General features: G+C 26.0%; 1 protein-coding gene across 1 annotated transcript; it reads left to right on the top strand.

Moving 5' to 3' along the window:
• Positions 1–37728: 37728 nt before the first annotated feature.
• Positions 37729–56351, top strand: LOC129616397 (homeobox protein abdominal-B; the record flags this gene model as incomplete). Its single annotated transcript, XM_055532019.1, has 5 exons — positions 37729–38215; positions 38298–38497; positions 53315–53489; positions 55262–55473; positions 55704–56351. Coding segments are annotated over 5 exons (1266 nt in total), but the record flags the coding sequence as incomplete, so codon positions are not given.
• Positions 56352–72089: the final 15738 nt, after the last annotated feature.

Genomic DNA, 72089 nt, shown 5'->3' with positions numbered 1-72089 from the left:
TTTCTTTTGAAAAAATATATGTGAATATGAAGTAAAAATCTATGTGATACCATTATGTATGCAACATAATTATTTAAAAAGAACTCTTCTGTGCTGCCTAGTGTTACAAATTGTGAACTATTTTTAATATTAATATGTCAAACCTTTGAAATCTTTGCACAACAAAATAAACAATAACAAACTTTTCAATTTCTACACCAGATGGTGTTAAAAATTATTTATACCAAATTTCCTTTGTCAACTTTAATCATAACGATGCTTTTTTTATAAAGAATCATTGAGAATATTTCTGGTTTCAATATTGAACAATAGATGTCAATATTAAGTAAGAAAAATGTTTGTACTAATTTTCCAGATCCTCAAAGTTTTTTCTTATAAATAAGTATGTAAAAAATGTATGCATCATATAAGTGATAAGGAGTGACATTTTTGAAAAGAGAAGCATATAAATAGGTTATCCTTTTTTATGTATAAAGAAAGTAAAGGGAGTTATTTTTACGAACGTTGCAAGTTGATTCAATTAGTTCCATAGCTACACGTTTGTTGTTACCGGTTTTTTACATATTAAACAACTAGGTATCCTCTAAACAATAAAAATGAAAAAAATTAAAGTTGCTTTAACCGTTTGCTCTTACATGGTCTGCAAATATCTTTACAGACCATGTTTTTGCTTATAGTTCAGAAAAGTTTGTTTAGAATTGCACAAGTCTCTTCTGCGACATGAATACTTTTTCAAAGCAGCTAAAATAAATTATGTAGTTTATATTCGCGTGTTATTACATATTTATGTGAAAACTTTTCTTAACACTCAAAATTTTTTTTTGCCTTTTTGACTATGAATAAAAAAGTATAATTAATTAAAATTCTTTAAACGTGGGAAAGCTTTGGAGAGCTGTACAATCTTAGATGTACAGTGACTGTAGCATTTATGACTTAGTTACTGTAGCATTTTTCAAGATCATTTATAAAAAATTCTTGAAATGCGCTACGGATTTTGCTCTGGACCTAAAACGAAAGTTTTTATACATGAAACTTTCTTTTATATTTTATTCACCAATAATTTTCCTTTATTTATTTTACTTTATTAATATAGTAATTTCAAAATATTTTGATTAATTTTAGTTTAATATTCTGTATTAATAATTTTCGAGAAAATTGTAAAGAAATTGTAAAAAATTTAGAAAAATAAAACATATAACTGTAACATACATATGTACATATTTAGAACATATATACATGGAGAATGAATTTTATTTTTTTTGTGTAGAATGTATTTTTATTTACAAAATTTACAAAATTTAGAAAAATTTAATTTAAGAAATTTACAAAAGTTAAAATGGTAGGTAATGATAAATAAAAATAAACAACAAAAGCAAAAAAATAAGGAATATCAAAAACTTCAAAACGAAACTAATAAAGCAATTTAAAGCCAACCGAATAATATAAAATGAAATATTAAATTTGGCATTAAAAAATAATAGATATAAAATTAACTCCAGGAAGATTAAAAAAATAAATAAACTAACTATAAATAAATTAATTAAAAAAAATAAGAAAATGAATAAGTTCACAAAAAGAGGGGAATGAAAATTAAAATTAGGTACCAAAAGCAACTCAGCCCGGTCAAGGTTAAAATCAAAAGGCCATTTCTTTACGATAAATAAATTACGGTTGGTTATAGTTTGGCACATTTTGATAGTATTTTATGAACATTGATACACAACATTAGGTAGCAAGCTACATACATTAAGTAAAATTAATTATTATGAATATTCTTTTCTCTGAAATTTTGAATAAATATAACATGTACATTATTCGTAAGGAGAATTAATAGACTGAATTACTAATATAACATGTAGTTGTTTCATTATCAAGTTTATTGAGCCTATTACACTAATTGAAATTTCCATTGAGTTAATAAGAAAAAATAGAGTTTAGATAATCTTAGTCGAATGTAGGAAGAAACCGCAATTTAACTTTAGCTAAAAAATTAAATTTTTTTTTTAGAAAAAATTACATTATCATTTACATATAATGCATACAATATGAGTATTATTTAAAACTATCTTATGTTTCGAGAAATTGTATCTGAGTACGCCCTGTGATACATTGTTTTACTTTTTTACAAAAATTATAGTTTATGAGATAAAATCTCATGTCAATAAAATATGTACATAATATGTATGATTATTGTAAATAAATATATAATATTATATATAAATAAAGCGTGTATCAAAATTATTTTTCGTGATATTTTTATTGATAAATTTTAATGAATTTTTTAATGGGTTTGGATCTTCCAAATTGAAAGAGAAGCACTCACTCAATTTAAGTATTTAAGTTAAATGTATTAAATTTTTCGATATATACAATAAAATTTTCTCGATTCAATTATTTAATTCATTATCGTCTGATGATTTGATCTATTGGAATTTCGCGACAATTATAATTAGTGGTGTATAATGATTGATAAACATTTTATATATTTTTATGCTATCTATCTACCCTATCATTTCCAGTTAGGGTGGTTCACATCATTTTCTTAACTTTTATTTAAAAATGTGAACTCCTGGCTCCTGCCCCCTTTTTAAACTTATAACATTCCGAACAAAATTATCTCTTTACCTGTTCAAAAGCATTTTCTCATACAATATTTCATACTTTTATAGGAATTTTTTTGAAAAAAAACGTAATATCATACCGTACATTATATCCAGGATGACCAAAACGACATCGTGAATATGTTTTCGTACATCTGCCTATAAATGGTTATAGGCAGGTAAAAATTGTAACTCAGCATAAATCAAAACATACATACATCAATACATTTATCAACTTTGTAATATACGTCTGCTTATGCAAAAGTTATGTGACATAGAAAGGTATTGCTATGTAAAGTTATTTATACCAATTGATCATCACTAATGCCATAAAAAAAAAGTACACACACATATTATTTGTCATTAGGTTAAATTGGGATTTTTAATTCATGTTAAAAAATAAGAATAAGTTTCATTTGGTTAAGCATTCAAATTTAAAAAGTATTTAGAATATAAACATTCTATATATAGCATTCAAAAAAGTATTGAATCCCTATTAAATAAATTAAAAAAATGTCTTTGCATAATAATATTAAAAAACCGACATTGTCTAAATTGATAAAAGCTAAAATCATTTCAATCTGAACATGTTTTTCAAAATACATTAATATTACTAAGGATATTTCGGATTCCTTTGATGTAAATTATTTTCTGTTTATGCTTTTGATTTTAGTAGCTGCAGGTTTAAAAAAATTAGGACACAATCTTTTGTTAAAATAGTAAATATGGAAAAAATTTTGATTAAATGATGTTTTCCAAGATATAAAAATAATGGTAACCTTTTTTCCTACTAAAACTAGAACTTGACGTGGTAAAAAATCAGTCAAATCTACAATTGCCCATATGGATTTAGGGTTAAAGTTTTTTTACTTTAGAGTTTTGTTAACATTTTAAAATGTAAAAATAATTATTGCGTATTGTAGATTGTATGTCTACGATTGGTACGTATTTTTACACAGGCTGCAAAATTTGTGTAAAATAATCTTAAAAAGTTTTCTAGTTGCAATATCAGTGATTAAAATCTCGAAACTTTTATTGATTTTTCATATGCAAGTATTTAATTACGATTTTTCTTCCATCACATTTCAGTAAAGTTAAATTAATTTACGATATTTAATTATTAACATGTGTGTATAATTATTATGAAAAAATGGTTATTTTAAAATGTACTTCATTAAATTATGTAATTTTACCATGTTCACTAATGTTTTAAATATTTTTAATACTTTTTCCACTTAATATATACTTTTTCAAATTGCTAATTGAAAAATTTAAAGAATAGAGAATAGAATAAAATTGGAGAATAGAGAAAGAATCTCCAATAGAAAGATCTGCACTATGATGATTTAAATAAAAGCTTTAACCTTTCCAAAGCATGTGCATCTTCAAATTTGTTGCTGAAATTTGAGCATACGTTATTACAACGATATGTTTTGCTTTCTTGCAATACGCATGTTATTGTCAATAATCATTCTCGTGAGTGATGCATAAGTCACATAGACCCTAAATCTTTCAACACCAACCAAACATATGCAATCGATCCTCTGTTTATCGTTTCTTTAAGAATGAAGGTTCTGATCACTTAGCAGATAACTAGTGAATTACGTCAGTGCTTAAGACATTTCTTTAATCTGTCACTGGTAACGCGTTCTCAAAGTCTATGCAAATTAACAACTTGTTGAATGTTTTTCAATTTTTTACATTAATTAATTACATTATGATTATTTTGAAAAATAATTTTAAAAAGTGTATCAAATGAGTTTAGAGCTTTACTATATTTGTGCATGTACTAATGTTAGTGCATACACATTTAAATTATTTTTCTTAACGACTTAATCTTACTTTTTTATAGAGGTTCTTTATAGCCGTAGGGATAATGAACATGCTGTAAATACGCCTTAATTGAACACAAAAATTTAAGAAATCGAAATAAAAATATGTTCATAATTGTCCTACAAAAAAACTATAGACTGACAGACAAGAAATCTTTTAATACAATTCTGAATAAATTTAATTATTTTTTTTTGTGATTGCATTTCGAAATGTCATAATTAGTAACAAAAAAAAAGTTAATAAACAAGACAACAAAATTGTTTTTATCAGGAAAAAAAATATGAGAACTTGAAATTTAATGCTTTATAGACAAATATCAACAACCTTTCTTAACTTTTCTCAGAGTCAAAATAAAAGAAAAAAAATTTTTAGTCCAAAAAATGTAATAATTTAATAATAAAAAATTATAAAAACATATGCTTTCACGTCGTATAGTATATATGTACACACTTTAATATATGTGAATACTTATTTTATATGAAATACATATGTAAGTATGTACGTATATGTTAAAGTAAACATAAATATTAAGGAGACAATCGACTTTATCTGTTGCTAGTTTGACTTGAAACGATGTATGACGCATTGTATGTAGAATATACATATGCAGAGTGAGTAATTTAAAGTAAAATATTATATAGAATTGTTTAAGGCATCAAAAATAGATAAATTTTTTGTTCAGGACTAGGTGTCAAATCTAAAAGTGGAAATTTCTTGCCGAAGGAAAAACCGTAGAGAGGCAAAGGAATTTGCCCAACCTTTTTTTAAAAAGTCACGCAAATAGTTTTTGAAATTAATAATAATTCGCTTGTAATTATATAGTACTTAAGCTGATATAAAGATAAAAAAATAGCCATATTTTTTTTAATTTATACATTTTATAAATCGCTTTAAAATCTTGAAATGCAAATGGTTTTTTTTTAATCATTAATTTTAAAGGGAGTTTTTAAATATTTTTACTGAAACACCCTGTATACACGATGCCTAGATGCGTACGAATATGACTATGTATTCTAAAATTTAATTGAAAAGATTAAGAAAATGTAAAATATATTTTATATATTTGTCTAGTTTTTTGTATGAAAATGCAATTAACATGCCGTGAATCAAACGCAGGGAATGGTGTTCATTTGAACCTTTTTTTTATGTTTCTTTGTTAAAAAGAATTTATTTTTGGGTATTTTTTTGTTTTTTTTTGTACATACAAACATAAATCTTAGATTGAAGACATTCCATTTTTTTTTAGTTTTGAATTTTGTATTTTCAAATTTTGGAATTTTAAAAAGAAATGTGGGCGTGGAGTTCTATATGTATTAATTTGAAGACTATTATAAAAAATTAAAATGAAGACTATTATATGCACATGATATGGTTGAGTGAGAAGCGTGTACATATGTATACGTGTGCATACCTTATTCATACAATGATAAAATTAATATATTTTAATTTTATTATGATATGAATACCTATAACAGTATATGCATATATAGATGTACAATAAAAGTGATAAAACTAAAATTATGTTAATTAATTTATAAAATATCTTCAAGTTTTTACTGAATATTAAATAAGAAGAACTTCATATATTTTGGGGTTGAAAATTATTGAGGTATGTCTATATGTATGTTTGAAACTAATGTACGTGTCTGTGTATATGTATTAAATTAATGTACGTATATAAAATAATATAATATATATATATATGTATATATAAAATAGCTGGTTTATACAATATAAATACTTAAATATATATATAGTTATAATATTTGTATTATGTATTGTTAATCTTTTTCATTGCATTTATTTATTTTGATATTTATGACAATTTTTAAGGATAAGTACGTGGATACATACGGGTATAGAAAAATGTCCTTATTGCATATGAACATGTAAATACGTGTGCATGTATGTTTTCGTTATAAAAAAAATTATTTAAGTTTAATAGTTTTATTGTTATGTAATATAAATTATGAGCAAATAATTATATTTTTTTTATTATGCATTGTAAAATCAAATGTAACAGTGTTGTATCAATGTAGAAATTATAGTGAGTATGTGCTATATTGTGTTTAATTGTGACTTCAGAGGTAATTCTGTAGGCGAGTTTAATGCTACTATATAATATCATAACTTTATAAATTTCATATACTTAAAATTCTAGCTAATGTAAGCAAAAATTGTTTGGATTATAAGGAAGAGTTAACGTCCGTACCAAATTTTATTTTATTGACTTTAATGTGTATGAAATGTGACGATAACATACATAAGTATTTGTAATTTACATATACGTCAAATTTTATATTACAATAATAATAATTTGGTAATTTTAGTTTTTAAGAGGTTAGTTTTTTTATTTTTACACTTAATCTTTTAAATATTTATTATGAAAGAATAAATGAACATATTTGGTTTGTTTTAAAAGTGGTTTAGCTACAAAAAAAAACTTTAAAATAAACTTGAAAAAAAATTTATAAAACTAAAATCACTAATTAATCAAGTGAAAAAATCCAAAAAGATTTCAACTATGTTAAAATTAAATTTAGAAATAACTATGTATTATAAAAAATGGGATAATAAAGAAATAAATAAAATATTTCTTTTTTAAAATTTTTATGAACATAATAATTTGATTTATGACTAATTTATTATACATACTTTTTTTCATACTTTTTAGCATTTTTTTAATTGTTATGATTGATTATTTGTTTTTATTATCTTTGTTTTTGCTGTTATTTGATACATTATTGATTTAACGAGAATATATTGCTGTTTTCATAATTTATGCATAAAATTATTAAGGATTTGATATTGAAAAATATTTTAAATATGTAATTATTGCTATAATCATTACTTTGTTTAGTAGATTCTATTATATTTATAATTATAACTATCAGTTTCATAAATTATCACACTCCCAAGAATATAAACGCACTTTATTCTTAAGGAGACTACCAAAAATTGGGTGAAAGTTTATTTCTGAATTTTACATTACTTCAGGTATTTTCAGACGGGTTTCTGAATTCGTTATTGGATAACTAAACTTGAAAATTAAAAATAATATAGTACGTTCTTTTCAAAAGCAGTGTTTTCATTGGGTTGATCCCATTTTATATAATTATAAATGAAACTAATTTCATTAGGACTTTAATTTGAGTTTAAATTATGTTGGTTTTACTATAATATACATTTTTCTAAATGGTAATTAAATAATACATAAATATATTTTTTCTATATGTACATATTTTTTTAAATGGTTTAAGTATATAGCACTTTCATTTATCAATATATCGCATACTGGACAGAATAACGACTTAAATATATAATCTCAATTTCTGGAATTTAAAAAATTTATAGCCGAGTGAATTACTATAGAAGCCTAAAAAACGTTGGTATAGAACTATCGTAAAAGTATATGAAGAAATTTTCTGTACAGAAAAGCTTTATAAATTAAAGTATAATAGTAATAAAAACAGCTTTGCGACTCTCTATTTTGACTTATGTCATTGTTCTCGCAATTGTGCGATATGAATGTTATGATTATATTCAATTAATAAACATTTATTTTAATTTGTTTCTTCTTAGTATGAAATACAATTTCTCAAATTAAAAGTTTTTGAATGAGTGAATTAAAACTTAAGAATTAGGCTCAATGTATTTAAAAATCTAAATCCAAACCTAATATTATTATTTGTATAATAATTAATATAATTAATATATTTATGTGTCTTATAAAATGATTCTGATTAATCGTGCAGTGAATCTAAATTGTCTAGAAAATGAATTTTTCTGGCTGAAAAAATCCTGATTTTAAAATTTCTATGACATAAAATTTGTTCTCGTACCACGGATGGAAAATCAATGACTAGTTTTTGACCTTATTTGAATATATATCTAATAATGCCAACGAACATTCAATGCGTTCTCCATGTCAAACAAGCTGCTATACATTTGTTACCATTGATCTGTCTGGATACATTAGAAGAAAATTAAATCATGGCATATGCATCGTGCTTTTGAAACGAATCGTGCTTTTAAACGAAAGCCAAAAGGGTTCTCGGGAATAATATATATTTCTGGCATTCGTCTGTTCTGACATGTTAATAATAATTTCATATATTTCACTCATATTAGACTGTAAGCTTATAGTTTTAATTATAGATCTATATTATTATAAGGGTTCTTTTCAAGTTTCTATAGTGTAAAAATTTTTATAACTTCGAAAAGTAGCTTAAATTTAGGTTGCTGAAAATTATTCGATACGTAGGTTCAATATACTTATTGTCTCTTCAGGTTAATGTTTCTATAATATATTTGGTACATCCTACACGCCTGATGAATGTTTTGTTTTTTAAATTTAAAAATATGCTTTTACAATATCAAAAGTAATAAAGTATGAATTGTTTTTAATTCGATTTTGGTAATTATAACAATTAACAGACATATGTACATATAATGAAATACGTTAATTCTTTGAAAAAGTTAATTATAATTAAAAAATAAAAATTTTAAAATTTTTATTTTATTACAAATAATTCAAAAAATTCTTCAATGGTTGATAATTTTTCCGAAATACAATTATTTTTTTAGGTGCATGAAAAGAAAACTCTCTTTTATTCGGAATACAATACTTTTTATTTTTGCTAACATATTTCGCGTGCTACATACGCACTTTATCAAAGCTGATTTTCTTCTAGACGTATTTTATTCCAAATAAAAGGGAGTTTTCCTTTCATACATTAAAAGAAAAACAAATAATTCATTTTTTTCTTAATATTAATGTGAACAAAGTCTAGAATAATATGAAATTTTACAAAACTAACAGTTTGTAATGTAGCACCTAACCCTTGAGCAAGTGAACATACAGTTTTTAAAAACAATCTACTTCACAGGTAGTGGAGGTGGAAAAAAAGTTTTTTCTAACCAAGTAATCTATATATTAGTCTAAAGCTGCAAAATTTCAGATTTCCGCAGCTAACCGCTTAGAAGAAAAACTATGCTCTAAATTTGAAAGAACGTGTATCACATTCTCACAAAACTTTTAATTTCAGCTTTTATTTTATTTTGTGTAATGTTTGACCATAATGTATTACGATAAAAGAAGCCCATAGCTCCTTTTCTGCGATTTTATGGTTCCGATGCGACTAGTAGTCAGGCATTTTTTACAAGAAAGGCATTTTTAGGACTTCGAGGGGTTATAACTATTAGAGTGGGTTTCTTTTAAAAATATAAATTTTCGCTAAAGATCTATTTGCATACAAAATTTCTGTTTTGCATTTTAAAAAAGTAGAAGTTTTGTAAACAAACGCACCGACCGGAAGGGGATACGGAGTGGAACTAGCAAGAACTCTTTTCAAAATAAATTTTTTTGTATCTATTGAAAAAATTTTTAAATAAACCCCTCACATTTTTCAGTAAAAAGACATTCTTCAACAAGAGTTTATTTGCTGAAAGTTTTCAGTAGTATAACAATGATGGAGACGGAAGTTTTTCCCAAAGATACAACAACAGGCAAATTTTTTGAAAATGCCAAGAAAAATTAATTTATATTCTTTTTCAAAAGAAGACGGGGTCCAATAATATTAATATATACTTTTTTTTTCAACTGAAGTTTATTTTTTTTTATAATGCCAATTTAATATGGATATGAATTTTTAAAATTGATTATATCTAAATAAAATTTTATTTACTTCAAAAAATTAGAACAAAATTAATTTTTCAAAAAAGAAATATAGATCAAATAACAAATTTATCTTCAAAAAAATTTCGTCTTATTGAATTTTTTTGTAAATATTAACACAGTGCCAATAATTGTAGTTTCGAAGGTGGCAATATTTATAGTTTTTTTTGGAGTTCCTATGTTTTTCAAACATTTTTTAATTAATAAATTAATTAAAATTATAAAATTTAACAAATTTTAAGAAAAAATATGTTAATTGATTTTGAAACAAAATCTCTAGGCTTCAAAAACACAATCTCAATAGATTTTAAACACTATCTTTCTTATAAATGTAGTCGTTACACTACTTAGATTTTTTTATGCTAATAAAGACTAACTTTATTTTTCAAAAGAATTTGTTCAAATATTAGTGAACCTGCATATTTATTTATATATAAGTACTTTAGTGTCAAATTGAGACATAATTACAGCAATATTTAAAAATAAATTATTTATTATGTTTTTTGTTGCTCTAATACAATAAGAGATAACTCCTTTTCGCATTATTTACCAAAGTAAACAAGTCAATAAAATTTTGCCTTGTAAAACATTGATGGTATTTTTAATATTTGTATACAAACAAATCATTTTTTTAAACGAATACATACATACATATATGTATGCACTTACTTATATATTTTTTAAGATTTGATATTTTAGTTGCAAAATAGTCGGCTCAAATATATACCATAGGGCTTTCAAACACATTGACTTGAAAACGCTATCATAATGGGAAAGTTGGAGAAAAACATATTGCACAAATATGATATACATATGTACATAGGTATACATACATAATTTGCTGAATGAAGTTTTTAACTTTTAATTTGTATAACATTATTTGCTTAGTAATTATGAAATTCAATATAAAAGCAGGCGTCTTTTTCTTAACTATTTTGTCTAATATATAAAATAAGATTACGCTTCCACTGTGATAAAATGGAGAGGATCTGTTTTCACAAGTTCTTCAAGCTTTCGTCTTTCGTAGCTTCTTCACAGCCTATTGAAAGTCTTAGACTCAATAAGTCTCACCTTTGCTACAGAATTAGCAAGAATGTTAATTGGTAAGAGACAATAACTTGAATTCTCCTTTGATTGTAAGGAATATATTAATACTCTTATTTAGACATGTTCCTCGAAGGTTTTCCTATACAAGCAAAGATTGTAAGTTATTATCTCTTGCTTGGAAAACCGTTGGAATTACATTTAACTTTTTAATATCTAACAATATTTGTATTCACCAACAAATAAAAACATATTTTTCGTATTGCGTATGTATTGCAAATTTTCCATGAATATTTCAAAATATGATATTTCTTTAAGAAACATTTTTTTTGATACAATTTCGTTTATTTTCATAAATCAAATGCGACACTTAATATTCAAAGGTAAACAAAAAATTTATGAGGATTTATATTGAGAAAATTTGAAAATTATCAGCAATTATCAAATTATTGCTGTTAACATGCTATTGTTAAATATGCTCTTAATCTAGTACATCGTCAAATTACAATTCATGTTTTTAATTATTAATTTTTAGGCTTTCGCTTTTGAATAGAATTCTTTTCTAACTACAATTTGTTAATGTAACAAACGAAACAAAAACCCTGTTTTAACAAAAAATATCCTCAAGCAATTTTATCTTTTACCTTTCTGTATTTTATAAATAAGTGAAAAAAATATCCTTACGTACTCGTATGTATATTCCTAAGCCTACTTTTTTAAAACATTAATAAAATGTGTTACCCTAAATTGCAAAATTTTTATTTACATAAATATACCTAATCAGAAAGCACAAAGTGCGATTGTACAAGGGAATAAAGAAAATTCATTTTTGTACACTTTAAATAATTTTAACTTATATGTTAAACATTATGTATTCATTTTCCTTTATATTTCTAATTTTGTACATATATGTAAGTACTCCATCGTTTGTTTGAAGACAAGCTGTGTAAGAAAAAGTAATAAAAATGCAATACAGGAAAAAGAAAAATGCAAACTACGAGCACAAAGCAAAGAAATTTAAATCAAGCGAAAGAAATTTTAAGATTATGTCTCTTATAACATAAATTTCTCCAGACAGTTAAAAAAATATTAAATCAAATATATTTATATGTGCAATAAGAATTTATATAAGTGTATATACATAATATACATACATTCTTATTCCATATGGTAAGGAATTGGTGATAGTAATATCAAGGAACGCATTTTGAATATTTGTTTTTCTACGTAGCCATTTTTTATTTTTTACGTTTGCCTTTAATTGTTTTACAGGGGGTTATTTGTATAAATTTTATATATTTGGATTTACGTAAATGCAAACATATGTATTTATGCTTAAATATTCATATTCTTCATCATTTCTTTTTCTTTTCCGAAAAATTTATATAAATGTGAATTTCTAGCAATATGTATGTTTGCATTTTAATTTCATTATTTAAAACATAACATTATTAGAATTATTGATTAGAATTTTTCTAAGGCATTTAAGATCTTATAAATAAGAATCTATACATACATACGTAAATATGAACACTTCAAATAAAAACAATACTCATATAAAATGCACCTAAATATATAATCATGTATAAAGTTTTTTTACCGAACATGAAATTGGGTTTAGAACGCAAATAGATTTTAAGAGCATTTATGTAGTATGAGAACATTTTTGTTTCTCCATATACATACATACATATTTATTATAATTTATACACTTCTGTATATTTAGGCACGTAAATGACATGTAGCATAAACATGTTGTTTAGTTTTCTTTGAAATAACTTACATAATATATCTGTATGTGTATGTAAGTATGTTCATAATTTGCGTTTCTCTTTAAATTTATTTTTAATGAATTAAATCAATGTACTTATGTACATAATATACATTTCATGTTTTCATTGCAAATCTCCATAAAAACCAGGGTATTTTTAAATATACATACATATTATTTGTTTACGTAAGTTTGTTTTTCAAAGTTTTCTCATATTACGGACCTATTCTCTTAAGAGACCAAAGAAGAAAAATAAATAATTTTCTTTTAGTTCTAATTAAACTTAAACTAGCTTTATATACAAGTATTAAAAAATTAATTTAGTATGTGTTTCATGTGCATACATATTTATTACTTTATTTTGATGAACAAGAAACATTGTATTTGCTTAAATTTTTTTTAAAAGTATAATATACAAATAGAAAAAGTATTGGTTCAAATTTCGATGAAAAAATTTACTATAATTTTTTATTGAGTACAGTAAAAAAATTGCTTAAGCAATCTTAAAATTTTATTTTTTTATTAAATTAACGTTTCTTAAAAATGTCAACTGGTCTTAAGACTAATAGTTGATAATTGCAGCACTTCAAATTTATAAAAATCAAAAATAGTGATAATTTTTTGATTTTTTACATTTTATTAGGGCCTATAAAACATTAATATAAAAATAGTTTTTTCTGCTATATCTACTATGTATACCATAAAAATTTTTCCCGTTGACTTACATTAAAGAAAAATTAAAAAAAAATAAAAAAAAAATTTAATTTTTCCTAAAGTTCGAATGCTTGGTATTCGGAAAGCACGCAAAATACCAAATCAAGTGACATGTTGAGGTGCTTTACTAGGCCTTTTAGAAACTGATTGTTTGAAGTCATTACCTTTTCTGGAACGGAAGTTATAAAGAAAAAACTTGGACAAGTAGAAATTTGTTGAAAATTCGTTAAAATGCCTTAAACTTGAAAACTTTTGAACTTTGGCACCTACTCTGGAACAAAAGGGCCCAATTCACATGCGGCCCATTCAACTTCCAAATGTGGCCCACAATTTTTGCTGCAAGAAAAAAAATGTTCGATTGCGAACATTAAAGTTTGAAAAATTTTTTATCAAAGAAATTTTAAGAACTCAATCATAGAATATTTAGATTGATAAATTTATTATTTGGCAAAACAAAACAATCAATAAAGTCAGTTGAAAATGTCAATTCTTGTTGTAAGTAGGTAAGGTAAGAAACTCCAGCATATATTTGCCATAGCATATATTTGCCCACATAGCATATATTTGCCCATAACCCACAAAAGTTTTCCGGTGTTTGCCATAAACAATATTATATATTGTTTCCTTTCTAAATCATCCCGTATATATTTTTATACCCTGCACTTCGTGAAGGGTATATTAACTTTGGTATGGAGTTTGTAACTACTTGAAGGAGTCATCTGCGGTATGGACATATATATATATTCTTGCTCAGCGTAAAATTCTGCGTCGATTTAGACATGTCCGTCCGTCCGTCCGTCCGATCGCACGATAACTCAAAAACGAATAATGCAATCGACACCAAACTTTCACAAGTTGTTTCTTTTGTGCCAAGGACGAACCCTATTGTTATTGGACTAATTCGGACAACGGGTTCGGGTAGCTGCCATACAACTCAAAGAGTTTATTTTAAATATTTCAAAAACTAATAAAGGTACAAATATAAAATTTTGTATACATGTGTCTAATTATATTCTACATATGCTCTAAAAATTTTAATAGTATAGCTGCACCGGTTCGGGTGGCTGCCATACAACTCCAAAAGCAAATTTTTTATATTCGGCAAAATAATAAAGTCAGATTCATGAAACTTGCCAGTCATGTGTCCAATTATAGGTCAGATATATTTCTGAAGTTTTATTCGCTAAAATTTCGTGGCTCTTTCTGGTAGCTGCCATACAACATCAATAGTAGTTTGGCACAACCAGTATTTTGAATAACACATAGTACTGAAATTTTGCATAAATTAATATGGTAATACGGCAACTTAAAGTCATAGTCTGCCCCATAGTTAGTTATGCCACATTAGTTATTCGCACATAGGATAACAAATTCGTACGGGTATCACAGAGTTGACAAGGTCAACTCTATTTTTTTTCTCGTTTTATTCAAATTTTATTCAGCAAATCGTAACGGAGAAGTGCTTTTCCACTGAAAACTCGATATGAGAAATTTGGTGCTATTATATGATCGCCTTTTTTGTATGCAATGTGATCGGTGATTATTATTATTTCAAGAAATATTAAAGGGTCTCCACGTAACTGTATAAATCAGCTTAGCATCGAAGCATTTGTGCAAATTTGTGTCAGAAACTGTTTTTGTTTCATACGTAAAAAATATGCATTATATTCGTATATTTATACCCGTACGAATGTAAGTTCGAAGGGTATAATAAATTTGCTCTGCCGTTTGTAACACTAAGAGATAATGGTCTGCGATATAGATCAAGTATATGTTTTTGATCAGCGTCGAATTCTGAGTCGATTTTACTATGTCTATCCGTCCGTCTCAGACAATTTCTCAAAAACTAATTGAGTCAAGTTTTCCAAATTTTCACAACTGATTTATTACAGTAAATGGCCAAACCCTATTTAGAATGAATATGATCGGGTTCGGAAAGCTCGAAATTTGTTTGGCTATATAGTTCAGAAGTTATAAAATAGAAACTATGGTATTGAAATTTCGCAAAACCGAACATATTAGTAGGGCCAATATGTTTGATAGAATTTTTTAAAATTACTTTGCTCTTTCTGGTAGCTGCCATATAGGTGATTTTGAGTTATTTGGTCTATATCTCAAAAACTGTTATATAATAAATATAATAAAATGGCAGCTATATTCGCTTAGAGTTGTTGAGATCTCATGCGGGCTTGTGACTGGTGCCATAAAACTCCAAAAGTTACTTGGTCATATCTCAAAAATTATTCAACGCACAGTTTTGAAAATTGGAACAAGCAAATGTATTATTAGGCCTGTTATATTTGATAAAAGCTGTTGAAATTTTTTTACTGCTTATGATAGCTTCAAGGCTGAATTTTGAACAAACGAATTCGTTCATAAACTAACATAATTTTCAGTAAAACTTTTTTATATTGCATATAGGTTATAAATAAATAAAAAGCAAAAGGTTGTATGAATTATCTCTGACATTTTAAATCATTTATTTGTACGGATATCACATAGTTGCCACTGTTAACTATATCTATTCTCGTGTTATTTATTTTGACAATTCGCTTGACATTTTTTCAAAAACTCTAGTAAACTTTCCTTGAAATACCACTAAACATTTATTTGAACCAGTTAAATTTTGTTACAGGTTGTTCACGTTAGTGAGAATTTTTGAATTTTATTGCACAGTTTTGTGAAAACCCTTATTGCAATACTTTTCTTTTATTTATAATACGCAGAGTGTTACATTGCATATAAAAAAGTGTAATACCTTATTTAATCCACAAAATGGTGTCAATTTTTAAAAGTACTTTTAGGATTTTCTAAATAAAAAATATTTCTAAAATTATGAGTTATTAAAAGTACCACGAAATTTGTTTTACAAATTTCAATACTCCGAGAATAAACACTGTTTTAATGAAGGTTCTGAGAAGATCATCGAATTAAAATTTCTTTTTTGATTTTGATCCTAGATTTCGAACTGAACATTCAAAACATAAACATTAAGAGAAAAGGAATTTAATAACATCAATGTAATGGGGTTGCCAAATAATTTGACTTAAGAAAAGTGAGATAGGTTTTAGTGTATTCAAAACGGGTTTTCAAAAATTTTTGCATTTTACGTACATACGTGTTTTTTACCCAAAATCTATAATTTGAAAAAATAAACTTCTTCATATGCATGATGTGGTCAATTATCGCGAAAAACTGATGAGGAAATTATTATATGGCCTTTTCAAACAAAAAAAAAACTGCGATTTTGATCGCTTACCAATTTCATATTATTTAAATAAAAACATTTTTCTTTAGTTTCTGCAATTATGTAACCATTCGGATATACAAAAATATGAAACTTCAATATCTAACATGAATATTTTTAATAGACCCAACTTCACACTTTCGTCTATTCTAAAACTGGAGTTTTTGGATAAAATGTCAGAAGAAGTTGAAGTTGAACACAAAATTTGTTCTGATAAGTATGTAAATAACGAGATTTTCATTCGAAATACCTGAAGCTTTTGGGTCCGAAGATAGTATTTTTGAGTAAAAGAGCTATGAAATAAAATTTGACTTTTTAAGGATGAAAAAAAAATGGTTTTAATTATTATGTAAACAGTCATGACAAAACAAAACTATGTTGTGAAACATGTTCTTAAATTAATTAAATATCAGTAATTTCAAAAAAACAGTTTTATTTAATGAATCGACCGAAATATTGCTGTTTTAATAATAAATTTAGTTTAAATCGAAGATTGTAGCTCTCCAACTTTGTGATGGATAATTAATGTTCTGACAATATTGAATAAGGTTAATTTTCTACAGTTTAGGAAGCATTTAATTTAAAAAAATTTCATTTGAATCTGATTTTTTGCCAATTATTCTAAAACAAAAAAAAGATAAAACTAGACACTGAACTAAATGATAATAAATATGAACTTATACGTTTGAGTGTATGTTTTTGTACGAATGTGTGCACATATTTCACGTTTTTTGTATATTTATGTGGGAAACATATAACTAAATTTTTTAAACAGATTTTTTATTTTTGTTTTAAATTGAAAGATTTTTTGAAATTATAAATGTATTTTGGTCTTTTTCACTTTTGAAACATTTTAGTAAAAACATTTTTTTATAGCACTAAGGTGATAGAGTATACTATGTAAGGCGGTACTTGACATTTTTCCAGAATATTTTAAAACTTGTTTTGTTAAAATTAGCTATCACTTTTTTATTAGTTTTTTTTAAGAATTTAAATTTCATTTGTAGTTTTCAGTGAACTTAATTCCTAAGTCATAGTTTATTATTTTTATTTAATATTTTCCTAATGCCATTGTTGTATATACATTTAAATGTACATGCACAGTTAAAAGGACATATTCACATATATATATATATATAAATACTTAGATAACAAATATATAAAAAAGTTTTTTTTATATATACAAATAAGTCAAAATAGTATTTATTATAATAAAAAAAGACTGAACATAAAGGCAATTATTAAAAGTTTTGAAAGTGTTTGTTGTTACGTATATATAAATGGCAATTTTTAGCAATAACACACATACTCATTAATATTAAGTAAGCTTTAAAATAAATAAATAAATAAATAAATATTATATACATATACACATTTTATTTCTAGATATTAGTAATAAAAATTACCTCGGAAGAATCTGTGAAACTGACAACGCATTAATTTTGTCTAAGGTAAGTTTATATTGTTAATAAAAAAATTAATAAATATACCTGAGATCGGAATTGTAGTATAATACTGTATTAATGCAGAATGCAGTTATTAATACAAATTGCTGAATTGGCTATCGATACGGTATTTAAACAATTCCGATATGCTATATAAATAGGAGCAATGTACATATATTATAAAATTGTTTTTGGCATAATATAAAATATAGTATTATAAAATTTCAAACGATTATCAACACTGATACTATTACAAAAATTACATTATAATTTTTGTTAATTTTTTGTGAACAAAAGTACAAATTTTGAATTAAATTATCCTACGTGAAACTTACTTTGTAAAATCTCAGATTTACATTTTTAATAGGTCAAATTTTTACTTTAAAACATTGAGTCATAATATTCAACACATAAGGTATTAAGTAAAATGCCGTGCCAATACTTTACCTATTTCCGAGGCCAAAAGAAAACACAATTTCTAGTTGTCTGTACGAAAATCATTGTCAAATTACCTTTTAATGATATTAAAAGTACATTTTAGAAGCATGCTTTCCATGTTTTCTTAAATGGCGTATGATTATTTCATTTCATAGTCATTCTAATGATGTGTGTATCAAATTGTTATTTAGGAGCTTTTATAATTTGATGGAAAACAAATTCTAATGCTAAGATTAATTGAAAAACGAAAGCAGAATATGTTATTCAAATTTCAGTGATATCCATATAATCTGAACATTTTTGAATATGGAATCATTTTAATCAAATAAAAAGATTCTATATATAAAATATACATTATTTTAAAATTGAAATTGGAAAAATTAAATATTAAAAAGCAAAGTGTATGTACATAGACATGCAATTTTAAGAAACACACATGCAATTTTAGAGTTAAATGTAATTCTGAAAAACAGAAAATACTTTTTAGTTAAAGTTCATATGAAACAAAATTCGTTTGCAAAGTTTTTTGGTGACATAAAAGTTGAAAAATTATTGGCAATATTTAAAATTTACTGATATATGTTTGGCGTAATTGAGTTTTGACTTCCAGTAAAAGATAAATTTCTAGTAAATGAATACCTTTATCTTTCCTTTTGATAGATTTTTTGCGTTTGTAAATTTTTGATTTGTTAGAACTGATTGCAATCAATCATACTTGCAATTGGTGTTTGAATGAAGAGTTACGTAAAAATTATTATAAATTATTATTTTCACCATAAAAAAATATTTTGATTTTTAGAGCAATTTCAATGTAACATTTTTTATCTCTTGTAAATTTGTTTGCAAGTGTTTATATGCCGACTGCTCAAGTTTTAAGTTTAAAAAGGTTAACCTGTTGCTAATAATATAATTTTAAAATTATATTATAGTAAACTCTTCTGAAAATATATTTGTTATAATAGTTAGTGCTTATATAATTTATAATAATATTTAATGTTCAATTCATAATGCTCTCAAAATATTTGATATTAATCAATAAAAATTTACTACACATTTCGATGTTACCACGTAACATTGAAAAATAAATTTAAAGTAAACTTAAATATATAAATTAGGATGTATGCCCACTTATAAAGGAATCGTTGTATTGTCAATTCAGTATTTCAAATTATTCTAACAAAAAAATACACATTATATCATTTTTGAAAATGAATACTTGATTTGAAATTCAAATACCATAAATAAAGTTAAAAAATATTACAATAAATTTCTTAAATGTGAATTGAAATAATAAAGTTCAATTATACAAACTGAAATAATTCAATCTTATATTGTTACATATGTACATTCAATCTTATATTGCTTTTAGTTCACACAACCTATATTTGAATCACTTAATTCCCTAATATATTTTTTCCAGATTCTTAATCGGGGTCACAGCTTCTTTAATTTTTGCGGAAGTTACGGTAAGTTTTATTTTTTCAAAATAAAATCAATAAAAATCAAACAGCACTTAATATATTGAAATGACAAACTTGAATAGGCACATATATGTATATGTAATGAAAAATTTTTATTAGAGAGTCAGTGGAGGCGATTAAAAAATTTGTACTCTACTGATATTTTTAAAATCTTATAATAAATTAAGTTTTTTTTATGTTGTATAGAATTTTAAATTGCGTATTATTAAATTTTGCTGTCTTAATAATATCTTAAATACAATAATGTTGCTTTACATATAAAGTACGGAATATCTCCAAGAATATTTCAATATTTGTTAGAGATTACTTCAATATGTTCTTTTATTTCATTAAAGATTTTCATATTAAAAGCCTGTGCATGTAAAGAAGTGATACTTTTTAGCAACGTTAAGATTCCGCAGAATATTTTTCCAATTTTGGCTCTAAACGTTAAAGATAATGAAATATTTCATTATCTATAATATGAAAATTCATATATACTCGTAGTTGTTCATATTATATTTGGTTGAAGGCAATGAAAAATATTAAGAGTGTGAAGAAATTAATGTAAGAAGGAGAAAGTCTGTTTGACTGAATATGCACAAAGCTTATTAGTGTATATGTTAACTTTCTGTTTTATGGTCGATAAACCGATGTTTTTGGTTTGCAATTTATATCTTAAATTAAATTTTACCTTACGAAATTTTAGATAATTATTAATTATTAAACCCTTGTAATTTTGTAAAAATTATTTTAGATTTTACTTGCACTTATACTTATAACTACTTATAATTTGAGTTATCTTGTGATTAGGAAATGCCTTGTAAATTTTTATCAGAAAAAATATTAAGGACTTCAATTTAAAACTCTGTGTTTTTTATATTGTCTCTGATCGGTGGGTTGAAGCCAGAAAAATTTCATATAATTTTTTATTTCAACAAGGTTAACCAACAATTGAAAGATACTTTTTTACCGTTGTACACAAAAATAAAAAAACAATGTCCCCTCCCAAGTACATTTCATTTATTGATATTTTCTAATCCTTATGGAAATAAGTATCGAAATACCGCTCTTTTCGCCGTTAATGCTCCCCAAATAAAAATAACTTTTCTTCGTACATGAAAAAAGGAAAAAAATAATTAGGAGTTTGTGCGAATTTGAGCGTAGCTGAAAAAGTAATAAAATATTTTTAAAAAACGATTTTATTCCTTGAAGAGTTCGGGACTGTATAGAAAACTTGTGCATTCAAAATTTCAACAACAAGCATATGTAGATTATCTATATATAAACATTATTATATGTTTATGTATATATATATGTACATATATAATTTACAAAATATTCTTAGAAAAAAAATTAAACTACAAAAGTCTTCTTTCCGTGATGCATAATTAAAAAACCAAAAAAAAAATGCTTTTTTTTTTAATTAAACCTGTTTCATTAAATCTGTTAATATTTTAATTTATAATGAATTTTATAACCAATATTTTCTTTAATTTTTTTTCGAGTCCCATTTTCTATTTTTCATCCTTTTACATTTACTTACGTATGATTTTTATTTCAAGAAAAGTATACTTACATAGAAATATGTGCATATGCCGTTTTTATAGCCGTACGAACGTATGTTCGATTATACCCGTACGAGCGTTCGAAGTGTATATTAAATTTGTCTTACCGTTTGTAACATTAAGAAATAATGGTTTGAGATATAAGCTCAAGCATATGTTTTTGATCTGCGTCCAAATCGGAGTTGATTTGACCACAGACATGGTCAACGACAATACCTTTTACAAATGATTTATAATAGCAAATGTCAGAAGGCTATTTAGATTGGATATGATCGCGGTACCGGTTCTGGCATCTGAAATGACAAAAGTTATGGTATTGAAATTTTGCATAAATAAATATTCGATTAGTAGGGCTGATGTGTGTGATAAAAATTTTTGAAATTGCTTGCTTCTTCTGGTAACTGCCGTGTAACTTGAAAAGTTATTTGGCTATATGTTAAAAAATTATGGTGCTCAAATTTTGCAAACAAATGTGGTAAATTGGCAGCTATATTCTGTAAATTTTGTTGTTTAATGCCATAAAACCCCAAAAGATATTTGGCCGTATCTCAGAAATTATTAAGCGCTTAATTTTGAAAATTATGTTTGATAAAATCTGTTGAAATTTCTCGAATTTTCATGGTAGCTGTCATACAACTTCATAAGTTTTTTCATAGCGCAGAAACTATTAAAGCTACAAAGCTGAAAAAACAATAAATTAAGAACAAATGCATGTGGTGATGTGGCCATCATTTTCAGTAAAACTCTTTTAGATTATATGCGTTTATATGTCAACTGCTATATATACGTAAAATAGCATTAGAAACAAAAAACAAGAGATTGTATGAAACTGTATGTCAATTATCTCCGACATTTAAAATCTTTTGTTTGTACGGGTGTCTCATAGTTGACGCGGTCAACTATATCTTTTCTCGTTTTTTTTGGGTTTAAGAATTCTCTTTTTATAACTATATTAAAACTCTATAACGAATTTTCTATTTCAATCTTAAATACTTTTAAGTTCATATTCTGGAATTTAATATTTAAACATTTTAAATAAATGAGGACATAAATATCAGCATACATACATACGTATGTGTGCATTTTTGTATTTGTACATCTGAAATTTTATTGTAACAAAGAGATTTTTTGTATATACAAGTATTTAAGAATATGTAAAAAATATGTAAGCCTGCCTTCTTTCAATCTAGATTTAATTAAGTTATACGAACGAAAATTTCTTAACTTTAAATGGAAAGTAATAAATTATGTACAGTGAATAAAAAAAATCGGTTTATAAAATAGTAGTTTTTAACATTTTGTGTTTTATCCAATAGAAAAAATTTTTTCGTTTGAATTTTACTTTTGGTGTAGGACAAAGAAAACGCAAACATAAATTATAAAAAATATAAGTTAAGATTTCAGGTAATAAGGAATAAGTTTTCGGTCTTCGTTATGTTTTGTAAACCAAGTTATACTTTTTATTTAAGTGCGTTTATTTGTCTTTGGAAAGAGGAAGACAATTATTATACAGAAATTTCTAGAAAAAAATTGTAAGGGAAGAAGGGGAGAGGGGGTGGGTTGCAAATATACTCGTTTTCGGAATACAGCCTGCAAAGATAAAGCTAATCAAAATCAGAATTTCTGTTTTTCTTTTTTTAAAAATTCTTCGAAAATTAATGACAATTTTTACCGACCGCTTTGTGTATACAAAAAGTAGGTTATTTGATGGCAACAAATTTTGCATATCGAGTTTTCGGTGGGAATGCACTTCTCCATAGTAGGGAAGTGTAAGGAAACTATTTTTAGCAACCTGTCGGTCCGTCGGTCTGTCGGTCTGTGTGTGCACGCGTATATCTCAAGTTCAGCTGAACCGATTTTGATGAAATTTTATATGTAAGTTTATTTCGATCATGGCACGGAGTGATCAACTTTTGGGATATATCAGGCCTCGGAAACTGCACTTTTTAGCGGGCATGTTTTAGTTTTTTGATCATTTTTTTGATTTTACATTTTTCACCATATCTACGGAATGAATTGATGGAATTTCTTGAAAATTGATATTTGAGTTCTGGTTATTACCGAAACAAACTGGCGAGCATATCAGGAAATTCGGATAGTATAAAGCGAAACTCTATCAAGAGCAAAATTTACATTTTTCTAGGTATGTTAACTACAAGCTTGCTAATGTCATAAAAATTGGAAAGAAGTATTTAACAGACAATTTTTATAATATTCCGTAACCCTTTCACTTAATTAGACAATACACAATGCGGTCGGTTATGTGCTGACCACATCAAATTTTTTTTGCTGTATCAGTGTTTCAATTCCCTGCAATAAGCTTTAAAAAGTATCTAATCATGCTTCGGCTTGATTGAACTAAACGACCATGTCCTATCAAAAAGAGGTGAAACGATAGGTCTAATTCGTAAGAAAATTATTCGTGATTGCAAAGGTGAGCCTTGCACGCTGCTTTGTTAAAGCTTCTAGAATCATTTTCATCATATCCAGAGAATTAGTGACATTTATCAGCAAAATTTTTCACCCAGAAAGATTAATATATTCAGAAAGACCCATCCTTTGAATTTTATGAATTCCATAACATTATTTTCATACTTATACACATTAATATATTACATCAGTGAAAATTGAAAATTTTTTTTTCAATTTCTATATGTTCTTTTATTTTGTTTCAAATATTTCGTGAAGACGTGAAGTGAAGTGAAGGTTGAATTGATTTTCATTATATCCCTAATTTTCCTACTTTGGAATAAGCAAGAGAAAAAACATGTTATTGATCTTTTCAAAGTTGAAGTTTAACACACAAAATGTCATTTAAATGAAGAACTTAACTGAGCGTTTACAAAAGCGAGTATGCCAATAGGCATAAATGTTTCAATGTATACAAAAATTTTGCTAATATTCTTGAGTATCTAAACTTGCCAGTTTATTGGCAACCGACAAAGAAATATTTTTGCTTAAGCATATGTCAATCAAAACAACAAATGGTTTTTAGCGGTAAAATGAAAAATGAAAAACTAATAAAAGGAAAATTTTTATTAAATAATAAATTATTTAAAGATAATATTATGCACATTACAATGCCTGTGTAAGCCGTTGATAAGTCTAATTATAGTTGATATTTTTCAAATATATTTTTTATGTACTTGTTTTATTCATTCCATGTTTGGTTATAATCAAATTATCATGTACATACCATTATTATATGTTTCTACAAAATTTAAATCGAGGTCTATACAGCAGCAAGTTGTGTTACTATACAGCAAGTTGCACTACGAAATTATCGATATATCGCGATAGTTTTGCGACGATATATCGAAAATATCGATGGTTCATACGTATAAGATCATTTTAAATAAACAAAAATTGCTGCGCCTCGATTTCGCTCCGCAAAACACTTTACATATAAAAAATTCCTTTCAAAGAAAAACTATAGATAATAATAAAATTTGATCAAACTTATTGTACAAAGTCAAAAATATAAATATTTTAAACACCATTTCAAATGATATTTTCCAGATGAAGGTTTAAGATGGTATTTCTGTTGATTTAAATCAAAATTCTTCTGGATTTATTATATCCATTGCAAACAGCGAATACTAAATTTATTAGACACAACAGAAAAGCATTAGATGCAACAGATATTAGATACAAGAAAAGTGATTTCCACTTTCATACTTATTTTGACAATATAAGCAATGTAATTTATTCGAAATTTTTGTAAAACGAGAAAAAATAGAGTTGACCGTGTCAACTCTGTGATATCCGTACGAGTTTGTTATCCTATGTGCGAATTAGTATGCCATAGCTGACTATGGAACAGACTATGACTTTTAGCTGTTGTATTAGCACATTAATTTAAGGAGCCAAGCAATTTCATCGAATTTTTTCAAACACAATAATATATTTACTTGTGCAAAATTGCAATACCACCACTTTTATAGTTTCTAAGATATGGCTAAATAAATTTTGAAGTTGTACAGCAGCTACTTGAACCAGAACCCCTATCATATCCAATTTGAATAGAATTCTGGCATTTACTATAATAAATCATTTATGAAAATTTGAAGCATTTAGATCATTATTTTTTGAGTTATCATTGGGACTGATTGGCGGATGGACAGACGGACAGACAAAGCTAAATCTAAATCGACGGACAAAGAATTTGGCGCTGGTCAAAAACATACACTTGAGTCTATATCTCAGACCATTATTTCTTAGCATTACAAACAGTAAGGCAAATTTAGTATACCCTTCGAACATACGTTCGTACGGGTATAAAAACTCTATTTTACACGTGCACAGTATGAACCGAAACAATTAAGGTACGTCGATGTTGAGCAAAATTTCAGATGATAATATATAGAATCCTACGGGAAATAAATATGGAAGCAAGCTGATTTAAGTTGAACACTTTGCCATTAAAAAATATATTCATGCAATTCATTTTTGAATATACTTGTAACCCCTTTTATTTTGTTGATGTGCTTCTCTTTTGTATATGAGTCGCTTTTTGTGCATATGTATAGCGCAGGATTATGCTATATGTACAATATATTTTGTTTGCAATAAAAAGAAGGAAAAAAAATGTTCATATTTGTTTCTGAAACTTTCTTTTTTCAAAATTTTACATTCTTTGTATTTGATGTTTTTTGTATTTTTCAAGTTTTTTAATTTTTCTTAGCTAAACATTTGCAAACGTTTTGAATTTGCTGATTACACTCTGTTTCTTTCGAAATACATAATTCAAAGCTTGGCATTCAACTTTAAAAAAAATATTCTTTTGCAAACCTCCTTTCTTTTTAACTTTGTTTTTTTAAAAAACTTTTAGTTTTTAAATCATTTTAATTGAAACACTACTCCTTTTTACCCAATTAGATTTTGTGCAATATTTCAAGACACTGTTCCACATTTTATTGCAAATAATATTAAATTTTTAAATTCTGTTATTTATATCCTTATTCCTTCTTTAAAGTTAATTTAAACTACAAACAAAACTACAAACGTATTTTAGAGAGTTAAATTCACCAGTTTGAGTGCTTGTAAATATTTATTTCGAATTAAAATAATTTAAAGAGATAAAAAAAATTTATTTGATTTTAGCGATTGCTCTTTAGATTTATAAAAATTTTTATTGTGTTTTTAGACGCATTGTGTCTCAAACTATATGACAGGTCATATTAATTAATGGCTTATGTATTTTGAGAAAATACGTTTGTTAAATAAATTAAATTTAAAATGACTCTTTTTCGTGAATATATTTTATTTGTTTACATCTACAATTAGTGATTTATAGACCTTAAAACATCGATCGACTTGTTTTAAAATCTACCTAACAGTCCGTGTATTATCCACTAATAAAATTTTATAGCTATACCATATAAGTACTCTAACGTGGAATGCCATAATGTTTTACGTATATAGACATATAAAGATTAACTGATGGAATAATAATTCATAAAAGATTTATACATATCTATTGAACTTGTATTTGTGAATATACTTTTGGGGTATAATGTTTTTTTTGGTACGTTTTTAACACTACAAATTGAAATTTCATTGCGTTTGTCTTTGCTAAAATATTGTATGTAGCCTATATATTTTTTGTAGTATGGGAATTCTTATCTATATATTTATGTGATATAAATTACATGTTTTCATCTTGGTTATACTCCATTATGTCAACTTTGGACACAATTAATATGTCTTTTGATATACATAGTAAAAGAAAATATTAAAATAAAAATTTTTAAGGAATTCCATTTTTTATTTCGTTAAAAATTTAATTATTTTTAAGAAATTGTTTAAGTTGATTATTTACCAGAAACTGAAAATATAGCTGTTGTTATAAGAACTACTTGTCAAACTTAAAAAAAATGCCATTTAACGAGACATACCTAATGTGAAAAAGACTATTTTAATTTCCTTTATTTATCTTTTTTTATTGTATCCTAAATTGTTAGGTTAAACACATTAAATAGAAAAATTGTTCATTAACACCTTAAATTTGCTTTTTATTTTCTTTACAATTTCAAAAACAAAATTAATATACGGGTGCTAAATTAACTGAAATAACTTTACATGATCAATTACATTCTTATTAAAAATGCACTAAAATTATAATGTGTGTTCACAATGATTATTTTATGATTTTTTGTTTTATTGAGTGGAATGTATAGTTTCCCTTATATTTATTCATTAAGAAGGAAAAATAAATAAGCATAATGAAAAATAAAATCTCAATGAATATTATATTCTTTTTTTAAATTAAGCATGATTTTTCACATTATATAATAAAAGTGTGGTAAAAATTCAAGAGCAAATATTTTTGTTTATAATTTGCATAATTAATATATTCAAATTTAGTTTTTTTTAAATTATATTGCAACTTATTTATATTTGTTAATTTTCTTTTCAATAAAAGTGCAATTTAATCTTAATTGGAATATGGTGTTTGTATAATATATATACGTACATATATAAATTCCATTTGTGTAATAGATTGTATGTAATGCATAAATCCTCTTTTACATTACCTATTTTAATGATATTTTTATTAGTTAAAAAAAATTTAAATGCAGGATAAAATTAAATAAGTAGGGGAAGGGGTATAATCGAAAGGTAATCGAAATTCGGTTAAGCTTTTATTTTTTTAGTTAATTAATTATTAGAAATTAATATTATCAAAATATAATTAACTTTATTAGTTATTAATTTAAAATAATAAATTATTTGCTCATCAGCTTTCATTTAAAAATCTTCGCATCAATACAAAATCACAAAAAAAATTGATGCACGGCTCATGTAATAACTTTAAGATAACGGTTAATTTTAGCAGCCATTTTTGTTTTTAATACTTAATTATGTTATATGTAATTATGTTAAGCTTCATAAATCGAAATTCTTGAAATTTGATATTTGAGTTCTGGTTGTTACCGAAAATAACTGACGAACATTTCAGGAAATTCTGGTAGCACAAAGCGAAACTCTACTAAGAGTCAAATTTACAGTTTTCTAGGTATGTTAACTAAAAGCTTACTAATGCCCTAAAAATTGGATTTAACAAGCATTTTTATAATGTTCCGTGACACTTCCACTTAACTAGAAAATACAAATTGCGGTCGGTTATGTGGTGGCCAAGTCAGATTTTGTTTTTATACAATTTAGTAATAAATAAATAAATGTTATAAAATGAGAAAGTACTCAAATAAAATTATTTTTCTACATATCTATACATAAATGAGCTAATTTGTATGTATAAACATTTAATATTAAAGCACAGAGTAATTTTTTTATTTATTTTTCTTGTAGCGATGTTTTTGTTTTGTTGTTTACACGGGTGTGCAGTAAAAAATATTTGTAAGGAGTAAGGAACGCGTATTTAAGTTTAGTATTTTATTTGATTAGCGTAAACTTTCACTCTGAAAAATAATTAAACTTTTTATATGTCCAATAAAAGGTGTCATGAACAGTAAATTATTTTACACATAAAAATTTCAAATTGACGAGGAATCTTCACAGATTTTATGTTTATTTTCAGTTATTGATGAAAACTAAAAAAGGTTTGCCCGTGTAATACGGTACGAATCAATGATTTTAAGAGTTGTACATGACATTTGTAAAAATATTTGTATTTTATAAAGTAGATTTAATTAATATTTCACATTTTATGATTGAAGAATTTTTGAAGATGTATGGCAGCTACCATATTAAATATCATTGAATTTTACTGCGAAAATAATGGCCACATTAACATATTCGTTTGGTCAAAATTTCAGTCATATTGAGGTGAAATAGGTTTAAAGATATGGAAAAATTAGTTTTGAACTTGTGTTGCAGCCACCTCATGCAGTCAAGCAATTTTAATGAATTTTGTTAAAAGCAATTTTAATGAAATTTAAAAACAGTTCTGGTGTTTACTATAGTAAATCATTTGTAGAAGATTGGTGATCTTAACTTAATTAGTTGTTTAGTTAGTGCTGAGTCAGAATTCGTCCATTCCAGAACTAACTAAAATTCTAAAAATAACTAGAATTCAGAATTCGACGCTAATCAATACATATGTATACTTATGCCCATATCTCCAGACCGTTAAATAAGGTACAGTAAATTTGTTATGCTCTTCAGACATCCGTGTTTATGAGTATAAAAATTGAATTTTCGTGGGAATGCAAGTATAAAGGTGAAAATATAACTTCATAACGCATGTTATAGTTAGTATACTATCTATAACCTTTTAAAAATTTTATAAAAATTATCTTTAAAATATAGTTTAACTAGGCAAAATCAAAATGCAATAGTACACACTTTGGTAGTAGTAACACGAAAAAAATCTTTCGTTATGGCTTAAAAAAAGATGATTTCTTCAAGATTATTTCGATAAATAAAATCGCTAAATATTATTTGTATCATATTTAGAAAATGTAATTAGTAATTATTGAAGTTTGTTTTTCATTGATCCTTTGTGGCCTAAAACTTATACTTTGATTGAGTAAAGTTTTTTTTTAAATGTTTTTGCTAAAAATTTAAGTTATTTGTGAAATTGCTATTTTATATAGAGAGATATTCTTAAAAATGTTTTTAGAAAGATATTCTTAATTGTGTTTTAAATTCTCAAATTTGAACTTGAACTTTCACACGTTTTGTTACGCATAATTTTTATGCTTTTCTCCTTTATAATGTTCATAAAAACTATTGGAACTTTTAAATCGGGATTTTGTTGCAAGATAATAGGAATATGTTGTGCAACAATATAAAAACGAAAAATACACAACAATAAAATAATAGTCAAGATCATTTAGTTAAATTCCATATAACTTTTTTGTATTTAATGAATTTTGAAAATCACGAGTTCAATACGAGACAATTGATGGAATATCATCATAAGTCGTAATATAACGATTTTAGCTCTCCAATTATATGTATTGTGCGCTGATATTTTGACTTTTAAATTAAGAAAATTTTGCCTGTAATATACATTATGTTAGAATCTTAAAACATCGAACATTATTTTGGATAAATGTATATATTCATGAGGAAGGTCCTTTAAAAATCTTTAAAAGTCATAAATAATCAGTCTACTTAGCACAGAAAATAAATTATAGTCGAAATCCAAAACGGTGTATAGCTGCAATATTTCTGAAAATTATGAAACGGTGTGTAATAGTACACCTAAAATGAAACATTTTGTATATTTACACAGAAAATGTTTTACAATGTGACTTAATGATAAAAATATAGATCAGTGTTACATACAATTATGTGTTTTACAAAACAGTCTTTCCTACTTTGGTGCAATGACCTCAAACGATACCTACTGCCGCGTGAAATTCTCGTTACATGCGATATACATTTTATAATATTATGTTATTTTCATGCAAAAATAACAGTTTAAGTATAAAAAAAGACCGTTCTGAGACATATATGCACTCTGCGATCGATTAATAAAAATTTGATGTAACAATTTTAAAATAAGAATTTCACGTTTTAAAATTTTATTCAAAATCTAAAATTTAATGTTGCCAATTGAAGCTGCTAAGTTAAATACGTACCTTAAGTCTCGTATACTTTAAAACTATCATTATGTCATCATAACTGCAAAAAGCTTTAAACGACAAAAGATTTAAAGGAAAAATAGCTTTTAAGCAAAAATGTCAATAACTCGAGAACGAAAATAAAATAAGAATATGTACTTGAAAATTTTTTGTTCATTTGTCCCTTCACTCTTGTATGTCACCATGTATCAAATATTGTCGAAGTCACAAGTATAAAGTCTAAACCAAATAATAATTTACGTTTTATGTACAATTTTTTTGAAAAATTCTCTTTATAAAAGTTTATTTAGGGTGTCTCGTTTTTAAATAAACTGCTATATGATATTGTGTAGAACAGCTTTTCTTAATCATTATGGTTAAATGGAGCCCTTTTAATTTTTTTTAAAAGGACATATCTATTAATTTCCTTGAAAAAAGGGAAGTGATGCTTCAAATATTATAAAATAATCAATTTTATTGAGTAATTAATAATTTTGTTAATCTGAAGACTGTTGTCGTTTTTACTAATTGATAAATCGGATTGTTTGTCTGCTTTTGACAAAGGAATGCGCATTTCATTTTGTTTTTTTAAAAATCGCAAGCGATTTTGATTTTTTGTTTTTTTAATTTTTAGTTAAACAACGATAAACCGTTGCGTAATGGAATTATCACTTTCATACAGCTTGATTTACAAGCAAAAAATGAGCTTTTCCTGCAGAACTCAAGAATTTTAGGGATAATTTTAGCAAGGAAACTACCTAAGTTGCAACGAAAGGGATTACGAGTTCATAGCTTTTTACCCTTTCCACAATAAAATAATTTGTAAATGAAATTTTAAATATTCCAACATTCGAAAATTTGAATACGGTGAATTCTACTTTTCTAAAGCGAAATTGAATTTGGTAAAATTATAAAAGTAATAACAACAATTTTCGTTTTTAAGATACATACACGCACGTCAAATGGTACTCTTTAAATATCCAAAAAAATATTATAAGTAATGAATTGGAGTATATTTTATATCTTTGGCACTCTTCCAAGAATTTTTTAAAAAAAAGAATTTACTAGTTTCACTCGTCCGTCCTTCATGCTTACAAAACTTCAGTATCCTTCAATATAGAAAGCTGAACGTTTATACGTTCTTATTCCCGTAGAAAATTTTTACCAATCTCCCCCACTCCAAAAGTTATACCCCCTTATACCGTAAAAATGACATTTGTTGACTATTTATTACCGGGAAACCAAAGCATTTTTCGAATTTCGCAAGCGTAGAAATATATTGGCTGGCTTCTTCTGTCGCAGCATACTGTATATGAACTTTAAAAAACAAAATAAGTCAATAGTAAAAGTCTAAAATTTTAACAGCTTTTAGACAATAATAAGCACTTCATTTCGTTAGAAGAAAACTTTTCCACACCTCCATCCGCTACCAAGTTATCGCCTCTCGAAATTTCTAAAATTTTTGTCGTCTTCTATTTTCGAAACCGTAAGGTTTTTCAACGGTAAACTTCATGCCGTTAAAAAGTATAATAATTTTTCTTAGCACACCCAATTAACCCCTAAAATCGAACATTATATTAACACCTCTTTAAATTGGTTTTTCGCTTTATTTCAAGGCTGCATAAATCATTCATTCTAAATGTATGCAATTCTTGAAATAGTTTCGCATATGAATGAAAGTAATTTTAATAGCGTAGAAGGTATATTAAAAGCAGTATTTTCACTTGTTGAAGGGAAAGGTGCTACATTTCAAACCATTGGCTTGACGCAACCTAATTATTTTTCATTCCTACGTTATTATAGTGATTTATATATCAATATAGGCCTTATTGTACCCACTACATTGCATTCTTTAACGCTTTTCCAAAAAAGATAAAAAAAAATACTTATTAGTTTCATTCTGCATTCATCAGTCCGTCCTTCCGTTCGTCTGTCCGTGTATCTGTTAATGAAACTTCTACGCTTCTTGATAAATTTACTCCGGAATACCTTAAAAAATTTACAAGTTAATGTCGGTATCAAACAGAGTTCAAATATCAAATTTCAAGAAATTCTATAAATTAGTTCCGAAAATATGGTAAAAAATGTAAAATCGGCCCTCAGTTCGGTTTCCGAGTCCTGATGTTGCCAAAAAATTTATTGATTCATTGTTTTAATACCCCGAATTTAAATATTAAATTTCAAGAAAATTTCTTTTTGAATACGCAAAAATGTAAAATCGGCTTGCAAAAAAGTCCAGTTCTCGAGGTCTGATATATCCCAAAAGCTCCATAAAAAAAATCCGTGCCATAACCAAAATAAGCTCACATATAAAATTTAATCAAAATCGTTTCAGCTGAAATTGCACACACAGACCGACAGTCCGAAAGACCGACAAACCGATAGACCGACAATAACGAAATCTCTCTAAAAACAGTTTATTTACGCTTTCCTACTATGTATAGAAGAGCGTTCCCACCGAAATGCTCTACATCCGAAATTTGGTGCCATCACATCACCGTTCTTACTGTATACAAAGCGGTCGGTAAAAAGGTAAATTTTGCTCTAATAAGGACTTTAAAAGCTGTAATAAATAAATCTGAACAGTTTCTAAACCTTATAACTGTAAGTCTTTAAAAATTTTTATTTATTTAAATTTAAATGCTTGTAGTTTTAGGCCCTGAAAGAATATTTTTGAATCTGGCATTTAAAAAAAATTAGTTTGAAATTTAAATTAAAAAGTCTTATTTAAACCATAAAATCTTAAAATGTTAATGTTTTAAACTTAAATTTAAAATTAATAGTTTGAATTTTTGATTTTTACGTTTTTACAATTTTATTCTATAATGTCACCACTTTTTTATAAGCCGTTTACGCAGTGCAGGAAATTAGGCTTTTATTTCAAAAAGTCTCAGGCTCATTGATAAATTTTGTTAAGAAAAAGTAAAAAAAAAATTAAGTACATACAATGATTAAAGTTATTAAGGATGGTTTACTAAGATATATGAAATGATTTCTCAATAACATTATCTCTGTGTACATGAAAGTTCGCTACAGTATAAAAAATTGAAAATTGGGGTTTTATGTATTAATTTTTAGCTTTTTTGATTTAAATTTTAAAATTGTTGATTTTGTATTGGGTGTATTCAAAATAACCATCTTCACAGAGCTTAAATATTTAGCAAATTAATATACATATATGTAGGGTTAAATTTATTTTAATATTGTCTTTTATTCATTACACAGACAATAAAGTTCGCAAAAAATCAATAAAAAATATAATTTTTATAGAGCGATACAAAATGCATATAATCGGAAGCAAAGCGATCAATTTTATTTCACAAATCAATTTTGTTATAATGTTATGTGTTTTATACCTATGCATAATCAGTTTGCCACTCCAACACATTATATATGTATATATATATTAGAGCACATAAAAAAAATGTTAATGCAGGTTCCAAAATTTTTGTTGTTGTTGATAGTAAAAATTATTAATAGTTATGAATTTTTTTTTTCAATAAAATTAAATCATTAAAAATTTAATTGTCACAAATTAAAAAGTAATGAAATATTTCAACGCACTATACTATACAATATGTACATACTCAAGTACCAAAGTAACTTCAAAATTTCTGCAATAGATGGCACAACAAATATTGTTTTTTGGAGCATGAAGATTGGCGTGCTCCTATGTATAATTCATACAAAATTAAAGAGAAAATTGAAACACCAACACACACTCAGAATTATTCTCAATTTTTAGTTTTTTGGCATTAAAGATTTACGAAATATAAATTTCATTACTTTTATCTAGCATAGAATTTATCTTAATTTCGATTTAATACATTAGTCATTCTATTAAAAAATGAGAAAATATGTATTACAAAAACTAAATAACATTTTCAAGCAATTATACACATTTTTAAATAAAAACTATGCGGTAGATAATTTTTGAATGTGTGTGTGAACTTTGTGCAATAGGGGAGAATAATAAATAAGTTGACTGTAGTAATGTAAGAAGGAAAAGTTAAATTTTGATGTCTCTTCTTTTGTATGAGAAATTGAATTATAAAAGAAACAAAAAAACAAAATTTCCCTCTCTGATAATTTTCTTTAGTTTGGAAGATTGAAAAATTTCAAGAGATTAATGTGCACATGTATAGCCCAACTAAATTAGTATAAGCAGAAACCATTCATAACATATGTATGTGTATGTTTTTCTGATTTTATGTCAATAAAGCAAAGAAAAATAGATTTTTCTATAGAGAGAAATACAGTTTGTTTTTAATTCTTGTTTGTTTACACTATAAAGTTCGATTTAGTGGTGTTTGTATGAGTTTACAGTAAAGAAAATAACTTGTAGTATTTGGATCAAACATGTGTTGTGTATATATTTTTGTGCTATACCAATATCTCTTGTTTTCTTTACAATATGCTCAATGTTTGTGTGCTTAAAAATATGAAAAGAAACGAAATATTTTTTTATTGATGATTATTTACTCTTAATTTTTCAGTTTTTGATATCGTACAATCTTCAAAGTTTTCTGAGAATTTTTTTTGTGTTTAAATAAAAGTTGCGCTTAGCTGAGTTTAGTTGCATATAAGAATTCTCCGCGAACGAAACGGTGTTTATTTTCCTTGAAATTTTACTTCACATTTGATTTTGATATACTAATGTTCTATAGAATAAACTTTATACATTTTTATTTATTAGAACTTCGACCACTTTAGAAGAAAAGTAAAAAACAAAATGAGAAGAGTAAATAATGAAATAGATACACACGTTTTACTTATTTTTACTGATTCAGTTTTGAAAGAAATAAGACAATGGATTTCTATAGAATATTTAGTACGAAAGTATCTATCGTAAATGTCGGACGTATTAAAATTGTATGTTAGCTTTGAAGGAGAGAAATTTTATTATAATTTCGAAAAATCAATCTATTATGATTATGAGTATAAAAGTGTATGTACTAGTTCTGAAAAATCATTTTTGAAGCAAAATGTTAAAGTCAATTTTAATTAATAAGCAAATACTAGATAATAAAAAAATAATAATATTTCCCTTAACATTATCAAAAATTTTAGAGCCGTAATAAATTAATAAATATAAATACAAATTTTAGTTGAGCCATAACTGAAAAAATATTTTTTTCATATTTATACACACAATTGTAATCAAAATATATTTATATAATTATGAATTTTTTATTAATAGAAGGCGAAATATATTCTTTAAATACATTATTACTATTAAAGTTTAAAGTATAAATAATAGTTCTGTGTAAATACTCAGTCACATATACGTAAATTATAATAAAAAATATATTTCAGCAAATTACTACAAAATATTAAAATACTAAAAAATATTTACGTAATATTTATATTAAAGTTAAACGAAAAATTTAAAACGAATTTTTACAAAATAAGAATTACATTGTAAAAATTATTTCTATCAAATTATAAAATATTAAAATTAGGAAAAATACATATATAAATATCTATATTTATATATTAAAGAAGAAGTGCAATATATTAAGTGCGGTTTTATATGTTTATATATTTAAAAAATGTTTTGATATATTTAATGAAAATAATAACTTATTGATTGCTTTAACATTTTTATATTTAATGCTCATCGTTGCCTATTATGCGGTGTCTATTACTGTGTTTTTTGAATCGGAATAATTGCTTTGCAATGAATAAATACGAATAAATATTAAACATGTGTGGGTGATTTATTCTTAAAAAATATAAAAACTAATACAAAAATTCTTGATAATATATCATAAATTTTCACAATGTGTAACATTTGATGTATATTTCTATAATTTAAAATTGAATTTCATGAAAAAATCTCTAAATTGAAACATAAAAAAATTGTAATCATAAAACAATAAATGACACATATATATTATAAATCTGTAAATAAAACAAAAAAATAAATGTACCTTACTTAACATAATCCGGGATGATGTGACATATACACTTGCAAAACGATAATAAAAACAAAATAAAACGGTTTGTTGTTCTATTCTTATATGGATTGATGTTTTGCCACCTTTTTACTGTTTGTTAATGTTTTGTGAATTGAAACTACTGTATTCACTTATTGTGTTTATATGTGTGTAAATAAATATATTCGAAATTTATGTATTGTTGCGTACTTTAACACATTCTATTTGTGAATGTTAACGTCTGATATATTATTAACTGCTGTAAATGAAACATAAAATTTAAATTCAACAAATATTTTTAAATAAAATATAATTGATTCAAACGATTGACAAAACTGATCCTAAAAAAATATTGTTACAAAAAAAAAAAAACTAATATTTCGTTTTGCTACAAAAACAATATTTTTCCCGAAAACTTTTTTTAAAAATTTAATATTGTTTTTATAATATTCGAACAAAATAACCGTAATTATTCCTCCCCTCCTTCAAACAACTTTCCCGCTGGCGTGCGCTCTTTACGACCCCCACAATGTCTCGGCAGGGTCGCACGCCGCTGCCGGGGCCTGGTGGGGGCATCATCATCAACATCACACACATCTTGATCATACACAAATTACAACATCTCAACCGCTTACTACAACACATTCCACGCCATCTGTGGTTTTATATGAAGATTCGGCAATCTTACATCAACAACAACAACAACCTCAACCTGCACAACAGTCACAGAATACATCATCGGTTGGAGAAAGTAGTCCTGTTTCTGCAAATAATCATATTACATCACCTGTTCATCAGTCGCAACACACTTCAAGCGGAGGAGGACAGCAAACGGCGGCGAATACCGTACAACAACAGCAAAACACAGTGGCGTCTAGCCAAACACAAATTGTGACGCCTTCAACGGCGAGTGAATCTCCCACAAGTGTTAGCTCTCAACCTCAAGGTAAAAGTTTTCTTGCTTGCAATTTTAAAAATGAAAGATATCTATATTTGCTGAACGGTATATTCACTTTTGGTAATTATAGAAAACATGTCGATTCTTTCAGCTCCACCGTTACACATACCTGCTAAAAGACCAAATTTTGATACCGATCCGTCTGTAATTCGGCATCCTCCGTATCCATGGACTTATGACACAGGGTTCGACCATCCTCAATATCCCCACAACTATTTGGACAGAGATCGAAAGCCAGTTTATTACTATCCAGACGCTCAGTTCCCTCAGGTAATTAAATTATATTTTAATTTCATCTCATAAAATTCAATTATTTTTAATGTAAGTCAATAACTTCTATGTGGCGAAATAACTTAATAGATAATTAACTTGTAACAATAAATATACATTAAAAGATACATATAAATGGGTTATCGTATTCCAAGGTCATATACCTACATTATATATAAATGATTTATATATAAAATTTCTGAAACAGGTACATATGTACATCATATGTCATAGTTTTAAAACTCAATTGAATTATATAAATTGTAAAAAGTAGTAAGTCAAAATAAATTTGGATATTTCGAATAAGTACTGTATACATATATGTTCATATGCATAAAAATTGCATGTGTGATTTCATAAATTGTGACTATTTAAATATTGCTTCTGAATTTTGATTAGAAATATTTCTTTTGTATGAAAATTTTTTCAAACATCAAAACTAAGTTTTTTAACTTTAATATTTATTAAACGTGATATGTATATAAGCATAATACGATATTATAACACTTAGATACATATTAAAAACGACTCTCTGCGCGTATATCTGTTGAAAAATATATTTATGTAAATAATAATATATAATAGTACATGTGCGATGCTTATGAATGTGTAGACTCATGTACGACAAAGTATTTTATTTACGAATTTTTATTCATATTTCTTTATTTTGTTTTTACACATTTTTTTTTACCGACCGTATTGTGTGTATAATAGGTAGGTTATATGATGGCAAAAAATTTTGCATATTGAGTTTTCGGTGGTAACGCACTTCTTCATGGTAGGGAAGCGCAAATAAACTTTTTTTAGTATCCTGTCGGTCTGTCGGTCTGTGTGTGAACGCATGCATTTCAAGTTCGGCTGAACCGATTTTGATGAAATTTTATATGTAAGTTTATTTTGAAGATGGCACGGATTGATCAACTTTAGGGATTTATCAGGTCTCAGGAACTTCTCTTTTAAACAGGTCTGTTTTACATTTTTGATCATTATGAAGAAAATATTCAACAGATTTACTTGAAATTTCATAAATAAGCTTCGCTCGACCGTTCGGAAATTCTCCTAACTTTATAAAGAGAAGAGAAATAATCAACCGATTTCATTGAAATTTAGTATTTAAATTCTTCGTATTAAAACAATGAACATAAAATTTTTTGGAAAGATCTGGGCTCGGAAACTGATCTGGGGGTCGATTTTTCATTTTTTACCATATCTACAGAACTAATTGATGAAATTTCTTGATATTTGAGTTCTGGTCGTACCGAAACTAAATATCGAGCACTTCATGGAATTCGAGTAGCTCAAAGTGAAACCCTTCTAAGAACCAAATTTACATTTTTCTAGGTATTTTAACAAAAAGCTTACTAACGACCTAAAAATTAGAAAAAACTATTTAACAGGCATTTTTATAATATTCTGTAATACTTTCACTTAACTAAACAATACACATTGCGGTCGGTTATGTGCTGACCACATCAGACTGTTTTTGATTACTATGATATACGTATACATAAATACATACATTTTTATACATTCAGTTTTATGTACACTTAAAATTTTAACCAAAAATGATATTCAGAAAACTCTTGAGATTAAAGAAATAAAAAACTTTAAACTTGTAAGAAATTTTACGTTATTAATTTTACGTTATTATAACGTAATAATATAGATATAATTACATATCTATATTATAATATTGATATAATTACAGCAAATATGACTATAAGATTAAACGCTCTTCCTATTCCCATCATGCAACGCCATGAAAATAGCCAACATAAAATATTTTGTAAAACGAGCTTTTCTTTTTCAAATTTTCCTTCTTCCAAATATAATTCAACAATAACCCTGTGTACACATACTCGTATGTATGCTTGCGAATATATACATTTAGGCATACAGTTTTGTAAATTGTTTTTTTTTTTGTATAACTGCAAGACGTTATTATATTAATAAATATTTATAATTTACGTTGTAAATATTAATATTTATAAGCCTTTAATTTACGAAAATGTTTAATAATCATTATTGTTATTCAAAGAATTATGTGTTGTATCACGCTGTATTATGTTCGTATAGTTTTTCTTTTAAATCACGAAGTATAATGCTGTTAAACTTTTACATTGTTACTAACTGAGGATATTTCCTATGATATAGATACAAAAATATCTAAATCTGTGTTACGCCTTATTTTTTAATTTTATGTCAGATGTCTCGATTGCAAAGTATAAAAATGAAAAAGTATTAAAATTTTACAAAATACAAAAAAAAATTAAAAAAGCACTATTAAGGTAAATATGTTAGATAAGCATTGTTAAAGGTTTCTATTATTTCCACTAAGTTTTCCAACCTTTTTTCTTGAACAAAATTATTTTTTAAAACAAGCGTTTTAAAAAAACTATGTAAAAGAATATTTGTCAATAACTACGCAATTAAAATTTGAGTTCTATGTTGGTATGTAACACAAAAATTTATCCGATAAAGTGGGAAAGCCGGTTTAAGGTAGTGGTTAATGAGGTAGGAGGCTTTGGACATATGTTTATAATTTTTTAAGAGAAATAAATAAGTTCTGACGGAATTAAAGACTTATATTTAGTTTAAACACAATTGTTTGGGAAAACCTCTATTTCCTTCATTTTAAAGAATTTCAATTTCCTTCTATTTACAACGTGAGAGAGATATATAAAAATCTTTGGTTTTGAGGATAATGTTTCCACTGAGACCTATTGCGTACAAGGTATTATTTTATTTTAACCTTGAACGGCACAAAAGTTTTTTTTTAGTTAGAAGACACTAATATTTTACAGCAAATTTTTAGTTAACATACCTAGAAAAGTGTAAAATGGGTTCTTAGTAGATGTTAACTTCATGCAATTTCAATTTCCTAAAAAGTTTGTCAATTAGTTTCGGTAGCAAACAGAACTCAAATATTAAATTTTAAGAAATATACTAGTTTCTTAAATATAAAGTAAAAATTATAAAATTCTGCAATGATCAAATGCAGAATTTAAGTAATTAATTTCAAGAAAATTGGTTTATTTCTCTTCATATGTCCAGTTTAAAGTCCAGTTGCTGATACCTAATTTCTTCCAAAAACTAGGTGGTTTCTCGTACTGCAAAATGAAGTTTGAATAAAAAAATATAAAATCGGCTCGTAAAAATTGAGAATTATTTAGGCTTGAGTTACACGCGTGCAGACACAGACATATCTTCCTAATAATAGTTTACAGACAACTCGATTTGCGAAAATTGGTGCTTTAGGTGGAAAATATAACTTTTCTTATTGTATGCAATGCGGTCGGTAAATTATAACAATTATTACTAAAATCTTACATGTTTTCAAAACTTCTATAGGTGTAGATATATAAGCTATAAAAAACAATGTCAATACAAAATAAATTACAAATAGAGAATTAGTATTTAATTTTCAATTTATGACTAGCAGCATAGGCATTTTCATAGGTAGTAAAATGTATTTTTATTATTTAAACTGAACTGATTCAAAAAAATCCGGTGCACCTATACGAAAAAAAAATCAAACGATTTTTTCTTAAGAAATCATTTTGATTAAATGAATTATATTTTTTTATCATATGAATGAGTCGTTTTATTATAAGTATATAACAAAGTTCCAAAAACGTTTTTGTTTTATTTCTTGACTTAAGTCATAAAAAAGGTCGGTTTCCAGTCCATTTATTTAGCTCATATTGCGCTATAAATTGAAAAAATGCACTTACATGAGAAAAATTATTCGACAATGTTTGACAATGTTGGTAATAAACAAGACAATTTTTTTATATTATTTTTTAAAATTTTGCAAGTAGATAATCTAAGTATTTATTATATGTTTTTATAATAAGTTTCAAATACATATCTGTAAGTTTATTTATGTGCCGTTTGATCATATCGCATTATAGTTGATCATAATATATAAAAAATTATACTTAAACTTTATATTTGAAGCTTTATTATCCCAAAATAGTCAAGAACGGTTTTGTTTTTACCCAAAACTTAACGAATATTGTTATAGAGCAAAAATTTTTTAAAAAATTTTTTAAAATAAATTTGTTTTTTAAATTAAAAAACAAATTTATTTTAAAACTACTTTCAGCTCTAAAAAAATCCGTTTTTGATACATGTAACGAAGACTTAAACTAAATCGATATATTGTTATTTATGTTTAAAGAACATTTTCTTAAAACAAAGTGTTGGATGAATGTCACAAACAATTTTGTTAATTGATAGGTTATTGTAAATAGTTTTCGAAAATTTCTCTTATAACAGTTAAAGAAAAAAATGTATTAGACAAAAAGGCTTTATATTTAAGTTTTTTTCTAACAGCTAGTTCAGTTTTAGAAAAGGTAGTGGTACTGAGGGTGCTTTGCTGAATTTTGCTTGAAAATTTATCATAGTCTTAATAATGGTCACTCTTGTATTTCCCATAGTTATGGGGGGTTTGTTCTTAACTGGTTTGCTTCTTTTCTTAAAAATCGTAGTCAGAGAATTAATGGTACCTTTAGTAATTACACTTAAATTAATATTAGAGTTCTTGGATTCTGTCCTGGGACCGCTACTATTCATTATTTTTATTAATACGCCATATGTTCATCAAGGTATACCAACGTTTAACAAGTATCGCGTTTGCTGATCATAAGTCATTTTTATATAACTGCCCTAATTTAATGAAAGTTGCTTGTGATATTAATTATGATTTAGATTTAATCAGGCGCTGATTTCATGTACATCGACTAGTTATTAGTCCTAAAACTAATTTTACGGTTTATAGCTGGAGTGGTAACGTTTCCGAGTTGAGTAATCTTTATTTCCATGCCCATAGTTGCAAATAATTCACTCTTGTTGAAAATTTAACCTTAATTTAGTTTTTTGACACTTTCTTCTGTGATAGTTGTTGTTTTTCAATTGAATGCGTTACTCTTTCAAATACTTAGGTTTATTTCTTGATAATAATTTTAATTGGCCTGAGCACTCAAACTACTTGAAAATTTATTTTAACAAGGTTATTAGATATTTTTGTCCACTTAACTTGTATTGTTCTATAAAAGTTTTGAAATGTTTTATTACGTAATGCTTCATTCTCAGCTTCACTGCGACATCAACTTTTACTTTTGGCTTAAAGCACTTCATCAGCAGTATGTGCAGAGTTGATCGCCGAACCAATAGTTTTCCCTTGGTTAAAAATCTTGGTATCCTTCCTTTAAAACATTTTATTTTTCTTTAAAACTTTGAGGATTTGTTTTTGTCAGGTGTGGATATTTAAGCTAACTCTTTATTGCTAACAGTATTGTTAAAATGATTAACACAAATCATGCAATTATGACCAGGACTCGCGCCGCATGTTATTACCATTTTTATATTATTATTGCGCCTACTATTTGATTACTTACAAATCGAATCTTTAACAAATTTTATTCGGTAATCCGTGTGACTTTTTGTATTATGATGTTTTTATTTCCAATTTTTTGAATTTTGTACTTTTTAAATATTTCTTTATATTATTCCACAATATACCTATAAATTATAATCTGTATTTCTTATAATTTTTATTCAAACGTGATTTTCTCTTCACAAGAATGAATCTAATTACTTACTGTTGTAATCTATAATATAATATTTATATATTTTTTGATTGCCTTTATTGATATCTAAAATTTGTTATTGAATTATCTTGAAATGTTTGTTGTGAATTTTAGTTATTTTTGAATTAATCTTTTTAGAAGTTATTTAAGAATTTACACTTTATATTATTTCCTTTAAGTTTGAGGTTTATTTTTGTTTTATATTTTTTTAAAAAAAAACTTTACGGAAATAAGTGAAATTATTATTCTTATTGATCTAATCTAATCGATGTATATCTCCTCTAATTAGCTTTTTAGGCTAGTTTTTTTATGTTTGCAATACTGAAATCATTACTAAATCAATACTGAAGTAATATACCATAATGAGACGCTGTAAATGTTGTAGCAGCCAGGTTGAAAAACAATGGTTTACAATAATTTTTTTACTATACAGTGATAAAAACTTTTTAATTTTTTTTACAACAAATTTATGCGAGTTAACTGGATCTTTAGCACTTACTTACAACTAACTGGACATGAGTTAAATTTTTTAGCACTTTTCCAAAAAAAAATTGAAAAAAAGCGCTTATTACTTTCACTTTGTCCGTCCGTTCGTCCGTCTGTTCGTGTGTCTGTTTACAAAACTTTTACACCCTTGCAGATAGAAAGGTGAAATTTCCTATGCAAACAGATCTTTACTGGAAACTTATTTCCTTAAAAAAAAACCTTTTACTTATCTTACCCTCTCTACAAGTTACAGGCCCTCAAAGATCTAAAAATGCCTTTTTTTGACTACTTATTTTTAAGGAAACCATAAACATTTTTCAAATTTTGTTAACGCAGGAAAGTAGCGTGTGTTTTTTTCTACCGCGGCATAGTACTTATAACTAAATATTAAAAGCACAAAATAACTACTAAAATTTTAGATATTGATAAACAGTTTATTTTTTTTCACCTCCAACCCTTCTCAAGTTATTGCTTCTTAAAATTGGGAAAATTTTAATTTTTGACATCACCTTATATTTCCGAAGTTGCACGACTTTCCAAATTTCTATAGGTGCAGAAAGGTAACAGTAAACGCCATGTCATCAAAAAAAATATGATTATTTTTCTTAACTCACGTAGTTAACCCTTAAATTTGAGCATTATGTTAACGCCTTTTTCAATTTTTTTGTTTTATTTCAAAGATTGCACATTCCACAGGTAGTACATAGTTAGATTGTTTTTAAAATCAGTATTTTCACTTGTTGAAGGGAAAAGTGTTACTATACATACCATTGTTTTAACCCAGCTTTATTAAAATGTCAAAGTCAGTGGCTTGCTTCTCCTACCGTTGCATACTGTAGCTAAACTTTAAAAAAACAAAATGGCCGTTCAAATTTACCGTTATCTAAAATCCGTTTTTTTTTTTCAAATTTTTGATGACGTTTTTCTTTTATTCTCCAGGTTGTAGGAGCCTAAAATTTTAGCCGCTTTTAGATAATAACAAATAGTTTATTTCGTTAGAAGAAAATTTTTTTCCATCTCCACCTCCCTGAAGCTTTTTCAAATTACCATAAACGTAAAAAGCTAATGGTAAATTCAATGACATTAAAAAATATCATTATTTACTTCACTCAAGCAATCAGCCCTTAAAATAGAGCATTATGTTAAGTCCTCTTTAAATTGATTTCTGTTTATTTCAGACTGCATAAATCGTTCATCCTAAATATATGCAATCCTAGATATAGTTTAATTTATGAATGAAAATAATTTTAATAGTGTGGCAGGTATACATTGGTTTTTTTTTAAGAGCAGTATTTTCACTTGTTGAAGGGAAAAGTGCTACAATGCAAATCATTAGTTTGACCCAACTTTATTTAAATTCAATATGGTATAAATCAGACATTAAATCTGTTGATATTACATCAATAGATTAAGGCTAACTGAAAATTTTTGAAAAAACACAAATTCAAAGATTAAATTTTAAAAACTAATTAAATACTAAAACCAATTAAATAAATCAGATGTTTCAGCGTAAACAATAAATCATAACCGACCGCAATGTGTATTATATGGGTAAGTGAAAGTGTTACAGAATATTATAAAAATGTCTGTTTAATACTTCTTTCCAATTTTTAGGCCATTTCTACAAAAATGTAAATTTGACTCTTAGTACAGTTTCGTTTTGTGCTACCCGAATTCCTTGAAATGTTCGCCAGTTAGTTTCGGTAGCAACCAGAACTGAAATATCAAATTTTAAGAAATTCCATCAATTTGTTCCATAGATATGGTAAAACATGTAAAATCGGCCCACAGATCAGTTTTCGAGCCCTGATCTTTCCAAAAAATTTATATGTTCATTGTTTTAATACAAAGAAATTAAATATTAAATTTCAATTAACCGTTCTTAAAATTTAAATAGCTTTCAAAATAATAATTGATTTGACCAAAATAATAATTGATTATTACAGTTGAAGTGTTGTAAATCAATAAAAATCAGAAATAGTAACAATTTCTTGAGTTCTACATTTTATAAGGGTGTCCAAAATTTTGACATAGAAGTGGTTTTTGTGGTATATCTCGTTTACTATAAAAGTTTTTTTAACGTCCAAGACGTTAATCTTTCAAAATTTCGCGTAATTCTGAAATTTTACGAAACGAGAACCTTTTATTTTAACAGAACTAAAAACATGCATATGCCATCCACATGCATGTTTTTATATTATATAAATAACATAGAACAACTGCGCTTATCTATTTTATTTTGTTCATGTGAAATTTGACTTGTATTTGACTTTGGGCATCCTTTTTTAAATAGTCGGTGCAGCACTTTCTAGAAGTGTTAATTTTATTCCTAGAATTTCCCTGGAATCAAACTATAGCGCTTCCATTTTTTTCAGATTCAAATTCCTTAAAAGTTGAAGTAAAAGATACGTTTCGTCAGGGAAAAAGAAACTTATGATAGAGAATGTTGTTTGTAAGACAATTTTTTTGTTCTTAATTCCTTCCTAATGTTGTTGCTAGTGTTTGCAATAAACAAAATAGATGATGAATTCAAAAAATTCTTCAATGGTTGATAATTTTTCCGAAATACAATTATTTTTTTTTTAAGTGAATGAAAAGAAAACTCCCTTTTATTCGGAATGAAATACTTTTTATTGTCAATTTTCTCAGAAGAAAATCAGCTTTGATAAAGTGAGTATGTAGCGCACGAAATATATTAGCAAAAATAAAAAGTATTTTATTCCGAATAAAAGGGAGTTTTCTTTTCATACACCTAAAAAAAATAGATGATAAATACCTCTATATTATTAAATAAAATAATCTTTAAGTTAAATGTTAATCATATCTATGTTATTAATTAACTGAACACATTTCATTTAAAATTTTTTTTAAATAAAAGTTGTTTTTAAATAAAATAAAAAAAAAATCGATCAATATATTAAAACGAATTTGATGTATATGATCGATATATGATTTATATTTGATGTATGTGCAAATAGTCATTTTCTAAACTTGTTTTAATATTGAGCGAAATTGGACTCTCAAAAACTCTGTTTTTCTTACTGGAATTTTTAAAAAAAAAAACTAAAAAGCGTTCACTAGCAAACTTCAGCAACCGCTAATTAAAATAATAACACTGTATATGATATTTTATAGCCTACCTGAAAATAAGATGAATGTGACAAAAGGAATGAACAAATTATTGAAGAATAGTGCATATGCATACTGTACCTACATGTTTTGGAACGGAATTTTCATGTCATATGCTTTATTTATGTGTTTTATACGCTTAATTTATGAAAATGTTTTATTTGAGAATATAATTTTCGCTCTCTTCTTTTTGAATGTGCACAAAACATTACTTATTATTCGCTTTTTATTTTCTTTTGCTTTTAGTTTTTTAGTTTTTTAATTCAATTTGCTATTAATACACACAAAAAAGTTCTTAACCTGAAAAAATCTGGTAAAACATTTTATATATGTGGTACGTTTTTAGTTTTAAGTACCTAAATTGTTTTGAAAATTAAAAATTTTTTTCCCAACGATCATTTTATTTAGTCATTTGTGAAAGAAGATGTTAGGAACAGGAATTTAAGCATATGGGCCGATTTTATTCTCAATTGCTATAAAAAAAAGAAAAAAACAAGTATATCGTCTTGAAATTTGATAAATATGTCTTATTTGATATATGGCGAACAATATTAATCGAAATCAGATAAAGCAAATTGACCTTTAGGAGCGAAATTTGCATTGCTGGTCTTATACACGAAAATAATCAACAGATTACTTTTGAATATTACATTGTAACTCTGATTGTCAAACCAACGATATGTTTCAAAGGAATTAGGTTTACAAGCCCTAATCTTTAATAATAATAATCTTTATTATGTAACCATTTTCCACTTATCACAAAAAGTGAACCTAAAAAAAAACAACAAAAAAAAATTGTTGGAGGTTACTAGAAAAGTTCTAGTTTCCGCTATTTTTGAAAAAAATTAGTCATAAATTACTTTTTTAATCTTGTACAGGTTACAAAAATGTCTTATGGAATGAGATTAGCTTAACTTCCCTTCAAGTAAAGTGACATTGTTTTATGAATATTAGATGATCTAACGCCCCGGACCTAGGTGGATTTTTCTGACTTAATCGCATTCATATATTATTTAACAAGTAAAAATGTTTCAGTCGGTATAAACTGACCGAATTTTACGCACCTTGACAACCTGAGTTTAAAAACTTATATTTGAAATTAAAAATTTATTTTTGGAGTTGTATGGCAGCTATCTAAACCTGCCAATCCGTTGAACCAAAACTTCAGAGATGTAGTTGATCCGAAATCGGTTACACAACTGCCAAGTTTCATTATTCTAACTTTACTATTTTTTCATTAGCATTTAGTGTTGTATGGCAGCTACCCGAACCAATGCAGCCATTCCATTAAAATTTGTGGAACATATGTAAAATGTAATTGGACACCCCTTTAATTGGACATTTGATATTAATATCTCTATTAGTTTTTGAAATATTTAAAAAAATCTTTTTGAGTTGTATGGCAAACAACTTTTGAAAGTTTGCTGCCGATTGCATTATTCGCTTTTGAGTTATCGTGCGATCGGACCGACATGAGTAAATCAGCACATAATTTTACGCTGAGCCAGAATATATATACTTGTCCAAGCTATAGACGACTGTTCAAGTGGTTACAAACTCCATGCCATAGTGAATATGCTCTTCACGAAGACGCGGGGATATAAAAAAAACAGAAATATTTTAGGTTTTTCAAGAATTGTTTATATCTCATAGTGATCAAATGTGATAATAATAATTATCACATTTAATAATAAATTTCTTAAATAATAATTACTTTACTACTTATTGTAGTTATGATTTTATGAAATATAAATATTTATCACCCTAGACATGTGTTATTTAATTATTTTTGCTTTTTTTATAAAATAATAAATTTTATTAATTTATTGGTAAAATGTAATTTGAATTTACTTTAAAAATTGGAATAAACCTTTTCAAACAAAATATCAAATATTTAATAAAAATTATTCGTTATACTTATAACGAATCAGGATGAAATTATTACACAGTTCAATATTCAATTCAAATTCTCAAAAATAAGGAATTCAACATTATTTTCAAACCTAAACAATTTCATTAACTTCCTTTTTACCGCATTGCATACAATAAGGAAGGTTATGGCAAGAAATTTTGCACATCGAGTTTTCGGTCCGTCTGTCGGTCTGTGTGTGAACGGGTGTACCTCAAAAGTTCGGCTGAACTAATTTTTTATGTGAGTTTATTACCGACCGCATTATATGCAATAAGGTAGGTGATGTAACAGCACCAAATTTTGGATATAGAGTTTTCAGTGGGAACGCACTACTTCATAGTAGGGAAGCGTAAATAAAGTTTTTTTTAGTTTTATAAATGTCTGTCTGTGTGTGCACGCGAGTACGAGTATCTCAAGTGCGACTGAACCGATTTGAATGAAGTTTTATATTTGAGATTATTTTAACTATAGCACGAATTGATTAACTTTTGGGATATATCAGATCTCGGAAATTGAACTTTTTTCCGGGGGAATTTTGTATTTTTGAGTATGTATATAAAGAGAAAAAATCAACCAATTTCCTTGAAATGTCATATTTAAATTTGGGGTGTTAAAACAATGAATTAATAAATTTTTGGAAAGATCATGGATTTACATTTTTTACCGTATCTGCGGAAGGGATTTATAGAATTTATTGAAATTTGAGTTTTGGTTGTTACCAAAACTAACTGGTGATTTTTAGGAAATTCGGGTGGCACAAAACAAAATTCTACTTCTAGAGGTATATTAACACTTTTCTAGGTATGTTATAGCTGAAATTTTGCTAAGTTCCTCAAAATTGAAAGTAAGTGTTCAAAAGCCATTTTCATAATCTTCTGTAACACTTTCTAAACTATGGGCAACATATATTGCGGCTTTTTATGTGATATGTACATCAAATTTTTTTATATTTGTGTAAATTTAAGTTATCAAATATTTTACGTTTAATTGAGCGTGATGCAAAAAATACTTATTATTATTGTTGACCATAATTATAAAAGTGAAAAGAGGCTCGGGAAAGAAAATTCGCAGTTTGGAATGTGGATCAGACTAATTATTTTGAAAAAATTTTGTATGAAATTTTATATGACTATATCATAGTTTATTCAGCTGCTTTTGAAAACAAGTTTTCAGATTCGGCATTGAAAAACAATGGCACAATAACAAGTACTATGAAAGCAAAAAAACTAAATCAAAAAAGTGATTACACTACAATACTTATTACATTTTGGAAACAAAAATTTCTTTTTCTGAAATCTTTCGTTATTAATTTATTTTAATTCAGTAATACCTTCTTTTAAAAGTATTATTAAACATGTTTTAGTAGTTCATAGAAATATGAATTAATTTTATTTACAAAGTGAAATGTGATTAATTTTAATATAAGTTTAACAATAACTTAATTTTGTAATAAAATTAAATGTATTGTTCAATTTTGCGAATGCTTTTCATGAAATGAATACTTCTTTTCAATTTTAAGAATGCTACTAAGTTTTTAGTTGACATAGCTAGAACAATGTAAATTTTGCTTTTAGTACAGCTTCCGTTTGTGCTATTCGAACTCCGTTCTCAAATATTAAATTTTAATATAAAATTCAAATAAAATCAAATGTTAAATTATAAAAAATTCTGTCAACTAGTTTCGTCAACTAGGATATGGCGGAAACTGTAAAATCGGCTCAAATTAATTTGTTCAATATTTTCTTAAAAATATAAAGGTCTACTTCTCGGGGCCTAAAAGTAATTCAATATCCTAAAAGTTAATAAACCCATGACATAGTCAATATAAACTCACATTTAAAATTTCATGAAAATTGGTTCAGCAGAACTTGAGATATTTGAGACGGTCTGACTGACTAACGTCTCGTTAAAAATTATTTATTTATGCTTCCCCCTTGGAGAAGTGCGTTTCCATCTAAAATTTGATAGGAAAAATTTGGTGGCATCACTTAATCTCCCTTATTGTATGCAATGCGGTTGGTAAAAATTTGATGATGTGAGCTCATGATTGAACGAAAAGTATATCTTTTGGTTTGGCGAAAATGCGATTGTGAAAATGTCCTTTGAATACTTTCAAATTTTAAGGACGCAACTTAGTTTTTAGCTACCAGACCTAGAAAAAGGGAAACTTGACCCTGTGAATGGGTTATGACTCAATAGTTTTATTATTTACTGTTATATAAACGTGCAAACATTTTCAATTGAAGTTTAATTAAAAACGTATTTAAAAAACCAAAAAAAATTGTTTTTTCCTGAGAGCTTGCATCATAACACAGATAAATTAACGCAGAGGAGACTTTAATTTTCAAAACGTTAAATAAATTTTAGCAGCTTTCAAAAATAATGTTTATTTAAAAAAGTAAATATGTACATTAACATTAATATAACATGAAAGTTATTTATACATAATATGTACATATAAACATTATAAAAAATAAAGTAGTCGTTCAAACCCATGTTTTGGAAGATGTTATATTTCCCTTTAACGCTTTAGTCCAGAGCCTGTTTAAATTAAAGATATTAAGATAGATTTAGGTCTAAAGTACAATGGAAAGAATTACACAGGATTGAAAAAATTCTTTATTTCAGCTTAATTTTGAATAATTTTAAAAAAAATTTTGGAAAAAATAATTATCGAAAATTTATGCTGATATAAAGGTTGGGTTGTAGTGCTAAATTTTTCTTAAGATATCACAGATCTTCAAATTTAATATTTGAATTCTGGTAGTTAACCGAAGTTATTGAAGAATTTTCATATAATTTCTGATGGTACAAAATGAAAGTCTACTAGGAGCCAAATCCACACTTTTTTGGTATGCTAACTAAAAGCTTATTAGTGCCCTTAAAATTGTGAAGAAGTGTTTAAAACACATTTTCATAATCTTTTGGAATACTTTTACTAATCTAGACAATATACTTTGCGGTCGGTTATGTGCTTACCACATCAGATTTTTGCTTTTAGAGTCAGTCATAATTTGATTGAGGAATTTATTTATTTATTTATAATTTACAACAAACAACTTGCCTTAATAATTTGCAAAGAAATAACAATTTAAGCGCATAAAAACACTGCAAAGGACGAAAAAAGCATAACATTAATATTTAGCTTACAAACTTTATTACTTAATTTAAAATTGCTTTTAGGTTTTACAAAATATTTTATCTTCTACCTTCTTCTGTGTAAAACTTTGTCTTTTTGTGTTAAAAAGCATAAACGGGCGGTGAATTATAGGCAAATTTTTAAAATGAATTATCCTCAGTTTTTATTATATTTTTGTGATATTGTATTGTTATTTTCCACATTATTCATACCAAAATTTTCAATTAAAAAAACAAACAAATTCCCATTCAAATTACAACGCTTTTGTGACATAGCAAAAAGTTTTTGTGACATAGCAAAAAGTTTTTGTGACATAGGGCTTCCATTTGAAAAAAATGTTAAGAAGGGATTGTATGGATTCTTTTGTCAGGTTTTGTCCTTGAGAACATCTATAGGGGTTCACATAGTTAAATTGATCAAAAATATCTGCTCTTACTTTCAGTTAAAAATATGTGTCACTTTAAATGACTGGTCTGTTTATACGATTATTTAATTAACATGATTATTAAAATAATTGAATATGCAATTCTTATTAAGTTATTCAATTTATTTTACAGCGATATTGGTATGAAGGCAGTCAGCCATATCCTATTACTGATGAAAGAAATGCTGTAGCTGCAGTAGCTGCAGCAGCTCGCCAATCGGTGGACGCCGCGCAATCAAGCTACGAAACACCAACAAATTATGCTGGTAGTTTAAGAACATATTCATCGGATCCTTATCCAACAACAAGTAAGTAATAAGTTAAATAAACCGAAAAAAATTTCTTTGTGTAATAATTTTTCTTCTCATCAAATAGTATTGAGAAAAAGCGTAAAATCTGGTTTCGCCAGATTACAAAAACAAAATGAACTATAAACAATTTTCTAATAACAGCATAATATTTTGTTCAATTAACTTAATGTTAGAAGGTCGTATTTATGTAAATGCATAAGTATATACTATTCAAATGAAGTGCTTTGAATCAATACGAATTAAATGTGAAATTTATCAAATTTTGTCAAACTTGGTATGTATTTAATGTGTATATAACGTGGAACTATTTCAAATAAGATATGCCGCTTAATATATTTTCTTCAAATATCCAAGTTTTTAATATCATATTTAAACTCACATAATTATTTATTTTCATTGTTATTTTCATTTACCGTCATAGAAATATTGGCAACATTATACAATGAGGTGTCCTGCTTGTGAATGTACAAAAAAAACCTGATGTGGTCAGAACATAACCGACCGCAATGTGCATTGCCTCATTTAGTGAAATAGTTACAGAGGATTATAAAAATACATTTCGAACAGTTCCGTTAAATTTTATGCAAATTAGCAAGTTTTTGGCTAACATACCTAGAAAAATATAAATTTGGGCTTTAGTAGAATTTCGCTTTGTACCTCCCGAATTAACTTAAAAGCTCACCGTTTAGTTTCGATAACAACTAGAACTCAAATTTCAAAAACTTCCATCAATCCGTCCTGTAGGTATGGTAAAAAATGTAAAATCGGCCTTCCGTTGGATTTTGGAGAACAGATTTTTCCAAAAAAAATTACAAATTCATTGTTTTAACATTCCGAATTTAAATATTAAATTTCAACGAAATTGGTTGGTTATTTCCTGTTATATACGCAAAAATGTAAAATTGGCAAAAAAGTCCAGTTCCCGAGCTCTAATATATATGAAATGTTGATCAATGCGCGCCATAGCCAAAATAAGCTCACATAGAAAATTTCATCAAAATCGGCTCAGCCGAACTTGAGATACACGCGTGCACACACAGATCGACATCTCTCTAAAAGTAGTTTACTCCACCGAAAACTCGATATCCAAAATATGGTGTCATTACATAAACTACCTTATTGTATACATGGCGGTTGGTAATACCATAGCAAATCTTTGGTTCAAATTCTGTACCATTTTGCAAATAGACGAACCAACAGATCATAGAACACACGAATGGACAGAGAAAAACTAATAAGCACTCTTTGCAATTTTGTGAGAAAACGGCTAAAAATTAAAAATTACTATACAAAAAGCAAGGTTTTTTGCATGGCAATTGTTAAATTTTCATCATTTCATTCGCTATTTATATAATATGAAAACTTCGTCACTTTTGGCTAGGGACTGAATCCTTCAAACAATTATTTTGTCGTTTATAATAACGGTTAGTAATTTTATTGCTAAAATTTTTATATTAAAACTTAAAATTTATCCAGAAGCTATTAAATGACTAAGTGAAAGTTCAACCTATTAAGAGCTTCTATATTATTATCTACTGTAACAAAAAAAATTTTTTTTCTTGTTGTGCAATCAATGTTTGGTTTTCTCCCAATAATCGTTTAGAAAATGTTCAAAAATACTATTCTAATGCTTTTCTTTCAACATTCCATTATAATATATGTATGTACATAAATACGTGTTCTATATCGGATTATAGAAATATAAGTTTGCTATTAAAAATTCAATGTAACAAAGGCAATCTGATAAAAATTTAAATTAATTTTTATAGGCTCAAGCTTGGGAACCGCAACTATTGGCTCATGTACACCAAATCCGTCTTCAATTGATTGGGTAGGACAGCAAGTGTCTGTCAGAAAAAAGCGTAAACCTTACTCAAAATTTCAAACATTGGAACTGGAAAAGGAGTTCCTATTTAATGCTTACGTTTCTAAACAAAAAAGATGGGAATTAGCAAGAAATTTAAATTTAACTGAAAGACAGGTAAATATTAATATATATATATATATATATATATATATATATATATATATATATATATATATCAAATAATATATATATATATATCAGATAATAATATAATCTAGTATAATTCAAAATTGCTTTCTGTATTCTACATAAGAAAGTTAAATAAACAAATCTAAAAAATAATCGAAAATTAAATTTTTTTTCTTAATTTTCCTTACCTATTTTATGTACTACTATCTGTTTAGGTAAAAATTTGGTTTCAAAACCGACGAATGAAAAATAAAAAAAACTCCCAAAGGCAATCTTCACAACAAAACAATAATAATAGTTCAAGTAGCAATCACAACCATGGTCAACCCACGCAAGCTCATCATAATCCTCATAATTTACATTTAGGTATCGGAATGACACATCATACACCTAAAATGCATCAGTGACCTTTGGATACTGGTACCACTGGAATGGGATATACTACCTTCTGAAATAATAAAATTAACTGAAATATTATTAAAAATATACTTTTTTCAAATTTCAAAATCCCAACCCAATAATATGCATAATAACTTTGAGCAACACTTTAAATGTAACAGTTGAAAGAATTAAAAAATAAGAGTATAAATACATATAAATAAAATAAACAGTTACTTTATTTAATTGAATCGTTAGGAAATTAATTGTGAATTTTATTTCGGAGAAAAAACGATTTTTGCCTAAAAATCACTACATACAAAGAAACTACATAGAAAAACAAATCAAGTATTTTGATTAGACAGGTATAGATATAACTGTATCCTTATTCCTTTGATTTTTATGCATTAAGTAAAAATAGTGTAAAATAAAATTACTTTCATTTTTCATCAATATTCATCTGCCCCATATAGAACATAAAATATAAATTTAAAAAGACAGTGAAATTATATATCGATTTATAAAATAAAATTGTAGTCAAAATACTTAAAAACTAATAATTTTAAAACAATTTAGAAAATAACACTCTTAAATTAAATAAAATAATATACGAAAAGAACAAAAAGAAATATGAACAAAGTTATTGTAAATGTATTTGTATTTGTATTCTAAGTTCCTTTTAATTGTAAATATATATAATTATAACTAAAGTAATAATGATAATAAGTAGAATTAACAAAATTAAAGTTTAAATTAAAAATAAATAGGCACTTTTAAAAAAATAATAATAATAAACTCTTTTTAAAATAAATTTATAATGCAAAAGGCCCAAAATTATATAATTATATATATAATACCCAAGTATAAAGTATTAATTTTTTTCGACAAAAAAACAAATTGAAAACAAAAAAGAATGAAAAAACAAAAAAAAAAAAACAGAAAATACATTAAGATCCTAAGATCCTAGAATGCAATTTCGCAATAAGTATAATTTTAATATAAAAAACTTAAGCTATCGTAGAGTGAATTTTTAGGAAGAGCAAAGAATAAAATTTAATTAGATATTTTATTTAAGAAAACTGTAGGAAACTAAGAAGCTTTAGGCAAACTTTCAATTTAAAGAAAAAAACGTATATATTATATTATTATATGAGTTTAAAAGCATTTCCCATCCGAAATACTTACATGCGTAAGAAAACTATAAAATAATGAATTAATTGATTAATAGTATAAAAGTAAGCGAAAAGAGCATTGAAATTTCATTTCTAAAGTTTTTAAATTTTTGTTAATGTTTTTTTTTATTATATTATTATTATTATATTATTATTAAATTTATTATTACTTAAATATTTTTTAAGTTTATTTTTATTTTAAGAAATAAATAGTTGATTTCAATATTATGTTTAGACGAATTTATCATATTTACTATACAGTCGAACACGAATAAATGAAAAACTATTTTTTTCATCTATTGCCATAGTAATATTTGATGTACATATACTTTTTTTTTTATTCAATTGATTGATTTTCTAAAACCGTATATTAAAATTTCTGATTTTAAGGTAAATTTTGATGATATTCCCTGACTTCAATTGTAAAGATATATCGCAATACTAAATAGCCTAAACATTTACAACATTTTATATGCACATAATTCTGCAAAGTCAAAAGTTCAATGTAGTTTGTTAAAATGTGCAGAAAAACGACCATTTTGAGTATTTATTGAAAAATTTAAGCATACTTAAGTCAGCTGAAAAAATTATACAGCTGAAAAAATCACTGCAGGGTTGGAAAGTGTCAACATGTCATTTTACTGTTGTCCTCTCTTGACGAACTTTATAATCAATCTCAATAACATGTCAGGAATTATAACATAATAATGTAAAGAAAAATTTTATAAAAAGAACTATAGACCACAAAACAAAATAATATATAAGTGTTTTTTTTTTGATATTATAGCATTTATAGTGATATAATATAAAAATCTAAACTATCTGTAAAGTAAGTTCATAAAATACTACAAATTATTGTAAAATATATTGATTGAAAAAACGAACAAAAAACAGTTCGAGCATTAATTAAATTAATGGAGAAAAACCCCGACATTGCTAAAGAGATAGGAAAATTCAATTATTGTTTTTGCAAAAAAGCAAAAACAATGTACATATGTGTGGTGTTAACCTCATTATTTGCGGTAGGTTTTTGACGTTTTGCGGTAGCAACATTTTGGATCTGGTGAATGAAAGCATTCGCCGATCATAATTTAAAATGTCATTCGATTCATCTAGTCCATTCGACTCGCCTAGCCATTCGCTTCGCCGATCATAATAAGGGTATTAATTCAAGTCGTAATACATTTTTGTGTTATTAAAGAAAATTTCTATATAACGTTTTTAAAATTTATTGCATTTAAAGCATTTTCATTTTTATTTTACTCTTGTTTTTGAAAACAGTTTTACTTTTTCCTGAGAATCCTCCCAATACCTGGTTTTTGGTCACAGTTGTTCACGATGAAGAACTGTCAAAAAGTTAATTTTTCATATTATAAATTATTGGCAAATTTATTTAGAAATATAAATGTATTGCCAAAAATCACTTATTTTTACTTTTTTGTTTCTTTCTTATAATAGCCATACAAGCTATTGTTTTACATATTCGAGTTCGACTGCATACAAATATGAATACATGTATATATTAACGTAGATATACATACGTATATGCGCCAGTGTAATATAAAATATATTCTACAAGTAACTACATAGATTTTACATATATGGGGATGCTTGCAGATACGGGTATACATATAAATATGTATAAATACGTTACAAATATACATTTTTTCACATTTTATGTATTATTATATAGGAATATTTTGTTTTTGTTAAAAAAAATGAATATTTTGGCAAAATACACTTAAGCTCAAGTTTTAGAAAGAAAAAAATATTTGTTTGTTTTAATTAAAATTTATAATTCATTTTTTATTTTGATTTTTTTTTAACTTAAATTTGATTTTTGCTTTCTTTTAACCAAAATAATAAAATGGAATTATTTATATGTTTAAATCTTGACCAGAATTGAATTTCTAACAGTAAAAGGTAAGTAAGAAAAATATTAAATAATTGTGAATACACAGAAATAACAAATGATTCAAGAGCGCTTATTGTATTACATTTATGTATATTTACTAACACTTGATATCATGACTTATAAGTTTTTTTGCAAATTTTATAGACAGAAAAATTGAAAATATTAACATGCAAATCAGGATTAAAGTTGTATTTTGATTTAAAGTTAGCCTACTTTTGTTTTTTTAACAAACATTCATTTAGAAGCAATGAAGAATCAGAAATAAGTTTCTTTTTTTTAAATTCCTTTTGTGTCAATTGAAATTGATGAAAGTACCCAATGCACAAAATAATACTTTTGGGTATAATGATATCTAATAAATAATTATTTAAATTTTTTTTAATCTTCAGAGAAAACACAATTGATTTGTCGATATTGGAAAAGTGAACCCAATCTTGGAGTTTAGCTTCATATTATATAAAATGAAAGTCAGTTGTATGTAGTAAATTTCGTAGGTATTCAATACCTGATATTCTAATTATATGCCCTTTGTTAGCTATTTCTTTAGTAATAAAAGTTTTATATTTTGCTATTCGCAAATTGCTTGATTTGGCATCTTTAACTGTTAATTTCGTAGGTATGTACATGATTTTTAAGATAAGTAGCATTTTAAAATATTGCTTCTATTTGAAGTTTCAACAGTTAGTTATTAGCAGCGAAAAATAATTACTTTCTTTATGTAACCGTTATTTTTACAGCTGTTTGGTTATTTTTATTTTGATAAGTTTTGCCTCGTTTCAAAACTTTTTGGTTTCGACGTTGACATGAAATAGGCGTTTTTATTTGCAGACATACATTTTTTAGTTCAATTAAAGTGCAGTTCTAAGTACATAGGACCTGAATGGGCAAGGCTGCGAATAAACTCAACCTTTTCAGAATAGAATAATATGAATTAAAAGGTTTTAAATCTTCGTAATTAAAAAAAGTAAAGATCCAAAAAATTCTATGTTTCAAAAATGATGCAATTAAAAAAGTTAAGATCCAAAAAATTCTGTTTCAAAAATGAAAATTAAAGTTCTATTTCATGTTATGCTGCATTGATTTTTATTTTGAAAAGTTGTAAAAGCAAAATGTGGTTGTATGTAAGATATTTTATACCTGATATTTTAGGATTTATTTAATTTGATTTTTAGAGGCAATAAGATGTGTGGAGCTTTGTTTTTCATTTTTTTATTTCGACCCCGAACCAAACTGCGTCAAATAGTAATTTTTTTGAGTTTACTAAAGTGGAACTTTGTAATTCTTAGCGTACGAAAAATAGATTCATTCAATTAAAATTTTAGGTCTTACAGAAGTTTCAAATTGACCATATACCAAATACTTTCTGTTTAAAAGTTTAACCGATTCTACTCAAAATTCAAATTCTTTCATATGCCGATTCAAAATTTTTAAATGAATTGTAACACATAAAATTTGAATTTAAAATTTTAAGCAGTTTGATATCTTTTAAGCTATAAAAACTTTAAATTATCGGTTTGAAAAAAAAATTGTGCTATTAAAAGACGGAAGCAAAACTATCTAAGAGTTTATTTTAGAATATAAATTGTATTTGCCTGTATTTTTTAACCACTTTGAGTGGTGGTCTATTTGAAATTTTGTTTTATTTAATTTTAATGAATAGCTACTTTTATGTGTTTTTTTAAATTTGAAAAATTTTAATTTTCGGAACAGAAACCACATTTATTTTCTTCTGTTTTTTTAAATATGTTTTAATCTTTTACTTTTCACTGCTGTCTGTGTTTTTAAGAAGTTTTAACTTGCAAAATTAATAAATTTATGATCTAGTCAAGCAAATATATTACTTCTCAATTTTAAACAAAGAGTGTTAAAAACAGTGTATTCAAACAGCATCATTGGATTGAGCAGTGTTGTTGAAACCTTTTCGAGTTACATTGAAAATTAATTATAAGTTGATAATTATGTAATAGAAAAATTAAAAATTTAGAAATAGAAGATATTAACAGAATTGTAATTTCAAAAAAAAACATATACATACATATTACATATAAATATAAAATATATTTTATTATTATTTAAAAATTTCTTACTTTACCAAATAATATTGAATTAAATTACAACTATTTAGAACTTTGATTACTAAAATTAGGGGTGTAGTTATATAACTTATAAGAAAGAAAAATGTAACTTAAAAAAAACACAAAAATAATTACTTTAAAAGTATTTATGAATAAAATTTGATTAAGTAATAAATTTTATCGAATTTGTTAATGGTAAGTTTTTCAAATGTAATAGAAACTTACCATTCTGAAGTTTTATTTTCAAAATGCCTAAATTTTATTAGCAGAGGTTTTTCTTGTAATATTAGCCATGGAATATTCAAAGGTAGGTATTATATTTTTTTTATTCCTTGAACTTTCATGAAAGTTTTATATTAACTTTGGTATGAAGCTTTTACCTGCTTGAAGGAGTCGCCTGCAGTATGTACATGTATATAATTCTTTCTCAGCATATAATTTTGTTTTGATTTTGACATATCCATCCGTCCGATCGCACAATGACTCAAAAACGAATAAAGCAAACATCACCATACATTCACAAATAGTTGTTTTTGCCAAGGATCAATTTGGGCAACGGTTCGCTTAGCTGCCATACAACTTAAAGAGATTATTTTCAATACTTCAAAATTTATTAAAGACATTAATATTAAATTTAAAATAATAAAATTCAATCATTAATAAGATGCATGCGTTCAATTATAGTTCAGAAATATTCGTATAGCTTTTACTGAATGGCTTGAGAGGTTCAGGGAGGTGCCATATATTATAAACTAATTTCAAATACTTCAAAAACCAGTTTTATATACTCAGATTGTCAAAGTGCGTAGTATATTTCTGTCGGTTTAGATCTACTGAAACGTTGTTACTTGTTCTTTTTTAAAACAAGCTTCGTGTTTGTTGTATTAATAATATATAAGTACATATTTATCCATAAAAGAACAGTTTACGTACGCACACAAGTAGATAAATCGCGAACGATATAAAATATATGTAAATATGAGCTAAAACAATCTCTTTGTCTGCAAGAGCTTATTGCTTCGTGTGTCAAACATAAATTCTATGCATAAAGAGAAAGTATTGTGGAACGAGATAGCCAGCTGAAACAAAGATAGTAAGCAATAGGCTCCGATGAGAAGTAGAAGAATTTTCAAATTGTTGCTTTTTAGGTGCGAAATTATGTTGTGGTCGCAAAAGGATCCTTTTTCAAAGCTTGTGAGAAGGTTTTTGATAAAAAATTATAAAAGTTGGTATATGATAGTGACATATAGTTAGAAAAGGATAGTAATATGGTTTTGCGATTTTTATTCAAAAGCATAATTAAAAACCCGTTACATAATGTTCCAGGTCTTGCAAAGATCTGGAAAAGTCTCTTAAAAGAAAACACAAATTTTTATTTTTGTTTTCTTTCTGTAGTTGTAACAAATAGTTTCAAAATTGATTCAAATTTATTTTATTTAACAATAGCAAATTATTTTCTAATAATTGGTATTAATTTTTAGGGGTCGATCTTATGAAGTTTGGTACATAAGTTTCGATTGAAAAACAAGAAACCACTTAACCGTCAGGATAAATTAGGTGTCATATAGTTTTGCTATGGGCGAAATTTACATTTCTCCGAATATACAGAGCAATAGCCAACCAATTTTCTTGAAATTTAATATTTCTATTTTTAAACAATGAAGAACTAATGGAGGGCGGAATTTCTTAAAATTTAATATTTGGGTTCAACTTTCCTTTTTTAAGGAAATTGGGTGGCATAAAGTAAACCACTACTTAAAGCACTCAAATACTTTAAAATACTCCTTTCAAATTGTAAAGGATATTTTCACAATTTTATGCAACCTTGTCGCCAAATTAGATAATACACCTTGCTATTGGTTATTGGGTGAACTCACTAGATTTGTTATATTATATATAATTATCAAATTATTTATTACCGACCGCTTTGTGTATACCATAGGTTGTTTATGTGATGGCAGCAAATTTTGCATATCGGGTTTTCAGTGGGAATCCACTTCTCCATGGTAGGGAAGTGTAAATAAACTATTTTTAGCAACATGTTGGACTGTCTGTCTGTGTGTGCACGCGTGTATCTCAAGTTCGGCTGAACCGATTTTAATGAAATTTTATGTAAGTTTATTTCGACTATGGCACAGATTGATCAACTTTTCTGATATATCAGGCTTCGGTAACTGTACTTTTTAGCGGGCCTGTTTTACATTTTTGATTATGAAGAAAATATTCAACAGATTTACTTGAAATTTCATATATAAGCTTTTCTGGACCGTCCGTAAAACCTCCTAACTTTTAAAAGAAATCCGGCGTCAGTAAATGGACGTTTACTACGGGCTAAATATACATTTTTGCGTAATAAAGAGAAATAATCAACCTGTTTCATTGAAATTTAATATTTAAATTCATCGTGTTAAAACAATGAACATATAATTTTTTTTTGAAAGATCAGGGCTCGGAAGCTGATCTGAGGGCCGATTTCACATTTTTTACCATATCTACGGAACGAATTGATGGAATTTCTTGAAATTTGATATTTGAGTTCTGGTTGTTATCGAAACCAACTGACGAACATTTCATGGAATTCGAGTAGTAAGAGGGCCAAATTTATATTTTTCTAGGTATGTGAGTATTCAATAGGCATTTTTATAATAATATTCTGTAACACTTTCACTTAACTAAACAATATATATTGCGGTCGGTTCTGAGCTGACCACATCAGATTTTTTTTTCTGTTACGGTAAATTCAACCGTTTTAAAAATTTGACATCAAAAACTTGAAAATTCTGAAGAAAATATTATTTTCATAACGCGATTTGAAAGCTTTTTCAATGTGTTTATAATTTTAAAAGTTAATATGACCAGCGTTCAAAACTCAATCTTACCATACATTAAAGATTTCTTAATAATATGAAATCTACCTGAACATTAATGCAGTGGTTATGACACCTGTCCTTTAATCGAAGGGTCTCGGGTCACACCCCGGTCACTATAAAAATTATATTCAACATTATAGCTTTAATATAAAATATTTATGAAATAACAAATTAGTATACAAGTAATTTTCACAAAATCCTAATTAATTCGATATTAAAAAACATAAAGCAAAATATTTAATATAAAGCAAAAACTACGACAGGCTAGTTAGAAACTCTACGACGCAATGAAACTGGGGCATGACTATATATGTTGTCATGCACTAGTGCTATGCTCCTCCTAGAAGTGAAAAAGAAAAACGATTGCTGCAAAATTTAATACCAATTTGTTAGTCTATTTTTGTAACAATCGATTGGATTTTAGGTCATTTTAATTGCTATTAAAAATTGACATTAAATTATTTATACAAACTATTTAATTTTCATTACAATTAATAAAATTTAGATTTATTTTACTAATCTTAAATACAACTACACTAACTTTAGCATACACAATTACTTTTTCCAAACCTTTCGCCCTTTTTCTATTTTGTGTTTATCTTATAATACTTTAAAAAATTTTTCAGAATAACCATCTATTTGATTATTAAGTTTTTATGCACACTAGATTCACAATTTGATTTTAAGCAATGAAACCAATCTATTTTCAGACATTTGAATTGCAATTTCGATTTCAATATAGGGTTAAAAATTTTCCCAGGTAAAAAAAATGTATTGCAAATATTAGCAATAAAATAATAAATATTATTAGAACATCAAATTAAAATAGAATGTCGTAATATATATAAAAAAAACTTGCAATTAAATCATGAATTATTGAAATAAAGAAATTATGCTTTTGTTTTCATCTAACATTTATTCAAAAGAACTATGAAACTAGTACAGAGTTCAAGAAATTCAAAACTACTTATAGTAAGCTACTTATAGTAATCATTATAGCTTACAAAAAAAATGAGCACATAAATATTTTAAGATGATTCAACACAAAATTATTAGAAATATTAGAAGAACTATAGCTTATGATCCAGAAATACAATAATAGCGAAATCAAAAATTATAGAATACAACAAAATATGAAACTTACAAATGTTTTCCTAGTAAGGTCCAAAAATAGAATGCGCTCAGTTTATATTAAGTTATAAGAAGTATACCTACATTGAGTTTGCATTTTGATTTGTTTAAGTCACCTACATAAATATCTTCTTAATATCTTTACAGATGGTACAATCTTTGTTATTTACGCTTTGCTGGTATTTAAATATAACCTTTGATACTTTAAATTAATATTTTTTACGTTGATGTGTTACCTCACATATACGCATATAGCTTCCGTCTTAACTGATTGAAACGTTCTAAAGTACAGAAATCTTTCTTTTTTTTGGGGGTTCCGTTCTTCATCAGCTTAAAAACTTGTTAATTTTTCAAGCTTTAACTAATTGTGCACCGACTTGTCGCTGCCATATAAGATTTTCAACAACTATACTGCTTAAATATTTGTAAGTATTTATAAGTTTATAATTCTAGTTTATAAGCAGTTATAGTTTCTAAATAAGAACAATGAAAAGAAGGAATATTTTATGTTACTTTTATAAATATTGAGTTTATTCTGGGTCGTCTATTTGTGAATCAAGATTAAATTATTATCAACAACTTTTTTTTCAAGTTTGCGAGACCTATAAGCGTTATATTCCGAGACGTAAGCTAAATGGTTGTGTGTTATAATAAGGCTTGCCATTGAGGTTCACTATCCAGTAGACAATATACAAAAGGAAAACAATGTGTGGTTAAATAAACTTTCTTGTCACAGTAAAGTCACTTTCTAGCGATGCCTCATCAGTTTAACACATTCCAGAAACTATTTTCGGCAGAAATTGAAGATTTACAAGAGTTTATTTTATAAATATGTATATTATTATAATAAATATTTTTTGATTTTTTCTATCCAGACGCCAGATTTATGAAGATATATATCTTTTTCATTTTGAAAAAAAGAACATTTTCTAACAACATGTAGTCATTACTAACTTTTACTTAGGTAAATCAGTTTCCTATAGTAACGATTATTGAAAAATATCTGAGAAAAAAATTTTGATGTTGATATGTAATTTACATTTGATCTGTTAATTATGCTTGTGTGGAATATTGTTGAAAATTTGCTGATAAGCTTTATAGTTCCATTGGATAAAAATATGAGCTGGATTTCGTAAAATAAAATGTTTTAAAATAATAATTTGCTCCTAATTTTTTTAACCTAATAAAGTAGTCGAATAAATGTTACTTAGAGATGCCGAATTTCGCTGTAAATACTTTAAACGGATCAAATCGCACGAACTCGCGGCCTAGGTCGTAAACATGAAGTTGATTTTTTGCCCAATAAGTTTTACAATAAGTAAACAGCTATGCGTGTCCGTGATGTGAAGCTACTTGGCTTGGATTTGCTGAAATCTTTTTATATTTTTTTCTAAATTAGGCAAATTTCTTGAATTTTAAATTAAAACCAAAAGTTACAATTTATTATTTTAGACTTTTTCAAGAAATATTCGACCGATTGTCATGAGCTTTACCGTGTGGTGGCAGAAAACCGAGCGCATGCAGTTCTTACTCGATTGCAACATCTTGTGTAAACGTAACGAATTTTCTAGGAATTGAGATTTTGAGTATTTTGATAGCAATTTTAAAGAAATTATTTGAAAATTACTTGTATAATATTTATTAGTATTGTATATTAAGTTATATAATATTGAATATAATTTTTATAATGACCTGACCGGGTTTTGAACCCTGCGGTTAAAGGACCGGTGCCATAACCACTGCACCAATGCTGGAGTACTTATTTAAACCTTACCCTCTAAAATGAACCTATCCTACAAACGATGATAATAATAATTAACTATCCTTTAATTCAAATTAGGGAGTTGATGATTCAGTTTTCTTCTAGTACCTAACATTTTGCTGGTGTTTGTTTCTGCTGTAAAAGCTTTTTAAACTACAATTTCGAGATGCAACATGCGTTTTTAAATTTTTAAAATAGCTCAATATTCGTAATTGAATTTATTATCTAAATATCGATATTTTCTGGTTCTAACTTTAGTGAGAAATTTATATTCCAAATTTATAAGTTTTCCAAATAGATGTTTACTAAACCATTAAAACAATTTCACTATTTAAATTTTGTTTTCGATTTTGTAGCGCAATCTCTTCATAACGAAACAAATTCTAAGACATTTAAAATAAATCATATTTTTCAATTACATAAAATAATCAAATAAAATATTTAACTAAACAACAGAAGGATAACGTTTCTAAAATTCAAACGTTTCATCACAATTTATTTTTCTTAATAGTTGATAAAAACTTAAAAACTCATTTCCTTTTAGAAAGGTGACATTTTATTTGCTTTGGATCTTGATTCAATTTTTTGGATTTTTGATCTTAAACTTCCCTGTATAATTTGCTTTCACTACTAGCCCGACGCTAAATTCCATAAATTTTCAATTTAATTACACGGTGATTTACAACAAGAAGAACTTTCGTCTATCAGAATAAGTTAAGGGAGTTAACTCAATAATACCATTATAAAAACATGATTACTCAAAACTGTTTATGAATTCGCTGAAATCAAATTAGTTTGGACGAACTTCTAATATTTAATTTCCTTTTGTTTTAATAAAATAGATTTAAGTGCATCTTCTATATAGTTTTTGTCTTTATGTACATGTTTTGCTGTTGTATTTAAAAAAATTTTTTCAAACATTTCTTCTTTTTAATGATGAAAATTGAAAATCAATAGTACACACCTATATGTACTCATTTTTGTGCCATGTACGCAAGTCCAAGTACTACATATATGTATAACGTAAATATTTTTTGATTGGCTTTATATTTAACTTTATAGAAAACTGTATAGAAAAGGGAAATTTGTCCACATGTGATTTTTTTTAAAAAAACTCGTCAAAATATTCAATATTTTGGGGTAAATATAAACATTATGTACATAAAATGAACAAAGCAAAAATTTTATTCAAAAAAAAAAAATGTGTATCGAAGGGTTAGAGAAGTCTTTAACCATAAAAATTTTTTCCCCTGCTTCCCTTTTTTTTGCTATTTTTTTTTTTTTCAAAATACTCAAATTACAAGAATGTAAAGTAACTATCACATACTTACATACATAAGTATATATATACTGCATAAAAATAAACAAAAAAATCAAAATTTTTAACGATTACACGGAAAAAAATTAAGCGTGATTGTGAGCCCCTTCAACTAATAGTTAAATTGATATACTCACATAAATATCGTCGGAATACTCATGAAATTGTGCAAATGTCCTCATTCTCTATCGATTCAAAACCGATTTAGCTGTGTCCACATTTTGCAAATCAAAAAATCCATTAAAAATGTCAGAAAATATGATAATTTTGGTATTGTTGAAAAGCTTTCGCAAAGCTCCAAAACATTGATTACTCCGGAATAAGTTTTGAGCTTCTTTAAGTTTTTCGTTTTTATAAAGTAAAAATAGCTTGAAAAAGTAGGTTTAATTCAACATAATTTCTTGGCTCGAAAAAAGTTTAGCCATACATACAATTTAATTACTATATTGCACATATTTGCAAAGTATACAATTTTGATTTGAATTTGTCACGAAATTGTTTAATATAAAAAACAAGATCTATTGATTTTTAGTTCTTTTTAAAAATTTGGAGTGAATTTGTAGATATAGATTCGTGACACAATATGTACTTAATATTTGTATTTTTGCAATCTTCTACTTCTTCTGAGTTATTGCTCCTCAAAATTAGTAATGCTTCAATTTTTGGCAACTTACTTCACCGACACTATAACTATAAATATCTATAAAGGCACAGTATAAATGGTAAATATCTTCAAATCAATGTTATTTACTTAACACATTAATACAATTTACTATTTTATACAATTTACTTTATAAATAAAGTAAATGTTTTTATTTTTAATTTGGTTAATTATTTGATATTTGATATAAATTCAATTATAATTAATTACCGGTCCCTTGAACTTTTTAATCAACAGTGTCTTTAAATGAAATACATATTTATTCGTAATACACATTTAGTTGCTACAAGAGCAATAAATTTTTATAAAATGAGTAAATAGTTAGGTTTCTAATAAAGTACAGATTTACTATTTAGAATAGGTTTCCAATAAACTATTATAACCGGTTTGGTCCTTCGAATTCCTTTAATCTATAACTTTAGTTATATTTATTTAATGGTTTTGTAAATTGTACCGCAGCAACTTTATGTTTTATTGTAGAGCTAGTATGATTTTCGGAAATTGTAAACTAAAAAAAACTATAAATAATGTCAAGCTTTCATAAAAAATGTTCAAAATGATTGTTTTCTATTAATTTGTATTTGATTATTCTATACATTTTTATATTTTTTCCTAATTTTTCTTCATTTACATAACTTTATTATACAAAAAATTAAGAATAAATAAAAAAAATAAATTTATTATTGCGAGTTTAGAAAATATCTGTAGTTATAAAAATAAGGAATTCGCAAAAAAGTTAAAATAATATTGTAAAATAATATTAAATTAAATATTTAATTAAAAACCTAAAATTCTTCCCATTTGTATTAGAACTGTAACAAACTTAGTACAAAATTCCATAAACGTTAATTTGATTATGGCGCGTATATTTTAAAAAGTGAATAAGATATGGGAATATTTGCGCAACATTTGAAATGTGTTAGTAGAACATTTTTTTGAAAAAATGTATTTCTACACTAATTACACTATACACACATAAATTATAATAATTCATATCGATTTTTGAGTAGTATATTTTTTATTCGAAGTTTCATTACATAATTGTTGAAATTTGGGGTTGAAAATTTTTACTTATACTCCGCATGCGTTTAATATGAAGCGACCTGTGGTCGAATACAACAACTATGATAAAATTCGGACTTTTTTCGTAGGCAAAAAAACTTTTACTTAAAACTTATTATTTAAAAAAGGAAATAAACGGAAAATTTTAGTATTTCCTATACTAAAATTTTCCGTTTCTTATCTTTTTTGAATATAAGTTTAAACCGATACATTCTTTTGTTTGAAATTTATGCATTACAAACTGATTTTTTATTCTCCGTACTTTTATTTTAATTTTCTTTTTTATCTAATATTTCACTCCCCATCTTGAGCATGCATTTTAAAGATATGTATTTTAATTAACAGGCATTTTCTTATTTTATTGTATGTAATAAATTTTCTCCAAAATATTAATTTATAAAAAGCTTTAATACTTCACTAATGTGTTATTTAAAAATTAAAGAAAAAATCACGTTATTTTTTGTCAAATTTGATCGGAAAAAGATAAAAACTTTTTACAAAGAATTACGGTTTTCACTTTCTCTTTAATTTTGTTCTTTTGGCTTGTAAATTTATACTTTCGTAATATTTTTTTATATATGTACTTGTAAAAAATCTGTTATCAATAACAATAGCCCAAACAAAAATTCTTGCAAAGATTTTTAAAAAATTGTAATAATAGCAAAGAAATTCAAGTAATTCATGTGGCAAATTTTACAGATTTGTGATATCAAATTCAGAATTAGTATAGATATATATTCAAAAAAATTTTTTTTTCAATGGTTGATAATTTTTCCGAAATATAATTTTTTTTTTTTTTGTTATTGGTGTGAAAAGAAAACTTCCTTTTATTCGGAATAAAATACTTTTATTTTTCGCTAATATATTTCGTGCGCTACATACGCACTTTATCAAAGCTGATTTTCTTCTGAAGAAAGAAGTAATTTTTAAGTAATCATTGCAAGTGATCACATTTTTAAATGGTATGTCAAGTTATGAACTCAATAACGATATTTCTAATTAAGTCACGAGAAAAGTAAATTAATATAGATTTGTCAAAATGTAGCTTTTAAAAGTAAATCATAAACAACTTACAAATGCATGCATATATAACAGTAATATAAATTTTTTTAATTATAATATTGCTACGAAAAAATATAAAATAAATAAAGAAGAACTCGTCAATAAGTTAATATTTTGCTTTCTATACAACAGATACTACTAATTTAAGTTGCAATATGAAACTCCTATAATGCTCGAAATATATTGTAATAACGATTTAATATGTAGGTTTTCACAATAATAACTTTATTTTTACTTTCAGAATGAATTCTTTGTTTTGCTTGATTTATTCTAAAATTAAATGTTATTCTTGTTGTATTAAATGTGTCATTTATGAAAATTTTACACCCTACTCGTAATTACTCCTTTAAAAATAAATTGAGTTAAGAAATTGCAAAAAAATAGCTATTTAAAGTTTTTGTTACCTGTTCTTTTTTCACATATATTTTTTGAAATGAAAAACAATAAGAGGAAAGTTGCCAAATTCTGCTTGTTTTCTGTTATAATATAATAATTTTAAAATTTGTAAGTACACACATATTAAAAAAATTTAGTTTTACTAAGGGAAAATGATGTCTTTTTCAAAATTTTACTATATATGTATGTATAAATTTAAAAAAAAAAATAAAACAAAAAATCAAAAATCAAAGAACATATTAATAAAAACATCTTGTGTAAAATATGGATGAAACATATCGGTGCTACTATAACAAACTTCAACTTACACATGTATAATCTTCGGAAATACAAAAGAATTCTAATTTTAATGTCCTTTACCTAATATGCATGGGTAATTTAAATGCAATTTGAAATACAAATTTAAAAAAGACATACATATGTACGTACATACGAATGAATTTTTCATCAATATCAATTGAATAAATATAAAATAAAACTGCGTACCGAAATAAAGCAACAGATAACAAACTTTCAATAATCATTAATATAACAAGTATCCGTACTGAGACAATTAAGCAAAATAATTAAGCAAAATTATATTAACCTTATAATCCTTATATTTTTATTTCTTTATTGAAACGCTGAATAAAGATGGTAGAGTGATTTAAAACAAATAATTCTTTTATAATAATATGCGTATACAGAAAACACAAATGTAAGTACATTCGTACATACATACATATGTGTATAAGTATGAGCGCCATGATAAAAACATAAAATATTTTTTACTATCTTTTTAAATTTCAACCTGTATCAA

The sequence above is a fragment of the Condylostylus longicornis genome, unplaced genomic scaffold, assembly GCF_029603195.1.
Source record: "Condylostylus longicornis isolate FDR11 unplaced genomic scaffold, ASM2960319v2 ptg000194l, whole genome shotgun sequence".
Lineage (NCBI taxonomy): Eukaryota > Metazoa > Arthropoda > Insecta > Diptera > Dolichopodidae > Condylostylus > Condylostylus longicornis.
This window is presented reverse-complemented; position numbering and strand designations above follow the sequence as displayed.